The following is a 54,726-nucleotide window of genomic DNA, read 5'->3' as shown; positions in this document are numbered from 1 at the left end:
TAACTTGTAACCTGGTTCCATTTGGGATTACATCTCTGATGAGCACACACTCCCGACAGGTATGGGGTGCGTGTCTGTAACCCACCACTCGGAGGATGAGGCAGAAGACTGCTGTGAGCTTGAGACCAACCCGGGCTTCAGGGTGAGTTCAAGACCACCCTGAAATCCACAGCAAAGCCCCGTCTCAAAACAAAAGCAGAAGTAAAAGTAAAACATATTTCTTTTTATTATCCTCTGTTTATTTTAAATAAGGAAAAATTTTACACATTAATACTGAAAAATTTTTAAATGTTTCAGAACTAGGACAGCATTTAAAAAAACATTAATTGCATAATTTATTATAATCATGTAATTTTATAAATATAACTCTTACAGTTAAGTAATTATTATGCATTATTAATTGAAATGTTCAATCCTAGAAAAAACTTTGACAAAACACAATAGTCATTCCTAACACAAACCCTTAAGGAAATGGGTAGAGAAGGACCTTCTCTCGAGCCAATAAATGCCACTTTTGACCAATCTACTGTCAAGATCATTTTCTGTAGGGAAAATCTGAAATCTATCCCTTTAAAGTCAGCATCAAGACAACAAAGTTCATTATTATTACTAATTTTTAATGTACATCTTGCCAGAGAAATCATTCAAGAGAAAGAAATTTAAAAATTATATAGTGGAAAGGTCAAAATAAAATTTTCATTTTTCTCAGAGGACATAATCCCTTATCAAAAGGACTCAGAACACTCCACCTCAATACTCCTAAAATTCACCATCAAATTCTTCAATGTGTCTCAATACAATATAATCACAATAAACAATAACTTTTCTATACACTAGTAATGAACTCACTGAAAAAGAAATTAAGAAAAATATTTCACTCACAACAGCATCAAAAAATAATAAGCTACTTGGATATCAGCTGAGGAAGTGAAAGAGCTCTACAGTGAAAATTATGTTACTCTAAACAAGGAAATCAAGGATCACGTGGGAAAGTGGAAACTTATTAGAACCAACATAATCAAAATGATTGTACTTTCAATACTTATCTGCAGAGTTCACGCAATCCCTGTCCAAAAACCATCTGCATTTCTCACAGAGAGAAAATAATCTTAAAAGTTACATAGAATCAGAGAAGCCCCATAATGGCAAAAGCAATCTTAGGTTACAGAATCACAGCAGGTGTAATCACAATGCCAGACTCAAAGTTTTACTTTAAAGCTGCAGTGATTTAAGCAGCCTCGTCCTATGCAAAATCAGACGTGTGGATCAACAGAAGACACTGAAACAGCCCCATGCACAATAAGGTGTTTGCTTTTTGACAAAGGAGGCAAAAACATACACTGGAGGAAACACAGACTTCTTAACAAATGGTGCTGGGAAAATTAAACATGTCTATGCAAAAAATTGAGTCTAGTCCCATGTATCTCACCATGTACTAAAATAAAATGAAAATGGATCAAAGAAATAAATGTTAAAATATAAACATGTAATTTAGTGGAAGCAAATTAGATGCAACTCTTGAATACACAGACATAGACAAGGCTTTCTAAAAACAAATTATACCAAAAATCAAATAATGGGATTATACCAAATTAATAGTATACTTTTCCTCTGCAGAGGAAACAACCAACAGAGTAAAAAGTAAATTTATAGAATGGCAAAATTTTTTATCAGTTACTTCATGGATAGAAGACTAATGTTAAGAATACAGAAATACCCCAAAAATTAAACACATGAAAATAAAAACCCAGTGACAAAATGGGCAACTGAAGGGAACAGATACTTCTCAGAAGAAGTAAAAAATGGCTAATTTGGGGGCTGGGGATTTAGCTCAGCGGCATAAGCGCCTGCCTTGCAAGTGTGCATTCGTGAGTTCGATCCCCGGTACCAATAAAAACGAAAAGGACAAAAAAAAAAAAAATGGCTAGTTTTCATCAGCTCTGACTATTAGAGAAATGCAAATTAAATCTATGCTGTGATAGAATATTACTCCAGCTATCATCAAAACATCTTATACTAGGATGTTGGTGAGGCTGCAGGGAAAAAGAAACACCTATAAATTGTTGATAGAAATGTAAAATAGTACAATCACCATGGAAATTAGTGTGGAAATTGTTCAAAAACTAAAAAAGGTTTTCCATTTGACCCAGCTGCTCCCTTACTAGGAGACAAATGCCCATTCATGCTCATTTGTCATGCACAATAGTGAAATGTCATCTTACAGCATACAATATTTTGGGTTTTTGTTTCTTTTTATTGGATTGTATTAAAATGTTTTGGGATGAAATTGCATTGTGTGAATTTAGTGTTGTGACAAAATCAGTGAGAAAATACCCACAGCAATCCGAGAATTGAGAAACAAGCAGTTTTATTCAACCAGCAAGGCCAGGTGGCCAGTACTCTGCCAAAACACACATCCACCCTGGGTCTTTGTTCTCTGAGTTTATATAACTTACCAATAACCATGGAAACCTTGCCATTTTACTTGGAATTTTTAAATTTCTCAGTCACCATAGCAACTCTATCTCTTTGCTTGAAGTTTTAGATGTGTTCTAGGGTCTTCCTGGACATCTGGGTCTTTAGTCAACCGGGATGCAGGCAAGAGTCATGTTGACCACTGTGTACTAAAACAGCTTGCTGCTCTTTTTATGGTTTATGGCTACTGGGGCGGGAGAGAGTCAGTAATTAGGGACGAATTCACCTGAGGACAACTGCAAACTAAAGCAGAGACTAAGAGACAAGATGGAGTCTGGATTCCCCCGCAGTAGCACAAGGTGTTGACCAGCGGATGGATATTTGGAGTACTTTAGGTTTTTTTGGCTATTGTAACCATTTCTGCTCTGAAACTTAGAACACCCTGTGTGTGTGTGTGTGTGTGTGTGTGTGTGTGTGCACTTTTATGATTCAGAACATCGAGTTTCAATGCAGGATTTGCATGCATGTATGTAACATCCTTTGTTCATATCCTTCTCCACATTAACCTTTCATCCCTCTGTTCTCCTGCCTTCTGATCCCCTTCCCATAGTTTCAAAAGCCCCCTCCTACTTTCCTGTTATCTCTACTGTAGTTCTGAGATTCCACACATTATGGAAAACATGCAATACCTGGTATTGTGAGTCTAGCTGATTTTTCTTAATGTAATGATTTGTAGTTCCACATATTTTCCTGAAAATACAATTTTTGTCTTTCTTTGTCACTGAATAATGTTCCATTTTGTATAAGTAATGCAATTTCTTCATCCATTCACTCAGTGATGGGTATTTAGGATGACTGAATAACTTTATTGTGAATTTTATCCTCCATCTTTGCAGTGACATATATTTTTGTTTTGGTTTAGTTTGTCTTTCATTTCTTATGCATAATTCTAGGGTATGGAATTGTTGGGCAACTCAGAAAATATTTAATGATTTCAGAAATTGATATTGTCCAAAGTACTTCTAATATTATACAGTCTAATCTGAAATCTTATCAAGGTTTATATGAATTCCTATCCTCAGATGTGTTTAATGATAGTAATATTTTTATTAATTTTATACTTTACTGTTTCCATTTTATTAATCAGAAAGAACTTTGTTGAATGGAATAACTTTGGAATCCACTCTGTAATATTTGAAACTCTCTTGATATCTAAATACATCTTCTAAAGAGTTTCAGTTTTAGTTCTGTCCACAGTTATACTTATGTATTAATTCAACAGTGAATGTGTATCAAAACATAGTTATTAAAATAGATGTTTTCTGTTATGTTACATGTTATGAGGTTATATTTTCACTATTATGTTTGTTTTAAAACATTACTTAGAAAATATAACTCCTTTACACAATTATAGACTAAGATACATTCTTCCAAAAACAAGAAATATTTTGAATCTTTTTCAGTATAGTTGAGTTAATAGTACACACTTAACACTCAGTATGTATTTTTAAATACATACAAAATCATTCACAATTCTTACCAAGAATCTAGGAGCGTGATGAGGAAGTAAAGAATATTATTGATGACTGTCCCCGGAACCCAGCCTGTTTGGGACCCTGGCACCATCTGGGTGCAGTGGAACAGCTAGGCAGGTCTGAGGTGCCTACATCCGCCTCCTCATTCTGGCTGCGCTTGGAGAACTGTGGAGTTTTAAGCAAGCAGGCAGACACCCATTGTCCCAGGAGCCCAGCCTGTTTGGGACCCTCGCACCTTCTGGGTGCAGTGGAACAGCTAGGCAGGTCTGGGGCACCTGCATCTGCCTCCCCGTGTGTGTGGAGGACTGTGGATTTCTAAGCCAGCAGGCGAGCATCATCAGTTCAAGAGGCCCGGCATCCTGTGGTAAGTTCCCCATGCACTTTCCCTTGAGCCTAGTTTGTTTGAGATCCTCAAGCCTTCCGGGTGCAGTGGAACAGGTGCAGTGGAACAGCTAGGCCTGTTTGAGGTGCCTGCATCCGCCTCTCTGTTCTGGCTGTGCTTGGGGAACTGTGAAGCTCTAAGCAAGCAGACGGGGGCACACTTTCCCCTGAGCCCAGCTTGTTTGGAACTGTGGAGTTCTAAGCAAGCAGTGGAGCACCACAGATTCCAGAGGCCTGGCGGCCTGTTTTAAAACATTACTTAGAAAATATAACTCCTTTGCACAATTATAGACTAAGATACATTCTTCCAAAACTGGAAGGGGGAACTGGGTGCCAGAGTCCCAGGAGCTGCAGGCATAGAAGTGGATTTCCAACAGACCCTGAGGAAGCTTTTGAATAACACTTGAAATACAGAAATATAGGAAAATGACAAAACAAAAGACCAAATAACAACCTCAAACCTCCAGCCTATCTTAAGGAACCCTAGGAGCCATGTATACAGAAGAAAATATATGCCATACACCTCAAATATCAGACATAATAGCAACTGAAATAAACAGGCAGCTCCAGAAAGCTTTAAAGGAATTCAAACTAGAAATAATCTCCCAGGTAAAAGAAGAAATGATAACAGAAATGAAAGAGATGCTGAACATGTCTAAAGAGAACAAAGTTAAAAAATTGGAGGAATTAAACAAAAAGAATCCATGGATGAGCAATATAAGAAACAAATAATACATGAAGCAGATGCACAGAGATATACAGGGAATCAAAAACTCCACTGAAAGCTGTAAAAACTGCCTCAGTGAAAGTGAAGATAGAATTTCAGACCTTGAAGACAGGGATTGCAGCTAGTGAACAGGAAAGGAAAGATCTTTTAAAAATAACAAAGAATCAGAAAATAACAATTCAACAACTGCAAGATGATGCAAAGAAAAAAAAACCATAAGATTGACAGGGATTAAAAAAGAAGGGGACAACATAAAGGATGACAAGAGGATAGTTAGTCCAGTAAAAGCTGAAAATTTCCCAAGCATAAGACCAGAAACCTACATCAGGTTCAGTGAAGCATATAGAAATCCAAATAGTCATAACCAAAATAAAACTACACCCAGACATATAATAATCACCATCCAAGAAATCCAACACCAGAATAGATTATTTTTTTATTTTATTTACAAGGAAAAGGAGAAAAAAACAAAACAAAACAAAGTGGTGTAAGGGTACAAGTAATACAGAAATACAAAAAAAAAAAAAAAAAAAAAACAGTAAGAAATCACCAGTTAATAGATTACTCATTATCATCTCAGAGATAGTTGCTCAAGTCACAGGATGAAAGCATACAAAGTGGACATTCAAACGGAGAGAATGCAAACAGTTTTGTTCAATGATCCAACCAAAAACATTAATATGGTCATCTATTTAACACTCCTAAGCACACTTCCAGTTGTATCCTTTAGAGCACTTTTATTTCCTTTCTTTTTTACAACAAAATTTACACATTTTGGGTTTTATTACTCCATAGTTCTTATTACTTTTTTTGGGAAGAGAATAAAGTCAAATATGACAAAATAAAGCAGTCAGTCAAAACCAAGGATAGACATAGCACATGATGTAAAAACAGAGTACAAGGTTATCAACAACACCTCGTGCCTCCTTAAAAAGAATGGTCTATCTCATTAGGTATTATAAAGTTGAGCAAAACAGTAGAGAACAAGACCAATAAAACCTAAACCTTGAAAACATTACAGGACTTCCAAAGAAGATCATAGTCAAATCAGAATGGGCATCATAGTGAATCCTATTGCCTTCAAAATAGTTGCCTATACCCTCAAACTTGAAACTATCATACAGAACAGAACAGAGTCTAATAGGTCAAAACAAGATAGTGGGAATATTACAGGACTTAAATCAAGTTAATAGGAAATCAAAAAAGGTACTATATTATATCATGCTAATTTTTTTATTTTTTCTCCTTAATTAAAAAAATCATAAAAAATAACTAAATAATTTTAATGAATAAGGGGGAGATTGAGAAAAAAGAGGACCAGAATATATTATTAAAAGCTGTCAGAGAGAAAAGACAGATCACTTATAAAGGAAAACCTATCAGAATCACAGCAGACTTCTCAGCACAAACAATAAAGTCAAGAAGAGCATGGAGTGAAATATTCCAGATCCTAAAGGAAAATGATTTCCAACCTACACTGATGTACCCTGAAAAACTATCATTCAAAATTGATGGTGAAATAAGATACTTCCGCGACAAAGAACAGCTGAAGAACTTCATGATCACCAAGCCAATCCTGCAAAAATTATTGAAAGACAGTTTAGATACATAGAGGAAAAAAACCACTAAGCAAAGCAGATAATTAAACAGAACAGGAAGATAAAAATGCAACAGCAGAAAGACAGCTTGTCAACAATAAACTAACATATAGCACTTATACCCATTAATGTAAATGGCCTCAATGCACCAATTAAAAGAAACAGACTGGCAGAATGGATCAAAAAACAAAATCCAACCATATGCTGTTTACAGGAAACCCATCTAACCCAGAAGGATACTAACAGACTGAAAGTCAAAGGATGAAAAACAATACTTCACACAACAAGAATCCAAAAAAAAAAAAAGCAGGAATAGCCATTCTGTTTGCAGACAATGTGAACTTTAAACCAATAATGATCAGAAGAGACAAAGAAGGTCACTACATACTCGTTAGGGGAAAACTCCAAGAGGAAGAGATAACTATCTTAAATATACATGCACCAAATTCCAGAGCACCCAGTTATATAAAACAAGTGTTAACAGAAATGAAAAATCAAATTATCAGTAAAACAATTGTAACAGGAGACATTAACACACCATTGAACCCAAGGGAGAGATCAATCAGACAGAAAATCAGCAAACAAATAGCAGAACAGAATCACACCTGTGAACAAATGGACTTGATAGACATATATAGAGTGTTCCATCCAACAACATCAGAATACACATTCTTCTCAGCAGCACATGGGTCATTCTCTAAAATAGACCATATGTTAGCTCACAGAACATATTTAAATAAATGCAAAAGAGTTGAAATTATCCCTTGCATGTTATCGGATCATAGTGCTTTGAAATTAGAAATTAATGATACAAGATACTGCAAAATTCCCACAAACACATGGAAACTGAATAACACACTCGAGTAATCAGTGGGTCTCAGGGGAAATTAAAGATGAAATTAAACAATACCTACAAGAAAATGAAAACACAGATAAAAATTACTGGAATCTGTGGGATGCAATGAAAGCCGTCCTTAGAGGAAAACTTATTGCTCTGAGTTCCCACATCAGGAAAACAGAATGAATACAAATAAATAACCTGATGCTACATCTCAAACATCTAGAAAAAGAAGAGTAAGTCAAGCCCAAAGCTAAAAGAAAAAAGGAAATTATAAAAATCAGAGCAGAAAACAACACAATAGAGAATAAGAAAACAACGAATCAATGAATCAAAGAGTTGGTTCTTTGAAAGAATAAATAAAATTGATAAGCCCATAGCCAACCTTATTAAAAAAGGGAAGAGAAAGCTCAAATTCATGCAATAAGAAATGAAAAAGGTGAAATAACTACAGACTCTCTAGAAATACAGAAGATCATCAAGACCTCTTCTCAAAGGTTTGATAACACAGAAAAAAGAGATTCCTAGAAACATATGAAATACCAAAGCTAGGTCAAGAGGATGTAAAACGGCTGAATAACCCAATCTCTTTTAATGAAATTGAAAATGTAATTAAGTCCTTACCTACAAATAAGAGCCCAGGCTCAGACAGATTCACTGCAGAATTCTACAAGAAATACAAAGAAGACCTAATGCCGACACTCCTCAAACTTTTCAATGAAATTGAAAGGGAAGCAATCCTTCCTAAGTCATTCCTGGAAGCAAATATTACTCTAGTACCAAAACCTGAGAAAGACCCAACTAAAAAAGAGAACTATAGACCAATCTCCCTAATGAACACAGATGCAAAAATCTTCAATAAAATGTTGGCAAATAGGATGCAGCAAAACATCAATAAGATTATACACCATGACCATGTGGGACTCATCACAGGCATGCAGGGATGGTTCAACATACGTAAATCAATAAATGTAATCCACCATATCAATAAAGCCAAAAGTAAGAATCACATGATCATTTCTATAGATGCAGGAAAAGCTTTCAATAAGGTCCAACATTCATTCATAATAAGAACTTTACAGAAAATTGGAATAGATGGTCTTTACCTCAATATAATACAGGCCATCTATGACAAACCAACAGTCAGTATCATACTAAATGGCCAAAAATTGAAGGCATTTACTTTAAAATCAGGCACAAGACAAGGATGTCCTTTATCACCACTCTTATTTAATATAGTACTGGAAATACTAGCCAGAGCAGTTATTCAACAGAGAGAAATAAAAGGGGTAAAGATAGGGGAAAAAAGAAGTTAAATTATCATTGTTAGCAGATGACATGATACTCTACATAGAAGACCCCCTAAACTCCATTGAAAGACTCTTAGATATAATAAATGAATTCAGTAATGTAGCTGGATACAAAATCAATACTCAAAAATCAATAACATTCCTATACACTAACAACAAAATCACAGAGAGAGAAATAACAGAAGCCACACTCTTCACACTAGCAAGCAAAAAAAATGAAATATTTAGGAATTACTCTTATGAAAGAAGTGAAAGACCTATACAGGGAAAATTATAATACACTGAAAAAAGAAATTGAAGATGACCTCAGAAAATGGAAAGACATCCCTTGCTCATGTATAGGAAGAACAAACATTGTGAAAATGGCCATTCTCCCAAAACTGTTATACAGATTCAATGCAATCCCAATAAAAATACCATCAACATACCTTATAAATCTAGAGAAATCACTCCTAAAATTCATCTGGAGTGAGAAGAGACCTAGAATAGCAAAGACAGTGCTAAGCAACAAAGGGAAGGCAGGAGGCATCACAATCCCTGACTTGAAGTTATACTACAAAGCAACCGTAGTAAAACCAACATGGTACTGGAATCAAAACAGAGCCACAGATCAATGGAATACATTAGAAGATACAACCACAACTACAAACACACTCAACCACCTTATCTTTAATAAGGAGCCAAACAGGTTCACTGGAAGAACGACAGTCTCTTTAATAAATGGTATTGGAAGGGGCTGGGGATTTAGCTCAACGGCATAAGCACCTGCCTTGCAAGCAGGCGGTCGTGAGTTCAATCCTTGGTACCGATAAAAATGAAAAAGACAAAAAAATAAATAAATAAATAAATAAATAAATAGTATTGGAAAAACTGGCTCTCCATTTTCCAAAAACGAAAACTAGACCCATGCTTATCACCATGTACTAAATTAAAATCTAAGTGGATCAAAGATCTGAATATTAAAACAGAAAAACTAAATCTATTGGAAGACAAATTGGGTAGAAACCTTGAAGACATAGGGGTAGGTAGAGAATTCATGAACAGGACTCAAACTTCACGGGAAATACTTCCCAGAATCAGTAACTGGGACCACCTCTTATTAAAAAGTTTCTGCATGTCAAAAAAATATCCAGCATAGTGAAAAGAAAACCCACAAACTGGGAAAAAAATCTTAGCTAACTCTCCCTCAGACAAGGGACTTCTATCTAAAACATATAAAGAATTAAAAAAAAAGACCCCCAAAATTCAAAGATCCAATCCAAAAATGGGCATCTGAGATGAACACACACTTCTCAAATGAAGAAATACAAATGACAAATAAATACATGAAAAAATATTCATCATAATTACTCATTAGAGAAATGCAAATTAAAACCACACTGAGATTCCATCTCACTCCTGAAAGAATGGCCAGGATCAAGAAAACCAACAACAACAAATGCTGGAATGGCTGTAGGGAAAAAGGAACTCTCCTACACTGTTGGTGGGAGTGCAGACTGGTACAACCATTGTGGAGGTCACTTTGGAGACTCCTCAAAATCTGGGATTGGAAGTCCCATTTGTTCCAGCTATTCCACTTCTAGGCATATTCCCAGAAGAACTGAAAACATCATACCACAGTGATATATGTGCACCTATATTTATAGCAGCACAATTTGTAATCGCCAGATCTTAGAAACAACCCCTGTGTCCATCAACTGAGGAATGGATAAAAAAGTTGTGGTTTTTTATACAATGGAGTACTACTCAGCTATCAATAAGGATCACATTGAGATATTTATAAATAAATGGGCGCAGCTTGAGACCATACTCATAAGTGAACTAAATCAATCTCGCATGTGTGAATACCGAATAGTTTTCCTATTGTAAGAAATGATTCAAATATATAAAAGTATGTGGTAATCATGATTCCCCAATGTGTGGTCTTGAAGCCTTATAAAGTTTTCACTCATTAATTGGAATGGCTTTGTGCTGGGATGCTTGATATTATTGCCTGTGATGAAATGAACAGCTATTTTGAGGAAAACAAGACATCGTAATAGCTAGTGCTGATTTAATATCATCTTGTTTTGAAGCCCCACAAACTGTTGCTCTTCTGTCTCCATTGGTTTTATCATGTTGTATCTTACTGGATTTTATTATATGTGATAGTATAAACAAAAATTTTATAGGCAAAGAGATAATATAGAAACCATTGTTCATTTTCCGTTAGCTGGTTCTAAATACCTTGTAATACTTTCATCCACTTGAATGGTTTCACACTGTGTTGATATATTTGATGCTATAATATATGAAGTTATATTCAAATATTTCAAGGAAAGAGACACTATGGTAACTACTATTAAGTCGGGTTATTGGGTGGTGAAGCACTAGGTTGCTGTAATTGTCATGCTTTGATCTGTATTGTTATGTTGTTATGTCCTCTTTTATCTCAATCTCCCCCTTATTCATTAAAAAATTATTTTTTTATTATTTTTTAATTAAGGGAAAAATAAAAAATAGCAGGATATATTATAGCAACTTTTTTTGATTTCCTATTAACTTGATTTGAAGCCCTATGTTACTCCCACTATCTTGTTTTGACTGGTCAGACTCTGTTCCGTTTTGTTTGATAGTATCAAGTTTGAGGATATAGGCAACTACTTTGAAAGCAATAAGTTTAACTATGATGCCCATTCTGCTTTGGCTATTGTCTTCTTTTGAAGTCCTGTAATGTTTCCAATGTTTAGGTTTTATTGTTTTGTTCTATACTGTTTTGTTTAATTTTATCATACCTAATGATATACGCAATTCTTTTTAAGGAAGCAAGAGGCATTATGGCAACCATTGTTGATAACCTTGTACTTTGTTTTTACATCATGTGCTATGTCTATTCTTTGTTTTGACTGACTGCTTTGTTTTGTCATATTTGGTTTTATTTTCTTCCAAGAAAAAGTAATAAGAACTATGGGAGTAATAAAACCCAAAATGTTTAAATTTTGTTGTAGAAAAGAGAGGGGGAAAAGTGCTCTAAAGGATACAACTGCAAGTGTGTTTAGGTGTGTTAAGACAGATGACCATATTAATGAGTTTTTGTTGGATCACTGAACACAACTGTTTGCAGTCTCACTGATTGAATGTCCACTTTGCATGCTTTAATCCTGTAACTTGAACAACTATTTCTAAGATGACAATATGTAATCTATTAACCAGTGATTTATTACCATTTTTTGTAATTCTGTATTACTTGTACCCTTATACTGTTTTGTTTTGTTTTTCTTTTTTTTCCTTTTAAATAAAAAAATATTATCGATAAACATGTCATCAGAAACCATCATTTCTTTATCCCTGAATCATTTGGTTTTAATCATATTTTTCTTTCAAAAAAGAGAAAACATGAATCCTTCTGCTCCCACAGCATCTGGCTTAGTCCCCAAAGTCTGAAGCAAGGTTTGTCAGAGCTGGCACCAAAATCTCCTGCCCCCTGCTGGGATTGAGAAAGAGGCTTGATTGGGAACTCAGGAAGAAGTGCAGATGCTACTTACAGAAGTGCGGAAGAACAAAGACCTTCAACTTCCTAGACTTTTAACAATGAATACGAAACCTAAATGTGCCACAGTTATCCTTTTGCCATGGAAGGACCAAGGACAGGCTGTGAATGACAATGGAAGAGAAATGAAATTACAGGGTCATGAGAGGTGCCACCCATCTTCTGAAGCCAGCAGCACTGGAGACACACATTTGGTTCCAACTTTTCCCTGCCGTAGGAAGTTAAGGAAAAATAGAACAATTGGATTGCATTTCCAGCTATACGGAATATAAAGCATCTTGATTGAATTTCAGTCATATGTTTTTAATTCTACCTTATAATTTCATAAAACTGTTGATATGTAGCTTGGCATAAATTATTTCTTCTTCTGGGGAAACAAAGTCACAGTGAATTTGCAACCCATAGTGTACCTGAATGAACCTCACTATGAGCCCTGGAATTTCACACAGGAAAATCAGCTTTGCACAAAGAAATCATGAGGTAATTGAAATGAGGCAGAATAATGCACAATCTGCTTACTTAAAAATAGGCACTGTAGAGGAACACAAAAAGCCTGTGTTCAAATGATTTTTGTTCTTAGCTCTTAAATTTCAGAATTCTTTACATTTTGATTTGGCTTACATTTGAATCTAACTACTTTTGCATGGAACAGAAGACCAGAGTTCTTCGTCTTTTTGAAACAATGTGTGTGCTGCCCAGGATGATCATCCAACTACTCTGTTCTAGCATAAGATGACATCTATCACGGAGATATAGACACTAATTTACAATAATACTTGTACAATATTTTGGAGAGGCGTTTTATCTTTCCTGCTTGTTCCTTCCATATAATTGTGATCACATGTTTCAGTTAACATGTCTGTTTTATTTTTAACCATGGGGTTTTAAATTTTAATCCAATTTAAAATATATTTTAAATTAAGAAACCATTGACAGAGTAAAAAGACAACCCACAGAATGGAAAAATATTTTAACCAACTGTCTCCTCAAATTCAGAGACCTGGTCAAAAAATTAATGTGGACATCTGAGATGAACACATAAGTCTCAAATGAAGAAATACAAATAGTAAGTAAGTATATGAAAAAATGTTTGACATCACTGGTCATTCAAATTAAAACAACACTGAAATTCCTTCTCTCTTCAGAAAGAATGGCTAAGATAAGAAATCAACCAATAACAAATGTTGGTGGGGCTGTGTGGAAAAAGGAACTCTTCTTCACTGTTGGTGGGAGTGCAGACTAGTGCAACCACTCTGGAAATCAGTGTGAAGATTTCGCAACACACTAAAATTAGAGGTTCAGTTCCACCCAGGTATTCCTCTTTTGGGTATTTTCCCAGGAGAATTGAAAACATCATACCACAGTGATGTATGTACACCCACATTTATAGCAGCACAACTTGTAATAGCTAAATCTTGGAAACAACTCAAATGCCCATTAACTGCAAATTGCATAAAACGAATGTGATATTTTTATCCAAAGGAGTACCAATCAGCTATAAAGAAAGACAAAGTTTAGACTTTAATAGGTAAATGGACACAACTGGAGAACATACTAATAAGTGAAATAAATCAGATGCACAAGTGTAAATCCGTATTGTCTCCTCAGTGGAAAAACTGAAAGAGTACATAAGATTCAAGATGTACACTAGATATTGTGAAAGTGAGAGGGGACAAAACTGCTCAAATGGAAAGAACAACTAGGTTGGGGGAAAGGAGAGAATAAAGAAGGGAAAAGATTTTACACATTTATATTTATATATTATCATTGTTTGATCACTTCTTATGCCTATATGTTGTAAGCTGAGCTACTACTTTGAAAATATCAATATGCAATATAGTAACCATTTTTAATCTTCTATGTTGTTTCAAATTCTGTAAGTTGTTTTTATTCTTTTTTGTTTTAAAATAAAAAACTGATTAATATTTGGTAAACTAAATAAATTAGAAGGAGCAGTTGCATACATGTATTTCCTAGAATGTGAAGCTTTCATCTCTAGACACTGAGAAATGGCTAAAACAACTCAAGTAACACACGCATCCTCTCACACACTTATCATGAACAAATAAAAACCAGTGGTTCACCAGTGATGTCGTCCTCCTGTTTACTTATAGTTTCTGACCTTAAAATTATAATAAGCAGGTGATTTTCAACTCCATGTTTCTTTGAAGAAGATATAACAGAGCAACGTTGCACAAGGAGTATAGAAGCCCTGAGCAGGGTCCAGGAGGGGAGGGAGGGAAGGCCTGCGGTCTGGGCTTCCAGGTGGGGCCCGAGGGCTGAGGAAGCTCTCGGGGAGGACGAGCCTCTCTCTGTGGGAGAACGAGAGTCAGGCAGGAAGCCTGACACAACATGGAGAAGTCTTGGAGAGCAGGGACACGGGCCCTTCCTTCAGGGCTGTCACCATCTCCTTAGCTCCGGAGTCCTGCAGGGACAGAGGACAGCAGAGTTTCCACACCTCTCTCTGAATGCAGCTCCTCTTCCCTCTCAGGATTGCACTGCAGTAAGCAAAGTAAAACACTCTTAGGTCTCCCTGAGCCAATGCTGTGTCAGAGCTCAGGGTTCTGTCACGTGCAATGCGGAAGGTGTCCTACAAAAGGTTTAGTGCGGATCAGAACTATGCTCTCAAAATCTTTTGTATTATATCTACTTCATATCTCATCCCTTTTACAGTCCCTTGTAGCTAGTGTAAATCTGTCTATGGAAGAGGATTCTAGAATATTACCTGTTGGTTGAACTCCTGAGTGTCCTAGAAAAGACCGAAGTAGAGACTTTACAGACCTGGAGGAAAACCGCTTTCCCAACATAGTGAGCCCAGTGTCAGGTCTGCTACCTGAGATTCGTCTGTCACCAAAAACCCTGGCAGACCTAGAAGCACAAACTATGTGAATTTACTGAGGAAGCTTCTGCCCTGTGAATCCCCTGTCCAGTGCTCTTGCTTCTTTACCCACAGCTCTCCACCCAGCGTTTCTAGGCTGCTCATCCTGCCCCTTGAGTCTGCAAGGCATAGACATAGGGCTTCAAAAAAGATCTAAAAATAGTTGATTTCTGAACTTTCAGGAAATTGGAGATACACTGAGGGAAGAAGGGTATCACATAGGGACAGCAAAGTTCTTTACCATGGGAACATAGTGCATCTTCCTCTGAAAAAGGATGTAAAGAGTTAGCCACTGTGAGGCACAAAGTAGACCAGATGCTCCCAGCCTCAACCGGTTTGCCAAGAGGCATTGTTCTCAGGGAAAGCACAGCTCAGCACTGAGGCTGTCATCTGCAAGCACAGGATGTCATAGAAGAAAAAATATAGGACAAAATGTCTTGCATGTCCCAGATATCAGGAGACACTGGAAAATTTACATGGGACCCTCAAGGACTTTCATCCAGAGTACAAGATTGCCAGACAGCTTTAAGCTCAGGTGTCAATTAATATTTTTCCACCTGATGTTCCTTGCTCACTTTCAGTCCCTACAGAAGGCGCACAATTTTCTTTGATTCCTAGAGAAGGCCTTATGGCCTGCACTCGGGTACAATCAATTCCGTGTGCCACGTTCCTACTGTTCTCTGCCTCCCACCTTGTCTTACAGACACTAATCGGCATCTTACCTTTTTGATTCCTGGAGTAGATGAGCATCCCCGACTCAAGGAAGAGCAGACCCAGCACAAAGCCTCCAGCTCCACTCAGCATCTTGCTCTGTACAGATCCAGACTGTGGCCCTGAGAGAAGAATCCATGATTAGGAATTTTTTAAGTTTTATTATCCTGAATCCAAGTGTCCTCCTTAGAACACTGAGATTCAGAATTTGAAGACCAGAGGAAAGATGCCTGCATCAAAAGAAGAATTGGCCATTGTTCAGAAAAATGATGTAAAAATTGCATTAGTTAGGTGCAAGGCTCATGCACTTAGTTCAATTAAATCTCACGGCCCTAAAATATCAAACTGCGGTGCAGTGTCTGAGTTCAGTGCGGTTAAATAGGCATCTGGGATGACAGAGCTGATGAACGGCAGAGCAGAGGGTGAATTCCTGTCCTTCAGGGAGACGCTGCAGTGCTCCGCCTCACAGATCATAATTAACAGTGCAGAGCTCAACATCAGAGACACAAAACCAGCCCGGAGGCAGGGTGTGGAAATAGGACCAAGGCGTGATTATCCTCAGTTATAAAGTGAGAAGGTTCAGAGTAGAGACACTTGTCTTCTGTATGACAGGCACCATTGTTTGCTGAAGGTGTACAAGTGTTTGTAGCAACTTTTGAGACCTCCCCACCATAAGTGGTCTAAAGGAGATGCAAAATGAAAGCAAATGAAGAGACAGGAAACCCTGACACTCAGGGATAAAGGGAGACCCCTTTTGGGTGGGAGGGGGACTGATGAGGTCAGGGGTCCCCACTCACTCCACTCCACAGTGACAGGGCTGCTCCAGCTCACATGCTCCACCTGGCAGGCGTAAACCTCTCCGCTCTGAGGAACAGTTTCCAGCATGACCAGGATCTGGAAGGTCCAGTCTCCATTCTGGATCAGGCCTGTGGACACCACTCCAGCCTCCTGCTCCTGACCATTCTGGAACAATCTGACTTCAATGTATCCTGGGTAGAAACCACTTACAGAGCAGACCAGGAGGTTGTGGTGCTGCAGGGGCTGGGTCCTTATGAGGTACAAGGTCACCTTGTGCTCAACTAGAGGAGGAAAGGGCAGAGAGAACCAGTCAGGAAGCAGGGCAAGTCTTGGTTGGCTGCCTGTCTGCATTTCTCCAGCAACAGACCCAGGTCTTCATAGCTCCTCACACCTGCCTAGGGCTCACAGGAGCCTCTGTCATGAGCTGGTAAGTGAATCCTCATGCAAGGGCACAAGAGATTTAGAAAAAAAGATACATTTTCCATAGTTTCCGTGAACATTTGTTACTGAATAGTATTTTAAAGCCTTCCCAAAGTGAATGAATTATTGATTAAAAGTGTGATCTCTGGAGTCAAATTGCCTGGGTTCAAATCCAGGCTCTGCTTGTCCCTGGCTAATCCTGAAAGAACTTCTACATTTCTCTGTGCTTTAGTTTCCTCATCTGTAATGAGATAAGAATACTGATTCACATTGCAGTGTCATATTAGAATCAAAGCTACTAAAATACATAAGATAGGGACAAGAATTCAGCCATCAATGTGTTTTCCTTGTTTATTATTCTCCTGTTTGCTATGTGAGAATCTGAATCCCAACCCCAAGGAAAACTGGGGAGGAGCAGTGGAGTAGGAAGGGGATGGAGCATGGAATCCAGGGAATGCTCTCACCATAAAGCCACACTGGGAAGCAGGGACAGAGACATGTGACCCTCTGAGCCTCAGAGCTGAGTCACAGTAACTCAGGACTCCTGAGCAGAGGGAGAGCGGCCAGGGAACCCAATCCTTTAGGAAGCTCCTCTCTTTCACCCCCTTCCACCCAAAAGGAGAGGAATGCCGCTCCTTTACCAAACACACTTGTTAGTGTTCCCAGGCTGTGTCTGTCTTAGTTAGGTCTCAACTGACCATTGTGGTCAACACAGTGTGGGGGACTTACTAATATGTGTGTCTCGTGCCTGATACAATCCCTCACGCCAACCTCGCTAAGGGCAGCGTTGCAATAGGACAGATTTTCATAAGACCAGAAAACGACAGACATAAGATTACTGGTAAATCATTACCAACAATGGCACATCATATTTTATTAATATTTTATTAAAATATTTATATCCTACGATGAACCATATTAAACTGGAATGAAATGTAAGCCAGAAAATGGAGACGATGCTGCATAAAATAGCAAGAAGTGCAAATCTTTTTGCATAAAGAACTTTAAAATCACTTAGAAAACAGTGGACTCCAGAAAGGAAATAGGTAATTTTAGAGTAATAGTATTTGCTAGTAGGTATGGGAAAACATTGATAAACCTTATAAATCAAAAAATTAAAGTTAAAAATTAAGAGTATAGTGTCTTGGAGTACATGTGAACCTCTATATTGGAGGCTTCCCCATTGGAGAATTCATCCGTCTGTGTACCAAAACTGCTGAAAAATATGTGACTGAACTGAACATAGTCACTTTTTTCCTGTCATGTTTCCAGAAAGAATGCAACAATTATGTACATAGTATTTGAAAGGGTTTTTGGCCCAGGCCAGAGACTGTAGCCGGTAAAGCCAGGAAGCTCCTATCTCCCCCACCCTAAGGAATTACCTCTGGCGCCAAACTAAGACCAATGGGCTACCTGTGCATCCCTAATGCCCCTTAGGTTCCACCCCAAGCAGAGGCTACTTATGTGCCTCACTCCACGTGTTCCCCAGATTGATGACAGCCCTGGGGTGGAGATGCCACGCCTCAGGGGGTCGGGGTGTCTCTCCCCACATTCCCAAAATAAAGGTTATTTATATTTTATACTTCTTATCTTTTCAGCCACCTCCAGTCCTCCTCCTCCCCCCACAGTTCTATCAGTATTTACACAATGGTAGATGTTACAAGTAATTTAGACATAAATTATAATACTAAGGAGGATGTATGCATGTTATATACAAATATACTACTTTACATAACAGACTGCAATATTTTTTCATATTTCTATATTCAAGGAAATAACCCTTCCCATGTAACACTAAAGGAAAACTGAATTTGTCAGTATTTAGAGAAAAAGTTCTCATCAAATGGAATTACAGTTTGGGGTACAACCACAGGAAGAAATTATGCACAACCACTTAGATATTATTGATTCATAAAAATAGTAACATCAGTGTGTTAAGTAACACAACTCTGATCAAAAGCCAGTCTCACCTAAAGGTCTATACACCAGGCAAGCACAGTAACAAGCCCAAAACAGCAGGAAACTGAGACCCAGGAGAAGCCATGGTAAAGGTCCAGGGGCCCGGTCCCTTTCTGCCTTCACACTAACCTGACACCTTTGCCCCTGAAATGCTGGGCACATTCAGGGCACTTGTGCTTCCTGGGCTGCACCATAGAGAAGGCTGCAAGCCAAGGGCAGGGTGTGAGCAGCCTCCTCACAGCACCCCAGCTGCTGACACCCTGTGCCGTCTGCTCCCCACCCTGACCAAGGATACCCACACTGCCTGTGCCTGCTGTGAGTCTCAGCCTTCACCTCAATCCCTGCCCCCTTCACCAGCATCCAAGGCAGAGCTCCTCTCTCTTCTCTCCCCCCAGAACCCCTATCCCTCCTCTCCCCTCCTTTCAGCCCCTCCAGTGCCCACAGCCTTGCCCCTGCCCTGTTCCAGGTCAGCCTCAGGAGCCCAGGACACTCTCTCTCTCTCTCTCTCTCTCTCTCTCTCTCTCTCTCTCTCTCTCTCTCTCTCTCTCTCTCCTTCCTCTTCCTCTCATTTTGTCTGCCTCTATCTCTTCTCTTCCCTTCCCTGTCTTCCTTTCTCCCTCCCCATCTCTCTCTTCATCTCTCTTATTCTCTTTCCTTCTCTTGCTTTCTTTTCTCTCCCCCTTTCTCCTCTTCTTTCCCTGGCTTCCTTTGTCTCTCTCCATCTGTCTTGCTCCTCTGCCTCCCTTCCCTCTCCCTGGCTGTCCAGGGCCCTCCCTCACCTCTCCTCTGCACCTGGAACTTCGCAAAAATCCCGTAGTTGTGTCTGCAGTAGGTGCCGGCTGCTGCGCGCTTCTGCTCAATGAAGTCCTGCTGGCTGTTCCAGTCCTCAGCGATCGGCCGCCCCAGCTCGCTCACCGCGCGGAACTCGCCCACCTCATCGCTGTCGAAGCGCACTAACTCATCCTGGTTGTAGATGTATTTGGCCAGAAACCTCACGTGCTCCGATCCGCTGGAGAAGTGACACTCCGATTTACCTTGCAGCAGGAAACGCGCTGTGGGTAGGAGTGACCTGGTCACCGTCTCCGCCTGTAGGACACTGCCAGCCATACACGCACCAGCACCCAAACGTTCACCCTTCACCTACCCCTGGCAGAGGAATCCTCTGGGTAGGGACCCAGCTTCTCCTCCACTGAATTCCCAAATCTGCCCCTCCTGCTGGCCCAGGCACCAGCTCAGGGACAGGAATGCGATTCCCAAGTCAGCCCCGCCCCACCACCTGGTACCCAAAGACTCCGCCGAGGACACTCTCTGCCCTCTCCCTCAGCCCAGAGAGCTTCTCCCCGCCCTGCTTGGGACCCTCTCATCCAGTCTGCACAGCTCCTTCCTGCTGACCCCGCCAGGTTTGTGCTGCCCCTGCAAACCCAAAGGCAGAAAATCAGACAGCTAGGAGTTTACACTGATGAAGGGAGCAGGAGGGACAGGGGGACCCTGCAGGGCTGGGAGAGGGCAGAAGTGTGACCTCTCTTCCAAGGAAGGAAGAGCAGGAGGACCTCAGTGAGAGCAGGGAGGAGCTCTGAGGGGACTGTGGAATGGGCAAGGAAGGGTCAGTTCCAGTGAGCTGGAGACCAGTACGGCCAGGCTTGTGCTGTGGGAAAGGTAAAGGTGGTGCCATGTGCACAAGGCTCAGAGGACAACAGGGATGGACACACAGAGTGAGGGGACAGAGTGGAGATGAGGGGTGAAGATTAGGGCATGTGTCATAGCGAACTAGCCTTGTAGTTGATGCCAGGATTTGGGATTTTAAGGAATGGGAAGGCCCTGAGCAGGGTTTGGAGATTAAAATAAAATATTGATACAGGCCCACAGTTCCTTATCTGAATTTCTCAATTCAAAAAGCCACATCTCTTGGAAAATGGGATGCCAAATTCATTTTAAATGAATGGTGAGTTGAAGGTATGTCTTAGACAGCTTATGTGTCACGTGTGTTTCCTTAGTTTCAATACATAAAATTGCATATACATATAATGTACATGTAGAAGCTGTGTGGAATGGTTAATGTTTGAAGTTTTACATTTTCTTAGTATCTGTTACACATTTTGATCCTGATTCATATTTTTGGTTTCTCACACCAGAGAAACACTGTGATATTTTAGCATGCATGTGCTGTATGTTAAAGGTAACAAGACAGGGTGGGGGAGAAAGGAAGGAAGGGGAAAAAAAGAGAAGAAGTAAAAAATGGAAACAAAGCTTTTGTAGATAAAGAGGGAAGAGGAGTTAAAGGGAAGGGAGCGGCTGAGAGGGAAGAAGATGTGCACAGGTACAGTTTCCCTCAGGTGAACGTGGTCTTATGTATATCTAAAGTGTACCAATAAAATAAACCAAAGGAAATACTGCTCATATTCTGAAGCAGCTCTGGAGATTCCCTTAACTCTGTGAGGCAGATGCCAAGAGCCATCCACTGCTGGACAGAAAGTCAGGGTCATGAAAACTGTTGTTTCCTCACCCCCCCACCTTGTTCTTCTCAATAGATCTGCAGTCCTGTGGCTTCTCTCTCTTCCCCAAAGCCACAGTGACCACGAAAGGTGAATGTTTTGAGTTGATTAAAGAACCAGGACAGTGCAACCAAAGACACAAAAGAATACCTTCCAGACCTCTTCAGGAAGGGGCAAGAAGAACAGGATAAATGTGATCAAGGCAAGTGAGGATATTCTGAAGGGAACTAATTGCAGTGTGTCTTTAACTGTAATATTTTAAAATGTAAACAGTCTTCTTATTATATCTTATAAGTCATATATATATATATATGTGTGTGTATATATGTTTGCATGTATATATGTGTATATATATTTTTAGTGGTTTTGACTTTACAGTGAATCTTACTGAGAAAAGTTCAAAAAAAGATTTTCAAGTGCTGTGGTAAATATGACCTAGCATATGTAAGCATTTGACTTTAGCAATAGTGAAGAATACAGAATCATTGCAGAAGTTTGAAGTCTCCCATGGAAAAATATTTGTGTCTATGATGTTAATTTTCCATAGTTGAGAAAAATACTTGAGATAAACAACTAATAAAGAAACAAGATTTATTTTGGCTCACAGTACCCGTGTGTCAGTCCATGGTGGGCCAGACCCACTGCTATTGTTCCTGTAAAGCAATGTAACATGGCAGTGGGCATCATGGCAGTGGGCATGGAAAAATGTTCTTCTCATGGCTGGGGAATGAAGGAATGAAATACACTGACTTCACACACTCCCCTTTGAGGGCTCCCCTTCTGTGACCTGAGATCTCCGCAGTGCCCCACACCTTCAAGTGTATTCTAAACTGAAGCCCAAGTTTAACACAGGGGCTTTTGGAGAACATTCCACATCCAAGGTATGGAAACAACCTTCACTTTATAATATGTAAAGTTTTCTTAAGTTTATCATCTCCAATGCATCTCTTAATGAGCTGAAGATGTATGCAAATATCAAGGATTTTAGTAATGGTAACAGCATTGCTGTGAAAGCGTAAGAAGAATATGGAGGCAGAGGGAATCCACTGTGGCTCATTAAGGAAAAGAGAGGACAGTGCCAAATACCTATGAAATTTGGGTTAAGATCCCAATAGGTCAATCAGTTTCCTTCCCTTGCTCATCGGCTTTAGACCCTGTGAGATGTATTAGCCTTCACACTCTCTTCGTACTCCTGCTTGTCTGTGTACCGTGAAGCACAAAAAATTGTTGACAGTTTGATTGTTTTTTACTTAACTATAGATTGTCACACATCTTTTTCAGACTAGTTCAAGCCATTTTGTGGGTTCAAACCAGAAGCTGTAGCATTAGGGGAAACTGATAGTATTGAAAGATTCCAAAAAGATTAATAAAATGAACATGGACCTAGGACAGGGCTCCAGACCTGTGCTAGAGGAAACAAAGAACACCCCACAGATGCTCACTGTCTACAGCATAATTTAAAGTACAGAGAACATCTGTTCCCCTGCAAGGGGTTAAGAACAAGAGAGAGAGCACTGACCTCAACATGCATCACAGCCTCCAGCACAAAGACAGGGCTCAACCACTGGAGTTCAGAGAGCAAGGAAGAAGCTGACAGAGGACAGTTCTGGATACATCTCCACGCATACAGGAGCATCACCTCGGACCCTGGTGAGCTTGAGACATGGGGTCTACTGGGAACAGCTATTCCAATTTAGAATGCACCAAAAATTTTAGAGAAATATTTCAAGTTGAATATTTGACTGTTTTCCACTTAAAAAAAGAACAAAGCTACATACATAGAATAGAATAGATCTAAACATATAAGGTTATATGTGAAGACCCTAAAAGGGAAGAAATTGTCCCTTTTTTGTTATAAACCAACATGCTATAGAGAACTGCAATGTATAGAAATTAGTTTAATGTCAGTATTCTAAATCCCCTCAAGGCTATGATAGAAAATGATTTGAGGCTGAAGGTTTTACTGGAGCAGACTTAAAAATTAACACCTTCTGTATAGAATCTTCTTACACAGCTGGCATAGGAAGGATGCACACATACACAACTCCCTCTGGTAGGAAAGATTCAATATAGTTAAGGTAGGAAATCACTCAAGAAAATGTCCTAAGTTTTGAGGAAGTTGGCCTGGACAACATAAGAAAGTCAACATCATTCCTGCTCCCACCAACTGCAGCTCCCCAGCTAAGGTGTGCCAGAGCCAGGGGAGGAGTCAGCACCATCAGTGTAACTGTCAGAGCTGCCATGCAGGAGCCTCCAGGGAGTCTAGGACACAGCATATTGGAAGACAGAGGAGGACTAGATCAGAGTAGAGCAGTTAAACCTTATGCAGTGAGAAATACGTTCACTATCCACCTAGATTCCAAATAATAAGAACCAAGAAATTCATTTCTTTGCAGCTGGGTTGGGGAACCTCAGTGCTGAAGACCAATCAGCATCAGAGATGCATAGCATCATCAGTTGCTGGTCAGAGTTTCAGAACAAAGGCCCTCTTCAGAAATGTAGAATTTCCTTCACGAAAAGGACAGTTTTAATTTAATATTTAGAGATTTGGTACAGTTACATCTGAAACATTTTATTTTATTTTTTATTTAGTTCAGAGAAAAAAAGACACAGAAAAGAAAAACAAAAAGAAAAGAGACAACAACAAATCCAAAATAGTAACAGTATAAGGTTTACAAAACAAGATGATAGGAATTTAACAAAGGTTGTCATACGACATGTTGTTACCCTCCAAAGGGCTGCTTAGATGGTCAGACATAGACATGCAAAATTCATCTGAAGCATTTTAATGGGACTACTGTGGTGAAGCAGCTCTGACTGGAAAGGACAGATTCACGAGTTTGCACCTTGTAGCAGCATCCCTCTCTGGCTTGGAGACAGCTGTTGAACCCTGCCATAGATGAAGACATTCAGTGTTGGAGGGAAGATCACCAAAAGAAGGAGAGCTTCAATTGGCTGCTCGCTACACCATGATTTAATGGTGTTGATTTGGGGAAAGTATTTAACCTCACCTCACAGTTAAAATGAAAGTAATATAATGCCTTCAGATACTTGGACACTGAAAACCGTGGTGATTCTCTGGGCACCTCCGACAGCAGCATCCCCTCATAATTGACGATGTGATAGAAATGAGGCCATTGATTGGGGTGGGGGGACATTTGTGGTAAACCAACAGTAACTGAAAGTTATTCAATTCGTTAACTTAAAGAAGAAGGTATTTCAAGTTTGTCTCCTGTTACTCTCAGTGATTTTAGTGACACCTTAAAGTATACATGTGCAAAAGTCTTCTATTTCTGTTAAATGGAGAATTTAGAATGTTTCTTTGTAGAAGGTTAAATTCCTCTACAAAGAATTTAACTCCAAAATATGAGTGGACCACTATTCAAATAAAAATATTCAGGAGTTAAAAGATCAGTCTAGGACTCAAAGCCAATCACAATAACTCTGCTTTAGGATAATTAATATTTTATGTGAAAATGGGTTCAGTTCACCAGGCATGGTGCCGCATACCTGTAATCCCAGCACTATGGGAGGCTGAGGCAAGAACATTACAAGCTCTTTTTTTTTTTTTTTTTTTTTTTTTTGTAATCCATACTGGGGATCGAACTCACGACCACACACTTGCAAGTAGATGCTTGTGCCACTGAGCTAAATCCCCAGCCCCAAGCATTATAAGCTTAAGCATACCTTGGGCACTTTAGTGGTTTAGCAAGACTCTATCTCAAAATAAAAATTTAAAAAGGCTGGAGACATAGCTCAGTGTAAAGACCTTGTATTCTATTCAAAGTAAACAATAAAAAGGAGGAGGAGGAGAGGGAGGGAGTCGAGGGAGAGGAGAAGAATTGTTTTGTCCATCAATCCTAGTTTCCATTATGAGTCCCTCCTTTTTAGGGTACCTCTCTTTACTACCATCCTTCACTTACTTTACCTAAGGGAAAATAAAAGACTTTAATACTGAATACATCGTAGAATGTTCAGGAAATGGTATGAAAAAGCTTTAATGACCCATTTATGTAATTTTTAAAATATGATTCTACCGTTAGGTGTTCTTTGCACATTATAGGTGTATAAATGCAATGCCTCAGATTCCGAATGGAATTAGTGTGCTCCGTGCAAAGTTCTGGATCAGTGCAGACTCCTCGGCTTCTGATGAACACCCATTCCCCACGAGCACCAATATTTCTAGAGACAAGACAGTCACTGTGCCGCCATAAAAATCACCAAAATTAATCACAAAAAATCACCAAACAGTAATCTTTGAGCATTTTACTTAGCACTTCAAATTCTTGTAAAGGCTTTGCATACAAATTATTTCTTACATTTTTATTAATGTATGTTACAATACATACGGAACACATTCACCATGAGGAGTTGGTAAATATCCGTACCTAATCTCAGTGCTTTTTATCTCCTCTTCCCCTGCGCTTTCCCTTTTCCCCTCCATCACTAGAGCTACTTTCCATCTCCCCGTTTCCTATTGTCTATCTTTTATTTTGCTCTTTAAACAATTTATACTTTCAGTTCCTTTTATAGGAGACTGTATGTGATATTTTATTTTCTGTGTTTGATTTATTTCACTTATGGTCTAAAGGTGCATTCATTTTCTTACAAACGACTCAAATTTATCCTTCCTTATGGATAAGAAGTCTTTCATTGTCCGCATTTTCTTTATCAATTTATCTTCTTACAAACACATAGACCACTTCCAAGATTTAGCTACTCTGGGTTGTGCTGCTGCAAACACACGTACCATGTGTCACCGTGGCATGAGGTCTTAAACTCTCTGGGGAAGATATTCAGGAGAGGTACATCTGGGTTGCATGAAGTTTGTACTCTTAGTGTTTGGAGAGATCTCAGTACTGATTTTCATAGTGCTAATTTACATTTCCACCAGCATAGAAGGATTTCTGGCCTCAATACACTAAGTGCTCTTTTCATCTCTACAGATGGAGAACATAAAATGGTAAGATTAAGCAGCTTTTGAAAGGATATAATGTTAAAAAATTTACACATCAATTTGAATTGTTATATGCTATTTATTATTCCAGCCATTATATATCACACTATTTAACATTCAGTTTCTAAATATAGTAGTTCCAATAGAGCATGGTAGCACATGCTTATAATCCCAGCACTCAGAAGGCTGAGGCAGGAGGATCACCATGAGTTCCAGGATATCCTGGGCTACCTTGTGATTTCACAGGTATCTCAAACTGGAAAGTGAGACCCTGTCTCTAAATACAAAACAAAACACAAAAACCACACTATAAACAAGTAAATATAATAATTTTCTGTGGGAGACAATTTGAGTGACTCCCCTTAAATGTAAAACAGTTGATGCAACTTTGATTATATTGACACATTTTTTACACTGATATGTATAGAGCTGATTATGGTATTTTTTCTTTAATTGGCTCTGAGCATTTTAAATAAGGCTAGCTGAAATGCTGATATGTAATTCCTAAAGCCAACAGACAGTCTCTTGTTTCCTCACATAGTGTTTTCTGTAAAATATGTGAGCACAGCAGGATGGTAGAGCCATCAGCTCCAGGAATGTCAACCAGTAAGAGCCTCAAGACAAAGAGGTTATGAGTCTCAAGGGCGCATAAGTTTACATATCAGAAACTGAAGCCTCCAAAAACAATTGAGTTGCTATGCTAATTAAATTATGCAAATTGTTCTTTCTGCATATCATTATCTCTGCATTTTACAAAGATGCTTTTTTCACTACCTGGCCAGCCAGCTCAAGTTACTCACGTTGTTCCCACCATCCTCACTGTCACTCATCCTCAAGCTCCTCCTTCTTCACAAAATAATAAATTCTTGGAGAGGCCTAAGATCAGGACCTTTGTCTGCATGTCCTCAATGAGATCGGGCCAAGGCGCCCTTTGCTGCCCTTAACTTTAAATATGTCTTGGTATCTTTACTTTCTTTGTGGCTTGCATTGGAGGTGGTAGATTAAAATTAACTTGCCAGGATTCCAATAACACCTTAGTGGGATTATAAATATAATTTTTTGGATTGTGAGGAAGACTAGAAAAGGGATTACAATACTTAGATTACCATACTAAAAATTTGGGATTACAATAATTCTCCTTTTATTAAAATTATTCATATCATACAAATGGCAAATAAATATATGAAAATATTTTCAGTACTATTGATCATTTGAGAAATGCAAATTAAAACAACACTGAAACTCCATCTTACCCCAGAAAAATGGCTTTCATCAAGAGATCAACTAATAACACATGTTTGTGGGGCTGTGAGGTAAAAGGAACCCTTCTCCACCATTATGCGGACTGGTGCAACCACTCTGGAACCAGTGTGGAGTTTCCTCAAAATCTTAGAGGTCTCATTCCAACTAGCTATTTCCCTTTGGGTATCTTCCCAGAACAATTAAAAGCATCATACCACAGTGATATATGTGCACCCATGTTTATAGCAGTATAATTTGTAATAGCTAAATCTTGGAAACAAGCTAAATGCCTATCAACTGAGGAATGGATAAAAAAGGTGTGGTATTTTTATACAATGGAGTGCTACTTATCCATAAAGAAGGATAAACTTGAGAGTGATATAAGTGAATGAATGCAACTTGAGACCATATTCATAAGTGAAATTAATCAGACTCATGTGTGTAAGCACCATATTGTCTCCCTGGTGTGAGACACTGAAAGAGTAAATAAGTTCTAAGATGTACAATAGATATTGTGAAATGACAAGAAATTGTTCAAAAGGAACTAGGAAGTGTGAAAGAGGAAAGGACAGTAGAGAAAGGGGGAAAAAAGCAAGTCAGTTATACTCTTAGTGTCTATTAGTTCATTAAAAAGGAAAGTTTGTGCTAATATCAATTGGAGAAATTTTTATGCCCATATCTTGTATCCTAAGCAACTACTTTAAAGATAACATTGTGTATCAACTATTGTTATTCAATGATTATTTTGTTATAAAATTTTTCTTTGTCTTTTTGCATGAAAGCAAAAAATTATTTCTATCACTCTTCTCCCTAAATATGTAGCAACATATCATATAATTTGAGGCAGGTATGTGCAGCAACTTTAATTCTTTCCAATCTTCTCTTCATCACTACCCTTCTATCAAATTGACAAGATTTGCTTTTATCTTATGAAATGGTTCCTCTGGATCTTGTACAAATCTCCTTGTTTAGGAATTCAATCTATCAAGATTCTCAGCATAATATGGTATAAATTTGATCAACTCAGAAGAGAATAAAAAGGGCACCCCACTTACTTTGGAAAATATATTTGTATTAATATGAGAAATTTTAAGTTTCATGGAGAACTTGTGTATAATTCACCATTGGCTTTTGATATGAGAATAAACTATTCTCTTAGACCTCAATGATAATTAAATACAATTAGCAGTTGTGCAATTTGAATCTGAAAAATATCATTTAACTTGACAGACAAAATCAGAATGCACTCAGAAAATGATTAGGATGTGTGATAATCTAGAAAGGCCAAGTTAAAGTTGACCTTAATAATATGGAAGAAAGAGGGTGACAAATAAAAGTATTTCGTGTCAAAGAATTCTAAATATAGTTAAAGAGAAGACTATCCAGACTTATTCGTATAAAAATTTGACACTTAGCTTGCAGATCACACAAGTTTATTTTTATAAAGAATGGATAAACAACTATGAATTAAATTCTGCGTGTTAGGCACACTTGTGAGAAGAGTGATGTGCTATTTTAAGTGTTATAATTTCACACTGTCCTTCAACATTAATTTAACATGTGGAGAGTTCAGAAAAAATGTATTAAATGTCACCAAAACATCAATCTTTCAGGGACTCTCTGAGCTAAGGTTTTCAGTGAGAGAAAGAGAAATATCCATTCTCTCCATTTCCTGCTGTTTTCTGAGCAAAGGCAACTGAATTGATTTCTGGAAGAAAATAGTTATCTGTACAAAAATTCTACATTATCTTACTTTAAAAATTGTTTTCTTAGTTTTTACTTTTCAATTTTAATTGACAAAAATTTTATGTACTCTATTTGTATATTTATTTATACTCTGTGCATTCTATTTGCTTTGATATATGTACACAGTAAGGAATTATTAAGTAAAATTAACTCATAGAAATATTACCTCACATACTTATCTTTTTTATAGGGAGAGCATTTGGAGTTTTCTGTCTTAGCAATTTGAAATATACAATGTATTATTAATTAGTCTTGGTGCAAAATATAACTCAAGAACTTTTATTCCATCTGTCTAAGTGAGATTGGTATCTTTTTTAACCACATTTTTCCTATGTCTCTATATAGATGCATGAAAACAAATATTTGTTTTTGTGGGAAATAAAATCAGAAGCACAGTCTTTTTCTGAACAGCAGATTGACATAGAAAGGTTTTAAGCCATCTTTGATCAGCCACAGTTAGCACAGAATGCCTGTCCCTAGGAGATTTCACTGTGAACCACCAATATATCTGAACCAACATATCTGAGAGGGTCACTGGTCCTTACATCACAGTAAATAGTGATAAGGGATAAATAAACCAGGCCAATTATTCTGGCTGGAAACTCTATTTCTAAGCATAGTAATTGCAGCTAGGCATGGTGGCACATGCCTGTAATCCCAGCACTCTGGGAAGCTGAAGCAAGAGAGTCACCATGAGTTTGAGGCCAGCCTGGGCTACACAGCAATTTCAAAACCAGCCTGAACATCTAACAAAACCCTGTCTCAATAAATAAATAAATAACTAGATTCTCTTTTTGTTATTTCTATCACTTTTCTTCCCTAAATGAAAGTGGAAATGCATATCTTCACCAGAAGATCGCTATCTAAAGGACTTGTCAGTGTCCAGCAGGCTTGACAGACTCCACCCCAGTCATTTCTCAGCGACATCCTACACAGAGGAACTTCCATGCCCTATCTTACACCATATCTTACACACCATATCTTACACCACCAACCTGAGTCACTGACAAGGCTTCATCAACTTCCAAATGCCATGCTTTGAATTTATCTAAGTACCATAATCCCTCAACATTGCACAGTTATTTTAGAACCAGAGTAGCTTCCACGGATCAGTCATAGAGGCAATGACTGGAATGGTCATAGATCTGTGCGTTAACATTGACGTAGGAAGGGTTAGTTTTCTTCCTCTTATCTAGATCTTGTGTCTATGGTGATGTTCCAAAATATCTAATTCTTTATTCCACACAAATACAGGACAGATTGTCTTTCAGAATTCCACATCCATGTTCCGGTGGCCCCTGTCCAGTATCGTGAGGTGGGGAAATTGGTCAGTCTCCTGAACTGTGCCAACTGCCTGAAAATTTATTCTGTAAAGTGAACCGGAGAATGTTGTTTCTTTTATTCAAATAAATGACAAAGATTTTTAGTACTCATTTACTAACAGTCCATCCTGGGAGATAAGTAAGTGTCTAACCAAACAGTGTAAATTACTGCTGTTTATTCACATTAACAATATTTTACAAAATAAAGTCAACAGGGATGTTTACAGAATGTTCTGCAAGGGAAAAGTGAGTTCCTCCTCTGTGCTGCCTGTCACCCTATGTGGCATCTGGTCTAACAAAGCAGCTTTTTCAATACTGTGGAGCAATTTTGAGAAAATGAAGGCATGCAGCCTAATTAATTATTAACCATACTATTCTGGTCATTTGTCCATTCCATAGGTTACAGAAGATGTTGCCATCAAAGAGCAAAACTTTTGTAGAGACGGATTTTCCATCTAGGGAGTCTAAAGATGATTTGAGTTTAGAAGGTGTCCTGCGAGCTTGTAGTTTGGAAGCCGACCAGGAAGACCTAGCTCTTCCCTTCAGTGGAGGGCAGTCCAGTGTTAAAATAAGAACAACAGCAATAGGATTTTTTTTAATGATACAAAATATGATAACATTATTAACTGGAAGAAAACTTATTTCTAACAACCACAGCAGATGTTATGAGGACTTATAAATGTTAAGCGTCTCCTGATTGCTTCTGCAATTTCTAAAGCTATTAAAAAATCCACAAAACCATGACAATCCTGGAGTGCAATTGCTGATCTTGATTGTGATATTGTTGACTTTGACCCTGGTGTTTTCATTTATAGATTTGTAGCTGTGTGACTTCAGACCTGCAGAAATAGCCTTGCTGAACTCCCATGTGGGTGCTTCACTGTGTATGGACCCAGCTAAGCTCCGAAGGCACCCAGGTCCATGGATACCTTCTGCACTGGCTAAAGGCAGGGACTCTTAGAGACTGTTAGTGAATGGCAGTCACCGTCGTGATACAGGCTTTAAGTGTTATATGAGATCTAAAACTCTAGATAGGTTCAAAACTGATCAAGTAAGTGATGAAATATTGAGGGAAATGTGGTGTGAGGGAATCACTGGCACACCTCTGGGAATCACTCTTATGGCATCACCTAAGAAGAAGAAACTTACTGAGAAAATGAGCAAATATACTAGCATTGTCCACAGGATTTCTAACCTAAGAGGGTTGGAAAAGGTGACTGTACAAATTTGCCTGACAAAGAAACAAGGCATCTGGTACAAGTCAGACTCAGTCGTGGGGACAAATGGATCCCTCACTTTGTAATGGACCTCTAGATATGATACACCCCAATAAAATTTCAGATGCTTTCCAAAATTGCAGTGTATTGTCATCCCCAAAAAATTGGTGAAAATACTCAATTTTAAGCATCTTGGTGACCCTACAAACACAGAACAGGGCCAAACTGAGATCCAGTGGAAAGCACTGTGTCCATTAAAAACTTTAAGTGGTCTTTGCATATGTTCAGCAGAGAGCAAATATTATCTTTCAATATACTGTGATTAGGAAAATAAAAATATCTTTGATAGGTATACCATTATCTGATGTGTGTCTGAATATTCTATCCAAATCCAACAATTATCTATAAGGTTGAAAGTAGAAGAATACGAAAGGATTATCTAAGGTCAGAAGCTTGTGCAAAAGCACACGCATATATCAAGAAGCCTCTCTGCATTCCAGCACTTACCTAAAGTCTGAAGCTGAGAACTGTCTCCTAGCATCATCATCAACTTATTTCCCATCACAACATGGCACTCTGGAAATCATATATTTTGTTAATGTTTGTTATAAATGAGCTGGGACCCAAAGTTTCACAATATTCTCATCATTTCAGAGTAGCAGATATGAACATGAAATGAAAGTCATTAAACTCCAGCTCAAATTTGTTACTAATCTTCCCTGCACCATTCCTCAAAAAGACCTGGAGTCATCACAGTAACATGAAAAACCTGCTATGAAGAAATGATAGAAAATTTTGGCAGTTTTGTTACCATTAATCATTATAATGCCATCTCCTGAACAGAGGCAAAGAGCCCTCTGGTGGCACAAAAACTGTTCTACAGACATCTGAGCGCTGCGTACAATTCAATGGGAGGTGCACGATTCCACTGATAACCCCCTGTAGGTGAAATATCAAGGATTCCTCTAGTAACAAGGGAGCTGCACATCAGCCAGCCAGCCAGACGCTTGCATCAGGTACAGAAGAGGCTGACAATGCTTTCATTCAAAGCCCTGATGACACTGAAAGTAGCTTTCAGAATTGACGAAACAGTAACTTGAGGCTTCTGTCTTTTTTTAAAAATGAGGGATCTTTACGTTTTGTTTTTCTTTTCTTTTGCTACTGAGTTTTAGTTATACTTCAGACATATCTTTATCCCATTCTTGCAGTGCTTTATCATTTCATTATTTCTTTTGCTAAGGGCAGTTTTTTTTTTTTTTCGTTTGATATATGGTTAAGTAAAATCAGTCAGCTGCTGAAATACAAATATTACATTATTCCTCTTAATACAAACTGTCTACAATAATCAAATTCAGAACACATAGTAGTTGTCAAGGGACGGAGGTGTGTGTCAGCGATGAATGGCGAGTTGCTATCCAAAGTGTTTCAGTTATGCCAGTGAGTAAATTTTCAATATCTACTATACAACATAGTGTTTATTGCTTTAAAATAGAATTATATCCTTCAAGATTTACTTAGACTTGGTTTGTGCTGTAGTCTCTACCCTGGAGAACATTTCATGGTTGCTTAATAAAAATGTTATTACATATAGAAAACCTTAAAGCTTCCAATTCAAATGATACATGAGTATAGTACAGGTATAGGATACAAAGGAACACACAGTAGCATTTGTACTTATTAACAACGAACTATTTTCAAAAAGAAGCAGAAAAAAGTATAATTTAAAATATCTACAAGAAGTAAAATAAAATACTTAAGAATATATTTGGCTAACGAGATAAGAGATTTCTACATTGAAAGTAATAAAACACTTATAAAAGGAGTTTTAAAAGGCTCAAATAAATGGAAAGATGTCCCATGTTTGTGTTTTGTAAGAACTGATATTTTAAAATCTCCTTATTATCCAAAATGAGGCCAGGGTTTAGCTCAGTGGCACAAGCACTTGCCTGGCAAGTGCAAGGTCACATCTTCAATCCTCGGTGCCCAGAGAGAGAGAGAGAGAGAGAGAGAGAGAGAGAAAGAGAGAGAGAGAGATTATTCAAAATGAATTCATTGCCAGGAAGGATCAACTAGTGGCTTAACAGCCCGTGGTTGGTTAGGAAGGGTTGGAGCCAGAGAGCGTGTGCTGGTAGAAAACATGACCACAGCACCAAGCTTCTTCTGGGTCAGCAACTGCGCTTTAGAAGCTGGCATTTGGCATGCAAGAGAAGAACTTACATTCCTTTTAGTAGGAAAGAAATTAAACCTTGAGCCCAAGTACTGATTCTTTCATTTTGTGAGAGATTTTTTAGAAAAAAAGGGAAAAGGATTAACTGGAAATCCCCATCCCTTCTCAGAAATTTTTTCCCTCCTGTAACCGATGAGGATGAGGAGTGAGGCAGCATCGTTTGTCTCTTGCAGATACCTCTGACCAGAAGGCCTTTTTTTTTTTTTTATTTAAGAGGAAAAAGAGATAAACACAAAACAAAACAAAGCGGTGTAAGGGTACACGTAATACAGAACTACAAAAAAAAACATAACAGTAAGAAATCACCTGTTAGTAGATTACATATTATCATCTTGAAAATAGTTGCTCAAGGAAGGTCTTTTGTAAAATCTTTGAAATAAGTTGGGAAGAACAGAAAAACTGAGCTACGTGTCAATTTTTAAAAAGTGAAACAAACTTCCGTTAGTGGAATAACTGCACCATGATGAAGTGGTTTGTGAGAAAGCAGTATTTGCACAGTAAAGCAAAATGTGGCGTAAGGATTACAGACGTAAGGTCAAGTTTTCATGCCTACGTGGGAAGACACCGGTAACACCAAAAGCACAAGTGAAAGGCTACAGGGCTGCTAACTGCAGGCTTTTACTCTCTCCTGTTCTCTAATTATTCTCAATTGAGCGACCAGGAAAGGATGGGTTTTATAGAGAGCCCTTTCTGGACTTTGTTGTGGTCTGGGAAGTTTATATTTGTAAACTCATGGGAAAGTTAGTGGAATCCAGGTGAGTTAATTCCAATCTACCACTTCCAGGGCAACCCACAGTGAGAATAAAGACACTAAAATGTCTTTATAATTGTGGGGAGGCAGGGGGGCCCTAGTGTGATGGCTGACTGAGACAAAGACCTTGACCCAAGGTCAAACCCAGGTTTTATTAATTCTTGATGAGAAGAGTGACTCAGGAATGAGCAACTGTAGAGTGGGGGAAAGTACATGAGTAAGCTGGGCTAGGTAGCTGGCCTGAAATCACCTCTGGGACACACAAAGAGAAGGATATATAGAAGGAATAATCTCCATAACACAGTCTGAGGCAGTACCTAATGTTTCAGGGTCAGTGCTTCAGCTCTGATGTGTAATCTTTTGTGCCCTGGGAAGTCACAGCCTCTTATCTTGAGACTTGATCCCCCTCCGACAGTGTGGATCCTGGCTGTCTCTCCCACCCTACTCACACATGTTTTTTGGGAGCCTTGGGGACAAGGAAACACTGACTGTCACCATGCTTCAGAGACTACACATGTCACCTGGCCAGACTGATTTACATTGCTTAAAGCCAACTGAAAGGTAAGGAAAACCCTAGCCAGCTCTGTACATATGAATCAAGGAAACAGTGCCAGGTTTAGCTGAATGGAGATAATGCTCTTCTTCCCAGGAGAGTTGTCCACATGGCCCTCCAACAGGGTTATCTCTAGATGCTGCTGGATCAGCTAGATATCCTTCCTGGGAAGAAATTAAGGTTGACTTTTACTTCACATCATACATAAAAATCAGTCCCAGCAGAGCATTTGTCTGTACATAAAAAGCAGTTCAACAAAACTTTTAGAAGATAATATTGACAAATATCTTAATGATCTTGAAATAGAAAAATATTTTAAAAGCATAATTCAGCCTGACATGGTGGATTATGCCTGTACTCCCGTGTACTCAGTGGACTATGGTAGAAGGATCTCGGACTGAAGGCCAGCCTGGGCAACAGAGTAAGATCTCCAGCCAAAATTTAAAAAACTAAAAAGTGAAAGGGATCTAATTCTGTGGTAGAGCATTTTTCTAGCATGCGTGAGGCCCTAGGCCCAGCACACACACACATACACACACACGATCCAAAATTCATTAATAGTAAAGAGAAAGTTAATCAGCAGTGATAGTATAACATACCTGAATAGTTAGGAATTGTTGAGCATTTTAGCGGTGCTATGGGATGTACAGAGGAGGCTCCCAATGAAGACCAAAGTCACGCTGTCATGCTGACACCAGGAGCCTCTCACTGGCTGAATTCATTGTTAGGGAAAAGAGAAATAAAAAGGACAGAAGGGTGCACCATCAAATGCTTTGGAAATTACAAAAGGGGAAAGGACAGACAAATATTGGAGACACCAGCACCCACAGTGATGGCTGATGTTTGTGGTCGCACCGAAGGAGGAGGAGAAGGAGTGAAGGGCGGAGCTCCGTGATTCATGGTTAAACTGAGCCAACTTTTCTGGTACGTAGTTCCACTTTCTGTCACGATTCTTGGTCACTGACCTGTTCCTCCTTGCGCATTAGGACTGGTTTTGTCCCCCTTGTCACCTTACAGTAAGGTGATAGATGGCGTCACTGCTTTTAGGAAGCAAATGCAAAGAGGTGCAGGAGGAAGAATGACATGACAGAGACGACCTCGAAGCATCACATTCACTCAGAAAGGGAGCTTTACCCTCATGTTAGTCCTCATTCTCATTTCATACAATGGTCCAATTAAACAGCAGAGTTAACCGATCATTTTTAAGTGCCAGGCAGTGTGGTAGGAGTTATGCAGGCCAGGGAAGCATGGAAGGTACCTGATCAAATTCAAAAAGCTAATACTTCCTGAACACCAACTATTTCCAAGAGAGTGTGGTAGGGGCTAAGAACACAGGATGAAGACTTCATGCAGATCAATATCTACCAAGAAGGAAAGAAACATACACAGAATATGAAGCCCTGTAAGTCAGAGATGCCATCTTCTTTGTGTACTATTCTCTCATCCTCTTTCCACCTCCCAGAACATTGCACGGTCCAAAAAAGCTGTCAATGGTTGCTGAATTAATGAGTAAAGTATAAATATAGACATTTATGAGTTAGAATGAAAATAAAATGGTATAATTTTAAATTAACAGAACTCAAGAATACCAAAGATGGGGTATGTTCATATAGGAGGGGAGTTGTTAGAGAAAACTTGAAAACATAGTTCACTGGCAAAAGTAAGCCTTGAAGTAGAGAAGATAAACCGCAGAGGAAAAGAAGGAACCAGGAGCTTTATTGGCAAGAGCAATACTGGATAGAGATTTGAAAAGGTGGATTAATTTAAGAAGCCTGGTGTGAATATCCAGATCGCAGTGTGGTACTGGGTGTGAAAAGTGCAGAGAGCGTTCATCGCATGGAAGGCCTTGGAGTCTGAGCAGAGCAGTCCCTTCTTTAGGAAGACGACAGACTGAAATGGGCTAACATCAAGCAGCTGTGCTGACTGCCCTTGGTCTGGGTGTCCCCTGATTGCCCGATGGGATTGTTAGCTTGTCCCAAGGGTGGCAGTATGGGAAGGCACTGTGAAACCTTCCAAACGTGAGGCCTCGTGGGGGGGTTTCAGGTCATTGGGTATAGGGAAGTCCTTTCCTTGGTAGTTTTTGTAGGAGGCCTGGAGTTCTCCTGAGAGCACGTTATAGAAGGAGCAAGGCTTCCCCTCTCTTCTTCCTGGCTCGAGAAGTGACCACTTGCCCCAACATGTTTCTATTGTTGCCATGGACTGCCCACCCTCTGCCGTGGGGCCTTGACCAGAACTGAGTGAAGGTCAGCACCGTGACCCTGAGTCTGCAAAAGCTGGGAGTGAAATTGTCCCTTTTATCTACAAATAGCCTGCATCAAGCATTTCTCTACAGAGCTGAAAAGCTGGCTAGCACAGGTGTCATTTGATGCAGGAGGTGTAGCAAGCCCTAATGGGTGATGGTGAGAATAGGGGGCTGGCATCACTGAGCGTGCTGCAACCTTCTCAATTCCTGCAAAGTACCATCACGGTGAGTAGGAGAAGCAAAGTGGAGCCTTTTAGAACTATCTTTCTAAAGATAGTTATTTCTTAGAACTATCTTGTATCCTGAGGTACTAGTATCCACAGATTTAAACCTCCAGTTACTTCTTTATCCTGGTCTCTATGCTTCAGGACAAAGCTGGTCAATTTTCTGGGCAAAACCACTTCATTGACAATGTCCACTACTTGTCAGTTTCCTTTCTGTACAATGAATGGGTGAAGCCACTTGCTTGTCTGCAGAACAAAATACAGCACTACTGTACTAACCCTAGTGTTAGTCTGGTTTCAAGACCCTGTGAGAAGGCAATGCAGAGGACTACAAGTTATGTGATAAAAGGAAGATCTAATACCTGGGTCTGGGGAAAGAAATACCTGGATTGCCAAAAAATCCCCCTTTTCATCTTTAAGCATGATTTGCATGGGTGTAGAGTGCTTGACACTGGTCTCATGTCCCTTTTCAGGCACAGTTTGAAAACCCCTAGCCAGGATTAAATGGAAAGGAAGTTCATATGATGCTAGGATTTCACTGCTGGTAGAAAATGTAACTGTGGTGAGAAGATGGAGAGAAAAGTTGATTGCGGAGTATTTCTCCACCTACTGGTGACCAGAAGGAAGTGCAAGGTCAGTGCTGAAAAATAAAATCGACAGTTGTGGGACCTCTTAAGTATCTCCTAATTATCTCATTTAATCATTATAACAACTCTGCAAGTAATATTTTACATAATTTGGGGAAGTAATAATAAGAATGTGACAATTATGTCCTGACATGGAATATAAAGTTATTTTAAAATATATTTAAAGCAACTGTGCAGAGGCTGCTTCAGGTGGTGGCTCCGCAAGCATGAATGGGATTTGCAGATCCCATCTTCTGGGAGTTCAGGGCCAGCATACACTTGCCTTAATTCAGTGCAATGAGCCGTGAATTGATGTCTATAAAGTAAAACATAAGCACAAATTGGTGACGCAATGTGTTTTCAAAAATTAGAAAAATTGTTTGTTTTACAAACCTGTAAGAACATTAAAATTGCAGTTTTCTGTGTATGTAGGATAGCAATTCTCATTAAAAGGCAGGAAAAAAGAGCTGATGAAATTATACTGTTTGGGTCACAAAAGATTAAAAATGCAGGCAGAGAGGAGTCCTGTCTAATAAAGCAAAAAATTCTTTTTCAAGGAATGAAAATAGATATAAAGAGTAAAGCCACTGGATGGGAAGTCAACCAGGAAATCATGTTAGCAATCCCAGGTTATTTGCAAGGCTAAGAAGCAAGACAGTAGAGGGGTGGATTTTCCGAGAATTAATAGTCTCATAACTGTACTAGAAAATATCATTTCAGGAAGAAGTAAAAACGAGTCCCTTCAAAAGAAACGGCTCTTCCCTTTTCACAGGCAGCAGCCACAGCCCTCAAACCCAGAATGTGCCTCACCAGGCTCATTTCAAACTAGTTCCTTCCTGGGAAAATAATTCCAGCTTTTTGCACTGACGCATTTTAAGCAACAAAAGCGTTCCTGGAAATCCCCGTTCCTTTAGCTTCCTTCCTCTTCAACCAATAGAAATAGAGAATGGAGCTGCATCATTTGTATCTGGCAGATTTGTCTTCTAGGAAGGTCTGATCTAGCTCAGGCCTTAAGGAGTGCACAGGGAACAAGGAAATTCTCAGGTACCTAGAGGAATAGCTGACAGCCTAGCTTTGTGGAAAGAAATAAAATATGCCAGGTGGAGAGCCAAGGAAGCACATTTTGTAGTTGTAAAGCAGAGTGGAGACCGAGGATCTGTGTATTTAGAGTCAGCTGGAAGAGGGGAGGATATCTGATATTTTTTGTAAGTCCATGGGAAGTCCCTGGTTAGTTTTAAAGGAGAAGGAAGTGGCTAGGATGCTGGATTCCCCTGCTAGTGATGCATCCATCACTCAGGCCACATGGAAAGTGAGAAGGGCCAACATCACACCTGCTGACAGTCACAGGACAAAGCGGGGGAAAGTCATTAGTTTGCTTTACCAAAGCAGCACCTCCAGGGGGAGCATGCCGACTGATGTAGATTTATATTTTTATCAGTTTCTGGGTCTTCAGTACCTATCTGTGGCAGTTACCAGCACTTCATAAATATTTGCCAATTTAATAGATCAGTAGCAAGAACTAATAATTTTAAGAAATTGAGAAAGCAACTTTTATGAAGCAAATCCAGATCTAGCTAAATCCAAAGTCCAGTAATTAAGAATACCAGTTTATATGGAATTAGAAATACTAGTTTATCTGAAATCATCAGAATATCTGCATAAAAGTCTAATGAACCTTTATTCCGTGAATTCCATGTATCTCAGTGCAACATTTCCTCTGCCTTTAATAGAAACTGGTGTTTTCCCTGCTCACAGTTACTGTGAAACTCAAATAGTGAAACATAGTTATGCAAAAGGATGCAAAGAATACGATGCTCATGGTTATGGGATCGTCATTTGGCACCCAGTGCTTCCCTTGGTCAAGTGATTTTCTCTTGTAATCTTCTATTTCTTCATCATTAAAATGGAGGGGTTGAATTACACATTTCCCCCCGTTAGTACTCAGCTGTTCCCCAGATGTGATAAACGTTTTATAAATATTGATAAACATTTTATCTTCTTGCTGTACTCTTATTGTCATTTAAGTGACTCAAAATAACTACAGAAGGGGAAAGTTCTAAAAACAGATTTCAATGGAAAATTTAAATTAAAACTTTTAATTATTCCAGACAAACATAATTTCTCAATGGTATGATTAAACATCAGAGTATAACTCAGGAATAGAGGATTTACCTAGCATATTTTTAAACTCTTGCAGAAAATTTAGAAAACTATATGCATATGCTTAGGTAATGAAGCATTATTTGTGGTTGTTTTTGAGATAGAATCCCACTATAGAGTTTAGGCAGGCTTGCATTCAGCACTATAGCCTCACCCTCAGTCTCCTGAGTTCTGGGATTATAAGTGTGCATATTTAGAACAGAGATGCAATATCAAAAGTAATTTTAAAATATTCATAAATTGACTTTAATGCTTTTTTTTTTTTTTGTACCAGGAATCAAATTCATGACCTTGTGCTTGCCAGGCAGGCACTTTTGCTGTGCAGCTAAATCCCCAGCCTCACTTATGTATATTTTATTTCTTTATTTTTATTTAAAGAGAAAAAAACCAAAACAGTAAAAGGGTACAAGTAATACAAAATTTCAAGAAAAAAAATACAGTAAGAAATCACTAGTTAATAGATTACATATTATCATCTTAGAAATAGTTGTTCAAATTACAAAATTAAAGCACGTAAAGTGGACATTCAAACAGTGAGATTGCAAACAGTTCTTTTCAGTGATCCAACAAAAACTTAGTAACATGGTTTTCTATCATACACACTTAACTTCCATGCAGTTATATCCTTTAGATGGCTTTCTTTTCCTCTCTTTTTTACAACAACAATTACACATTTTAGGTTTTATTACTCCTACAGTTCTTATTACTTTTTTTGAAGAGAAAAAAACCAAATGTGACAAAGTAAAACAGAGTCAGTTAGAACAGAAGGATGGATATAGTACATGATGTAAAAACAGAATAACAGGTGATCAACAATGGTTACTATTATACCTCTTGATATCTTAAAAAGAGTTGCCTATATCATCAGGTATAATAGAATTGAACAAAACAGTAAGAACAAAAACAATAAAACCTAAACACTGGAGACCTTACAGGACTTCAAAAGAAGATAATAGTCAAACCAGAATGGGCATCATAGTGAATCTTACTGCCTTCAAAGTGGTTGCCTATACCCTCAAACTTGATGCTATCAAATAAAACAGAAAGAGTAAAATCAGTCAAAACAAGATAGGGAGAACAATACAGGGCTTCAAATCAGGTTTAATAGGAAAACAAAAAAGTTACTATAATATATCCCGCTATTTTTTAATTTACTTTTTCCCTTAAACTTATGTATATTTTAAAAATTATATCTAAGGGCACTAAAACATAAGTGACAAATTGAGAAAGTTGTGTTTGCTATATATTATCAATAAAGCCATTAAGACTGTAATAACTAGACTTTAAACTCCTTAAATTTCTATCTATACTTGTGATTTTTATGTTTGCAATGATAACGAGGAACTCAGTGTCACTCAAGAAACTAGAGCACAGTAGGCCAACACACATGTGAAAATATTCTAAACTTTTTTAGAAACCAAGCAAAACAGTTCAAGCAACTAGAAAGTCTTGTTTAATATCCAACAGACAGAGAAGATGAAAAAGTCTAGCAATACCAAGTATTAGCAAGAGAGTTTATTAGTAGGGGCAGCCATACACTGCCACTGGGGTGTGAATTCATGCACATAGCACAGCAGTTCTAGCTTCGGAACTGTGTGACAGGAAATGTGCACAAGGATGGTGAGGTTAAAATAGCAAAAACACAAAAAGATAGAAATAACCAGAATCCTACTGTGGGCAAGGTTCACAGAAACATCCTCCGAATCCTTTCACCAAGGATCCACAAACCTTGGTGAGACAGAATTCAGATCAAAACGCTCAAGGTGGCTGAAACTGTTTTTTGCGGAATCACGCCACAACAGCTCAGTGAGTTCCCCTTGACTGATCGCAAAAGCCAGTCAGAGGCATCACTTCCCCAAAGGACAGAGTGAAGACTCCCATGCGAAGAAGCTTTCAATAACCGAGCTACACGACCCACACACTCAGCCACTCCCAGGCTAATCTTTTAGCTCCCGGACTCTTCAGCCAATAAGAAGATGTGTGATTATACAAAGGGATAATGGGAAGACGTGTCCTGTCAGGGTCCAAGTGTCAGGAAGGATCCCTAGTCTTAATGAGTTCAGATGTAAAAATCTTCTAGAAGAAAAGGATTACAGAACTGACAAGTTTCCTTGGTGCTGCCTCAGGAAGAGTGAAAAAGTAGGACAAATGGCAAGAGAAAATACAAGAGAGTTAAGATGAGCATTTCATGAATCTACTTTTTATTACCTAGTTAATTTTATGTGTAATTTTTCAACATTAAAAAACAAACACATACAAGTGGACAGTGGGACATATTATGTGTCACTGGTAAATTCACAGAGCTGTTCATAATGCTGTTCTAACATTCATGCTTCCTTTACACACAGCATATCAAAATATCAGCCACCACGTGCTTAAATTGTATATTATAAAGCAAACAAAGGCTGACTTATCAGACACCATTGGGTGGGGTGAGGGAAAGGAGTGCACTGACTAATCTAGTCTATCCCTGAAGGACTCACTGTGCCAGAAAATATGCTTATGCACTTACTCTTGACCCAACATTACACAGAGCTCCAGGCCCTGACCTCCAGCAGGCGGCTCCTTCATTGGCTGGAGCATGAGGACGGCCCCAGCAGCTTGGTTCCAGCCTCTGTTCAGGGTGAGCTGAGCAGATCCGTGGTTAGTAGTTTCCATAGTCCTCTTGTTAAAGTCCGGTTCCTCTCAGATATGGAGACACTGGAGACAGTGGCCCCAGCTCTGTGTGGCTGGTCCAGAGCTGTACACCACCCTCACTGTCAAATCACACATTTCAGAAAGATTCTGACTGTTGTGGGCTTCCCATCTGCTTTCTTTTCTTTTTGGGAAGCTTCTATAATACGGTTACTGTACATTGGATTCATACATCCAGAAAGTGTTCTATAGAACAGGGTCTTGCTGAAAAAGCCTTCATAGCAGTCATAGTTTTAAACTCCACTCTTTTCACATTCTTACTGATGAATAGTTTTGTTCTCAGGTTCTTCATGTCTTCTGTGAAAATTGATAGAAGGTTGGCCTAATACTACACTGCTATCTAAAATTCACATTGAGAACCTCAGAAAACGAAAGGTGACACATTCAATGCTTGTAGGAAAGGATTTTCCACCTGAGCACAGGAAGTGGTTGTCTGAGTACAGTTGTGGTGGAAGAGGAAGGATAAACCACATTTACACGCAACCCTGACATGTTATTAAGCACTTTCCCTTACAGCTAATAGGGCAAAGCAGAAGAACAGCGTCAGCTGTCTCCGGCAGAGCATGCTGTCAGGAGGCACCCCCATAGCTGCAGAAGAGGAAATTCAAACAACAGAAAGTAGCAAAGAATATTTTTCATAAATATATATAATCAAGAGAAACTAGAAATGATCTTTATTAAAAAATTATAAATTAATGGAAAGAGGTTTTGAATTAAGTTGGAGATACAATCTACAGGTTTAAAATTAAAACAATTTTTCATCAAAATTCCTGAGATTTTAAAAATTAATAAATAATGTAAAAGTCTAGAATAAATCTGTTACACTGCAGTAATCCTTTTCCCATGTTGTTAATTTTCAAATGGGCTTTGTTGTTCCATCATGGGGAATAGATTAATAGAAACTTTTCATAAAGAAGCTACTTTTTCCAACCTCTGTGAAAATGGAAATTAAAATTGTTTCAGTTTTTTTTGTAATGAGTATGTATTTTAAAATAATTTTAGTCCTTGTATTGGGTTTTAAATTTATTTTTCTTCTTATTTCTTTATCCTTGTGCTTTTAAACTTTTTTCTTTTCCATAGCATTATTTCATGTTGAAGAGGAATGAAAAAATAGCCATGTGTTCAAAGAAATCACATGAGATTTAATAGAAACTTAGGGCTAATATTTCATAATCTGTCTCCTTCACCGAGGAGATGAAAGCCATAATGTAGGATTATTTCCTCTGGGTCCATTCAATTCCTCCTGAGCGAAAACTTCAGTTATTTTGCTTGAGGATATTAATACCAGGCAGCCTAAGAGATGCTGGTTAGGGCAGGAGATTGCATTTAATTGTTCTACAAACAACCTTTCAAATAGTCTCTTTATGTCTCCAGATTTTAAAAAATCAATAAATACCATTTCAAATGTGTAGTGATTTTTAAAACCATGCAAGGTAAAAATTTGTACTCAATGATGCAGAAAATTGTCTACCAGAGACTAAGTGTGGGAAAGGGTATTAGAACCCTAAAATTCTGATTCTTTAAGCTGTTTTATATCTATGCCAATGTCTATATTTGCATTGATAAAGTCAAGAATAACTTTACTGACACTCATGAGACTAGACTAGCTGATAGGAGAACCATGTTTTCTTCTCTCAATAGTCTTAATGTGGTAGGTCTAATGTTAGTGGTCTTGAAAACTCTCAGTTCAGGAAAAATTGTATAGGAAATGTTTACACACACATACAGAACATGCAGGATTTTGGAAGTTATCCAGCCAGTCGGTCTACACCTACTCTCTGGCTCCTTCCTGTTTTTGCCCTTCACCAGCCCCCTAGGACCAGAGCCACTAAGTTTCTGTTCTTAAGTGAATCCTCACATCCACATTTTCAGTTCTGTTACATATTTTTAGTGGTCTCTACTTATTTCCACTGTGTTACATTTTATTGATTTGCCTAAAAGAACTAATGTAATGATGTCACGATACGTCACAGATAAAGACGACAAAAGATGTGAATGAATGTTCCTCCACTAAAAAAACAAGTCTTACGTGTTGAACGTGGAAACCTGGTGGTATTCAGGGGAGCAGCAATGCAACAACCCTTTGAGGTTTTTACTCTGTCTTTCCTGAAGAAGGAAAATTTCAAAACTAAGTTCCAGTATGTGGCTGGAGTGCAGCAGCTTTTGTGTTGGCATTTTCGGGGCTCAGGGAAAGCTCTGAATGGTTGGTTGGCTGTGTTCAGTTTAGAAATTTTTCTTGTTGTTGTTGCTGTTTTGCTTTGTTTTGTTTTGTTGGCTTGTGATGAAGCTGACAGTTTTTTAGCCTCAAAATGTTTGGACCTGTAAGATTTCTAGGTAAATTTAACAGAATGACATTTGAGATTCTACAGCTGACTCTGGTAACTCCAGATTGTGACCTCTCTGTCATAGCCTGAGGCTGCCCAGGAGCCTTTCTGTGCTTTCCTATAGGCCTGGGTCAAACAGTGTCAGGAGAAACAAGGAGGAAAGACCCGTCCTGTCCATAAGGAGCCCTCAGAAAAGGGAAGGGCAGTCGACTGCAGGTGTCCGTGGCCAGCCTCCTAGGCATTTTAGAAGAAGTGGGAGCTTTTACCAGCACTTTGGTGTCTCTGAGAGGAAACGGGACATACATTCTCCTCTGGAGCACAGAGTAACACTTTCCTCCTGGCACTTCACACCCTCATTAGGCTCCCTGAGTCTGGATTCTGATTCTGCCGCCTACTAATTATGCAGCCTTAGGAAACCATGCATTCCCTCCTTGCCCTGATTTCCTAACTGGTAAAGTGGAAAAGTGCCATAATACTGCAGAGGCCCCGTCCTTTGTCTGGAGGAGGAGGGGTCCCGGGTTCCTGGGGCACCTCGGCCCGTACCCAGCAGCACCTGGCCGTCGGTGTGCGGAGGAGGAGCTGCGCGGACCCGGAGCCGCCTGCAGAGGCCCCGTCCTTTGTCTGGAGGAGGAGGAGTCCCGGGTTCCTGGGGCACCTCGGCCCGTACCCAGCCGCGCCTGGCCTTCGGTGAGCGGAGGAGGAGCTGCGCGGACCCGGAGCCGCCTGCAGAGGCCCCGTCCTTTGTCTGGAGGAGGAGGGGTCCCGGGTTCCGGGGGCACCTCGGCCCGTACCCAGCAGCGCCTAGCCGTCGGTGAGCGGAGGAGGAGCTGCGCGGACCCGGAGCCGCCTGCAGAGGCCCCGTCCTTTGTCTGGAGGAGGAGGGGTCCCGGGTTCCTGGGGCACCTCGGCCCGTACCCAGCAGCGCCTGGCCGTCGGTGTGCGGAGGAGGAGCTGCGCGGACCCGGAGCCGCCTGCAGAGGCCCCGTCCTTTGTCTGGAGGAGGAGGGGTCCCGGGTTCCTGAGGCACCTCGGCCTGAGCCCAGCCGCGCATAGCCATCTGCGTGCAGAGGAGGAGCGGGGTAGATCCGGAGTGCCCGCAGGAGGCCCTTCCTTTGTCTGGAGGTTTGTGGATATCTCTGCAAGCAGGGAGGGATCACAGGCTCCTGAGGCACTGCGGTCTGTGGTGAGTACCCTAACCCGGCTGCGATCCAAGAGCTGTGGATCTACCAAGGGGCAGGTGGGTGCACAGTGTCCCTGAGGCCCAGCTTGTCTGGAACCGCGGAGTTCTGATCAAGCAGAGAAGGGCCATTGGTTCTGCAGGCCCAATGGCCTGGGGTAGAGGGGTGCCAGAGTCTCAGTAGCTGCAAACATAGAAGGGGATTTTCAACAGATCCTGAGGAGGCTTTCAAATAACACTTGAAACACAGAAATATAGGAAAATGACAAAACGAAAGACCAAATTACAACCTCAAACCTCCAGCCCAACTCAGGAAACCCTAGGAGAAGTGTATTTAGAAGAAAATATATCCCATCCTCCTCATATATTAGACACAATAGCTACTGAAGTTGACAAGCAACTCCAGGAAGCTTTAAAGAAATTCAAACTCGAAATAATTTCTCAGATAAAAGAAGAAATGATAAAAGAAATGAAAGAGATTCTAAATATATCTAAAGAAAACACAGATAAAAAATTGGAGGAATTAAACAAAAAGATAGAATCCCTAGACGAGCAATATAAGAAACAAACAGAATACATAATGCAGATGCACAGAGATATACAGGAAATAAAAAACTCCACTGAAAGTTGTAAAAACCGCCTTAATGAAAGTGAAGACAGAATTTCAGACCTTGAAGACAGGATTGCAGCAAGTGAACAGGAAAGGAAAGATCTTTTAAAAATAACAAGGAATCAGGAAATAACAATTCAACAACTGCAAGATGATGCAAAGAAGAATAACATAAGAATGATAGGGATTAATGAAAAAGAAGGAGACAACATAAAGGATATCAAGAGGATATTTAGAGAAGCAATAGCTGAAAACTTCCCAAGCATGAGATCAGAAACTGACATCAGGATCAGTGAAGCATATAGAACTCCAAATAGTCATAACCAAAATAAAACTACACCCAGACATATAATAATCACCATCCCAGAAATCCAACACAAGAATAGATTATTAAAAGCTGTCAGAGAGAAAAGACAGATCACTTATAAAGGAAAACCTATCAGAATCACAGCAGACTTCTCAGCACAAACAATAAAGTCAAGAAGAGCATGGAGTGAAGTATTCCAGATCCTAAAGCAAAATGATTTCCAACCTAGACTGATATATCCTGCAACACTATCATTTAAAATAGATGGTGAAATACGAAACTTCCATGACAAAGAACAGCTGAAGAACTTCATGAACACCAAACCAACCCTGCAAAAAATATTGAAAGACAGTTTAGATACACAAAGGAAAAAACCACTAAGCAAAGCAAATAATTAAACAGAACAGAAAGATAAAGATGCAACAGCAGAGAGATAAGAATCCTACAATTAAACAACATTTAACAGTAATAACCATTAATGTAAATGGTCTCAATGCACCAATCAAAAGAAACAGACTAGCAGAATGGATCAAGAAACAAAATCCAACCATATGCTGTTTACAGGAAACCCATCTAACCCAGAAGGATACTCACAGACTGAAAGTCAAAGGATGGAAAACAATTCTTCATGCAGCAGGAATCCAAAAAAAGGCAGGAGTAGCCATTCTGTTTGCAGACAACGTGAACTTTAAACCAACAATGACCATAAAGGACAAAGAAGGTCACTACATACTCGTAAGGGGAAAACTCCAAGAGGAAGAGATAACTATCTTAAATATATACGCACCAAACTCCAGAGCGCCCAATTATATAAAACAATTATTAACAGAAATGAAAACTCAAATTATCAGTAACACAATTGTAATGGGAGACCTTAATACGCCATTGACACCAAGGGACAGATCGACCAGACAGAAAATGAGTAAAGAAATAACAGAACTGAATCATACCTGTGAACAAATGGGTTTGATAGACATATACAGAATGTTCCACCCAACAACATCAGAATACACATTCTTCTCAGCAGTACATGGATCATTTTCTAAAATAGACCATATATTAGCTCATAAAACATATTTAAACAAGTGCAAAAGAGCTGAAATCATCCCTTGCATGTTATCGGATCACAGCGCTCTGAAATTAGAAATTAATGATAAAAGATACCGCAAAAATCCCACAAACACATGGAAACTGAATAACACACTCTTGAGTAATCAGTGGGTCACAGAAGAAATTAAAGAAGAAATCAAACAATACCTAAAAGAAAATGAAAATGCAGATACAACTTACCGGAATCTGTGGGATACAATGAAAGCCGTTCTGAGAGGAAAATTTATTGCACTGAGTTCCCACATCAGGAAAACAGAACGAATACAAATAAATAACTTGATGCTACACCTCAAACAGCTAGAAAAGGAAGAGCAAGTCAAGCCCAAAGCCAAAAGAAGAGAGGAAATTATAAAAATCAGAGCAGAAATCAATGCAATAGAGACTAAGAAAACAATCCAAAGGATCAACAAATCAAAGAGTTGGTTCTTTGAAAGAATAAATAAAATCGATAAGCCCCTAGCCAACCTTATTAAAAAAAGGGAAGAAAAAGCTCAAATTCATGCAATAAGAAATGAAAAAGGAGAAGTCACTACAGACCCAATAGAAATACAGAAGATCATCAACACCTATTTTGAAAACCTCTACTCTCAAAAGTTTGATAACACAGAAGAAATAGACAGTTTCTTAGAAGCATATGAAGTGCCAAAGCTAGATCAAGAGGATGTAAAACTGTTGAATAACCCAATCTCGGTTACTGAAATTGAAAATGTAATTAAGTCCTTACCCACCAAGAAGAGCCCAGGCCCAGATGGATTCACTGCAGAATTCTACAAGAAATACAAAGAAGACCTAATGCCGACACTCCTCAAACCATTCAATGAAATTGAAAGGGAAGCAATCCTGCCTAAGTCATTCCTGGAAGCAAATATCACTCTAGTACCAAAACCTGAGAAAGACCCAACTAAAAAAGAGAACTATAGACCGATCTCCCTAATGAACACAGATGCAAAAATCCTCAATAAAATATTGGCAAATAGGATCCAGCAAATCATCAAGAAGATTATACACCATGACCAAGTGGGATTCATCCCAGGAATGCAAGGATGGTTCAACATACGCAAATCAATAAATGTAATTCACCATATCAATAAAGCCAAAAATAAGAATCACATGATCATTTCTATAGATGCAGAAAAAGCCTTCGATAAGGTCCAACATTTATTCATGATAAAAACTCTACAGAAAATTGGAATAGATGGTCTTTACCTCAATATAATAAAGGCCATTTATGACAAACCAACAGCCAGCATCATACTAAATGGCCAAAAATTGAAAGCCTTTACTTTAAAATCAGGCACAAGACAAGGATGTCCTTTATCACCACTCCTATTTAATATAGTACTGGAAGTACTAGCCAGAGCAATTAGGCAAGAAAGAGAAATAAAAGGGGTAAAGATAGGAAAAGAAGAAGTTAAGTTGTCATTGTTTGCAGATGACATGATACTCTACATAGAAGACCCCCTAAGCTCCATTGAAAGACTCTTAGATACAATAAATAAATTCAGTAATGTGGCTGGATACAAAATCAATACTCAGAAATCAATAGCATTCCTATACACAAACAACAAAACCACAGAGAGGGAAATAAGGGAAACTGGTCTATTCACATTAGCAAGCAAAAAAATGAAATATTTAGGAATTACTCTTACAAAAGAAGTGAAAGACTTATACAGTGAAAACTATATTACACTGAAAAAGGAAATTGAAGATGATCTCAGAAAATGGAAAGACATCCCTTGCTCATGGATAGGAAGAACAAACATTGTGAAGATGGCCATTCTCCCAAAACTCTTATACAGATTCAATGCAATCCCAATAGAAATACCATCAACATACCTTATAGATCTAGAGAAATCACTCCTAAATTTCATCTGGAACCAGAAGAGACCTAGAATCGCAAAAGCAATTCTAAGCAGCAAAGACAAAGCAGGAGGCATCACAATCCCTGACTTGAAATTATACTACAAAGCAACAGTAGTAAAATCAACATGGTATTGGAATCAAAACAGAGCTGAAGATCAATGGAATAGATTAGAAGATACAACCACAACTACAAACACACTCAACCACCTTATCTTCGATAAAGGAGCCAAGCAGGTTCACTGGAAGAACGACAGTCTCTTTAATAAATGGTGCTGGAAAAACTGGCTCTCCATTTGCCGAAAACTAAAGCTAGACCCATGTCTATCACCATGTACTAAATTAAAATCTAAATGGGTCAAAGATCTGAATATTAAAACAGAAACGCTAAATCTATTGGAAGACAAATTGGGTAGAAACCTTGGAGGCATAGGAGTAGGTAGAGAATTCATGAATAGGACTCAAACTGCACGGGAAATACTTCCCAGAATCAATAACTGGGACCTCTTCTTATTAAAAAGTTTTTGCATGTCAAAAGAAATCTCCAGCATAGTGAAAAGAAAACCCACAAACTGGGAAAAGATTTTAGTGAACTCTCTCTCAGACAAGGGCCTCTTGTCTAAAACATATAAAGAATTAAAAAAACTCAGACCTTCAAAATTCAAAGATCCAATCCAAAAATGGGCATCTGAGATGAATACGCAATTCTCAGATGAAGAAATGCAAATGGCAAATAAATACATGAAAAAATGCTCATCATCATTGGCCATTAGAGAAATGCAAATTAAAACCACACTGAGATACCATCTCACTCCTGAAAGAATGGCCAGGATCAAGAAAACCAACAACAACAAATGCTGGAGAGGCTGTGGGGAAAAAGGAACTCTCCTGCACTGTTGGTGGGAGTGTAGACTGGTACAGCCTTTGTGGAGATCTGTCTGGAGGTTTCTCAAAAAGTTGGGATTGGAAATCCCATTTATTCCAGCTATTCCACTTCTAGGCATATTCCCAGAAGAACTGAAAGCATCATACCACAGGGATATATGTGCACCTATGTTTATAGCAGCACAATTTGTAATCGCCAGATCTTGGAAACAACCCAAGTGTCCATCAACTGAGGAATGGATAAAAAAGTTGTGGTATTTCTATACAATGGAGTATTATTCAGCTATAAAGAAGGATTGCATTGAGATATTTATCAATAAATGGGCGCAGCTTGAGACCATACTCATAAGTGAAATAAATCAATCTCGCATGTATGAATACCGAATAGTTTCCCTAATGTAAGTAATGATTCAAATATATAAAAATAAGTGATAATCATGATTCCCCATTATGTGGCCTTGAAGCCTTATAAAATTTTCACTTATTAATTAGAAAGGCTTTACTCTGGGCTTTTTGATATGGAAATATTTGAAGCTATAGTATATGAAGTTTTATCCAAATATTTTAAGGAAAAAGACAGACACTATGGTAACTACTATTCTTTAAAAAAAAAATTATTTAGCTATTTCTTATGTTTATTTTAATTAAGGGAAAAACTTAAAAAATTAGGATATATAGTAGTAACTCTTTTTGATCTCCTATTAACTTGTTTTGAAGTCCTGTAATACTCCCAAGATCTTGTTTTGACTGATTAGACTCTGTTCCATTCTGTGCGACAGTAGCAAGTTTGAAGGTATAGGCAACTAATTTGAAGGCAATAAGATTCACAAAGATGCCCATTCTGGTTTGACTATTGTCTCCTTTGGAAGTCCTGCAATGTTCACAATGCCTAAGTTTTATTGGTCTTGTTCTCCACTGTTTTGTCCAACTTTATAATATCTAATGAGATAGACAATTCCTTTTAAGGAAACAAGAGACAATGTTGATAACCATTGTTGATGACCTTGTACTCTGTTCTACATCATGTGCTATGTCTATCCTTGGTTTGGACTTACAGCTTTGTTTTGCCATATTTGACTTTATTATCTCCCCCCCAAGAGAGTAATGAGAACTGAGGAGTAATAAAATCCAAAATGTGTAAATTTTGTTATAAAAAAGAGAGGGAGGGAAAAAAAAAAAGAGCTCTAACGGATATAACAACAAGTGTGTTTAGGGATGTTAAATAGCTGACTATATCAATGTTTTTGGATCATTGAACACAGCTGTTTGCAGTCTCTCCGTTTGAATGTCTACTTTGTATTCTTTGATACTGTGATTTGAGCAACTATTTCCAAGATGATATTATGTAATCTATTAACAGGTGATTTCTTACTGTTATGTTTATTTTTTTTTGTAGTTCTGTATTATGTGTAACCTTACACTGCTTTGTCTTGTTTTGTGTTTTTCTCTTTTTCCTCTTAAATAAAAAAAAAAAAAAAAAAAAAAAAAGAAAAGTGCCATAATAATACTAGTTCTACTTCATGGCATCACTCAAAAGATGTAAGTCACTTCAATAAGGTAAAATCACTTAAAAGAGTGCCTAGACAGTATTATCATTTTTATTTCAAATATATGAACTTTATTCTTTAGGAAGTTCAATCTAAGCTTGCAAACTATGGAATCAAACCAAGAAATTATTGAACAATTTGTTCTATTTGCATTGACCTAAAAGAAAAAATGCCACAAATACCTCTTGAATATGAAAGAAAAGATTTTGGTTGGTTTGGTGTTTTTTTTTTTTTTTTTTTAGACAGTCTCGCTATGCAGTCCAGAAAAACTTGAACTCACTGTGCAGTCCAGGCTGTCCAAGAGCTTGTGATCCTCCTGCCTGAGCCACCTCAGTGATAGAATTACAAGCATTGGCCCACACACCAAGCTGAAAGGATCAATTTTAACATACAGATCATGCAACAATTAATTAGGAAATATGATAACTTAGCATAGAAATTCCCTAGATCTACTTTTTGTGAGAAACTCATCTCTGACTAGAAAGAGGTCAAACAATTCTGAGTATCATACAGATATGACTGAGGTCTAAGATTTTCAATTTAGGGCGCTTCTCAGAATGTACAAATGTGTGAAGCTGGCCTTTGTCAACTAATTGGTTAATATGCAGTCAGTATGTTTTCTGAAATAGATATGACAGTAATGCATTCAATCCTACTTGCAGAGAAATAATTGCAGAACATAAGATCGTATGTGTTTAATTAGTATATCCATGTATAATAAATCATATATTCCACTGGTTCTCATTTTGGCTTCATAAAACCAAATGCACTCGTGAAAATCACTGATGCTTTCATAACTACCTTATATGGATTATATATCAATACTTTTCATATTACAAATTAAGAATTCAAACTACACAAGACCATACAAGCACACATTTTATTATAACTGTCAGAACAATGACTGTCATGCATCACATAGCCTCTGGACAAATTCACAGTACAATCAAAAGGAAAAGGAAAAATGAGACTAAGAATCCCTGACATGTGTATCTACACCAGTGAGTGCTTAGTGAGGCAAGGACAAAATATTAGCCACTGTTTACACTTCTACTGATTTTTCTAAATCTAGCTTCTTATTCTTTTTGGCCACAGAGTTTTCTATTTTGTTTTGTTTTGTCATGTTTTGTTTGTGATTATGCCTTTGTATTTATTTTTCTGAGTTACATGGGTCAGTCCTGTAGAAAGATTTAAAAACCCTTTAATGAGCAAAAATCAATGCCATTTGACTTTTCTTGTCTGACAAAGTTATACAATAAGATTTTCATAGTTTTGCTGGTGTGTAGAAGACATGGATCTTGCATAAAATACTTGTGGTCATCATAATACATCCTTGGGGAAAAATGGGCAGGAA

The 54,726-nt window shown here is 38.6% G+C and overlaps 1 protein-coding gene and 1 long non-coding RNA gene across 5 annotated transcripts; both read right to left on the bottom strand.

The window, feature by feature from the left end:
• Window positions 1-14,412: 14,412 nt before the first annotated feature.
• LOC100719246 (HLA class II histocompatibility antigen, DRB1 beta chain) lies at window positions 14,413-23,943 on the bottom strand. Of its 4 annotated transcripts, XM_063239101.1 has the most exons (6): window positions 23,790-23,943; window positions 19,879-20,179; window positions 16,720-17,001; window positions 15,934-16,044; window positions 15,059-15,082; window positions 14,413-14,758 (listed from the first exon to the last, which is right to left on the bottom strand). In XM_063239101.1, exons 1-6 carry the CDS (start codon window positions 23,865-23,867, stop codon window positions 14,745-14,747), a joined length of 810 nt encoding a protein of 269 aa, XP_063095171.1. In that variant the 5' UTR covers window positions 23,868-23,943; the 3' UTR covers window positions 14,413-14,744. The 4 variants fall into 4 exon arrangements, with proteins under 4 accessions (XP_063095171.1, XP_063095169.1, XP_063095170.1 ...); XM_063239099.1 differs by lacking the exon at window positions 23,790-23,943 and having other exon boundaries at window positions 14,413-14,831; window positions 19,879-20,232; XM_063239100.1 differs by lacking the exons at window positions 15,059-15,082; window positions 23,790-23,943 and having other exon boundaries at window positions 14,413-14,831; window positions 19,879-20,232.
• An 11,243-nt stretch (window positions 23,944-35,186) lies between these two features.
• Window positions 35,187-36,426, bottom strand: LOC134473834 (uncharacterized). The gene is made up of 2 exons (XR_010044297.1): window positions 36,206-36,426; window positions 35,187-35,770 (listed from the first exon to the last, which is right to left on the bottom strand). It is a non-coding gene; the product is annotated as an uncharacterized LOC134473834 (long non-coding RNA).
• Between the last annotated feature and the right edge of the window lie 18,300 nt (window positions 36,427-54,726).

This window comes from Cavia porcellus, unplaced genomic scaffold, assembly GCF_034190915.1.
Source record: "Cavia porcellus strain 051 isolate PalLab524CR breed Dunkin Hartley unplaced genomic scaffold, mCavPor4.1 scaffold_28, whole genome shotgun sequence".
Classification (NCBI taxonomy): Eukaryota; Metazoa; Chordata; class Mammalia; order Rodentia; family Caviidae; genus Cavia; species Cavia porcellus.
The sequence above is the reverse complement of the archived record's forward strand: the minus strand, read 5'-3'. Positions and strand labels throughout refer to the sequence as shown.

What these genes read in the sequence shown, in the direction of transcription:
- LOC100719246 (XM_063239098.1), bottom strand. Translation starts at nt 20,206, where the DNA reads ATGGCTGGCAGTGTCCTACAGGCGGAGACGGTGACCAGGTCACTCCTA. An exon ending in GTTCCAGGTGCAGAGGAGAG is followed by an intron (nt 17,002 to 19,878) that starts GTGAGGGAGGGC and finishes TTCCTCCTCTAG; the next exon opens with TTGAGCACAAGGTGACCTTG. An exon ending in CTACTCCAGGAATCAAAAAG is followed by an intron (nt 15,202 to 15,933) that starts GTAAGATGCCGA and finishes TTGTGCTTCTAG; the next exon opens with GTCTGCCAGGGTTTTTGGTG.